Source organism: Telmatherina bonti (genome assembly GCF_933228915.1).
Source record: "Telmatherina bonti genome assembly, chromosome: 23".
In the NCBI taxonomy this organism is placed as follows: domain Eukaryota; kingdom Metazoa; phylum Chordata; class Actinopteri; order Atheriniformes; family Telmatherinidae; genus Telmatherina; species Telmatherina bonti.
In genome coordinates this window covers 10,945,001-11,017,089 of record NC_136632.1, presented here as the reverse complement: position 1 = coordinate 11,017,089, position 72,089 = coordinate 10,945,001, and the positions used below count along the sequence as shown (strand labels likewise).

The following is a 72,089-nucleotide window of genomic DNA, read 5'->3' as shown; positions in this document are numbered from 1 at the left end:
TGTCTAAAGTCAGTGCTCCTATCCTGCAGGTTTTTGATGTATCTCTGCTATTACACAGCTCACTCACATTAAAGCTTATGATGTTCTGCACAATAAATCTTTAATTAAAGTCAGGTGTGTTGGAGCTGGGATACCTGGAAAACCTGCAGGATTGTGGCCCTCCGAGGATTGGAGCTGGACACCCCTGCACTAAACCAATTCATGGGAAAAGGTGAGAGCAGGCTTGTTCAAGGAAAAAATCCATCCTGAATCCATCAGTGAACTTAATGCCTTAACAAAAACATAACTACCCTGAAAACTCACTGAAACATCTGTCTGTTTAGGACCTACATTCACAGTGAGGGGATCCAAAGCAATGCTCCCTCTGGGAAACACACATCACATGTTACAATGACAACAAGTTTTAAACATTTGACAGAACTTCTGTCTTTGTCAGGTCCCTCATGCTGTTGCAAAGCTTTCAGGCATGTATCTGACCTTCGATGCAGGCACAGAGAAGCGGGCCATTGCTCAATTGTTCAAGATTATGACTAATAAACTCGTCCTTCCTCTGGAACAGTTTTAACCCAAAGACAGACTGAGCTGTTACCCTTGAGCAGAGCGTGGACATTTAAAAATGCCAGTGTTTGCAATCAGTGGAAGGAAAAACCTCAGTACCCCTGACTAGATGCTCCCAGGGGAGGGGCGGTGCCATGAAATGTGGCTGTGGGCCGAATAAGTAGGAAATCACGGCTCCCACCTCAACCCAAAAGCCCTCAATCCTCCCCTACCTTCCTCTTCCCTCATCAACACAATCATATCAGATTTAGATTCTGCGCAAAGTAGTTTCAATCTTATCAACTGCTGGTTTTGAGTAGATTTGCGTGTAATCTGTCAGCTGACAAACTTGAGGGGGTCCCGTTGGAAACAGCATAAACACAAGACCCCATCCTCACATAGAAGAGGATAAAAACTCATATTATTAGAAGCTATTATGGGTATTTTTTAGGGATTAAATCCACCATGAAGTGGGGAAAAATATAACAGCTGTTGTCAAACAATATTGCAGGAATGTGACTGGAGTGTCAGCAGCCTCATCTGCAGATAATCGCATTTAGCGGTACAGAGACGAGACGCGGCGTTATTAGCCTGTTATTCCGGGGGAAAGCCTGTGGCTGTGCGGTTACGACTGATGCGTTTGCGCGAGCCGTCGCCGCATGAGCTCACCCTGTACTGTACGTCTCCACCTCACAGCTGACCTGAAACGGCTGCGCCTCAAAGCGGCCATCAAATTTTAATTATGTTGATGCCGACGTTCCTGTTATTTCCCCTCCAACGTGCCTGCGACGACTCGCACGAACCCGCCGCGTGAGGCTGGGCGAGAGAAGTGGGCAGCGTGACTACAACACACACACACACACACACACACACAGACACACACATGTTGGCTTGTGTTGACTGCCAAGCTAAGTTCCACAATACTCACTGCGGCTGTGTTGACCCTCGGCTGTGGAAGAAGCTCTGTGAAGAGAGGCCAGTCACATATTCTCTTTACTTATTCTGTATCTGCCACGGCTCAAAGTGACGCCACGCAGCGTAACAAGCAGTCAGCCGAGGACAAGTGCTGTCTTTCGGGCTGTCTCTGCGTCTCCAGCTCTGTCTCCTGGCTGTCTTTCCCCCTCTTTTCCCGTCTTCTCCGGCTCTTCCCACTAGTGGCTTCCCCGCTGCTCTGCTGCTCTGCTAGGGCGCTCCCGTGACGTCACCACGGAGGGGGAGCGCGACTCCGACACGTACATTCCCCCCCCCCCCCCCCCCCCCCCCCCCTCCTCTAACCCTCCGGTCTCTTCAACGGGGCGCGTGCACGCTAATCCGTCAGCTGTCATTAAACGGACTGACGTGAGAAAATGTTGTGCACGCTGGAAAATAAACAGCCAGATAGATTTATTATTAAGTCATGTTTGAGATTATTTACCATTTGCAGCGGTGAAAGATGCGTCCACTTCTCTGAAGTGAAAAACAACTCAAAATACTCTGTTTTCAGGCATGCAGCTTTCAAAGTTCATCTGGAACCTTGTCTTGGGAGACATGACGGCCTAGATGACCTGTAATTTTCTACTTTAGGTTTGACCAGGGTCATTGTTTTTAGCTCCGCAAACCTCACAGATTCAGTATCCTTGCTTATATAATTAGTCTGGATGGCATGACCCTGGTCTTAAGTGTTACTGCCCAGGGGCACCACCAGGTGTTTTGGACTCTATGAAAGACAATGGCATAGACCCCACCACTTGATTTCAAATTTTAGATTTTTATTTTTTCTTTAAGTTGATAACAAAAAAAAAACTTTTCATGGGAATTATAAAGATTTAGGGCTGTGTTTAACCCTTTATCGAGCAAGTGACTGTCTTTGATCACTTTGTTTTCTTTCATATTCAGCTTGAAAACAGAATGGAGGTCTTGGTTCATACCAGAAGGACAATTCTAGGTTAATATTTCTAAATTGAAGGTATTTGAAAACAGTATGTATTATTTTTAATGAAGGTTTAATGATTTTCTTATAGAGTTTGTACATCTTTTTGGGCCCCTATCAAGTCGTGGGGTCCTTAGAATCTTTCTAACGTCCCCCCCCCCCCCCATATGGCGCCTCTGTTACTGCCTGTGAGAAACCTTTATTCCTTTTCTCTCTTTTAACTAGGATTCGTCTATAATTCACATGTTTAACAGACCTTTAGTGACCTTTTTCTGTGTCATATTTTACCAAAATCAAGCCCACCCTGTCCTAAAGAACTGGCCCATGCTATCGTCACATCTAGGCGTGACTACCGTGTTGCCATTTTAGGAGGCTGTGCAGATAAATTTCCTGAAAATCTGTCAGCTGATCCACTAAAATGTGATATTTATATTGTTTTAGCTTGAGATGTCAATATCATCGGCATACCGATATCATCAGCCGATATCGACATTAAGATGCAATATCAGAAAATATAATTTAGTAATCTTTTAATTGGCATCATTTTTACACAACATGCATATAATATATATCAAACTTTTCTGATGTGTCTCCTCTAAATGAAAGTGACAAAATATGAGAGATGTCATGTATATTTCTATTGGTATTTTTTGTTTGTTTGGTGCAACTTGCTCCAAAAGTATCGATATTTCTTGATATCAGTATCGGAAATTAATAGTTGGAAAAAATCACTAAATCACATATTGGTTAAAAAGCCAATATCAACCATCAGAGGCCCCTCTGAACTAATTCCTCATAAAACCTATAGTACACTTTAAATAATTTAGCATACATAACCCTTGTTGGCCAGACTCAGCCCTGACTAATTTCACCGTTCTCTATCACCCCACCATAAATTACCAAAGATAGAAAGAAAAAGGTTGCATCAATAAAGGTAAGGTGATTTGAGCAAAAGAACTATAAACAAATATTACGAACCAAAATATTCCCAAAGAACCCAAAGAGAGTACAGGACGGCCCATTTCAGAATCTTAAAAACTATATTTTGACAAATTGCTTTTATGCTATAGAGTGCTTTCATCCATATAATTATGACATAGCTTCATAGTCACTGAAAAACTCCAGGATATTTTTTGTGTATTTATCTTGTAAACATTTCAATAAATGGCTATGATTACTACAAATAACCAAAAAGTATACATTATATGAACATGGAATTGCTTATATGAACTTTTCTTTTCTCTTTAGTTGTGCATTGTTGTAACTATTTTCCATTAATTGAAACTTTGTGAAATACTTGATGGACTGTGATGCACAAATTTGCACAAAAACAAAGACGATGCACCCAGTAAAATCTAATAATTTAAAATAAATTATTGCAAATATGTGGTAATATCAGAAAAACATTCCCCAACATTAAATTATGAAGACTTAAGCCAAATCCCATTTCTCATAGAGCTCACCAGTTCCAGTTAATAATATAAACATTTTGGGAGGAATCTCTGGGTTCACGGAACAGGGCTGAAAGTCAAAACTGGATGCAAATTATTTTGGGGCTCTACTACATTAAAATTCTTTAATGTTCTTTAATTCTTTCAGATTCTTTACTGGAAATCATTGCATGTGCTCATGAACACCTCCAGAAATCACTCCCTGTGAACACTGTCTTCAGTGCAATCCATAAATGTAGGTTAAAGCTCTATCATGTGAAAACAAAGAACACACATGTGATCACAGTCCTGAAATGCCGTCATCCATGTATAGGATTTGAAAATCATCACTCTCCATTTTTATTTCCAGACTTCTTTGGAACTGCGCTTGTGCACTGACATACAGTTCTTACATGTTAGAACGTCAATACAAAAATCATGGTTCGGATGGCGCGTCCAGGCCATGAACGTTTTGTCGCTTAACTGATTTTAATAAGAGAAGAATAAAAGCTCAGAGATCCCACAGTTTGCAGGAAATCTATTTGTTTCTCCTCTGCAAGGACCATGTGAGGTATATGGAACCATCTATTCAGCCAAGTTATGCTGATCAGCCACTGATTGTTTGCTTCAAAACTGTTCAATGACTGACGAGAAAAGTCCTCACACAGCAGACATTTGCTTTTCAAACCAAGCAACAACCTGTAGCAAATCTGTACCTTGCAAATAACAATCAAACAGTCATAAATAATGTTATTGGTCATTTCAGCATTAAATAAGGCAAGCATACAAAGTAAAACAACGTGCATCTGATCCCCACCACCAGAGCCCCTCCGTCCTCTCCAATCCCTCCCATCTGTGACAGTTATTGTTTGTGACATTATGCCCAGAATGAAGTGCAAACAGCACTAAATTTAACCTTCAGCCTCTGTTGAATTTATATTCTTTATCAGAGATTTAATTTTTTAGAGTTTCTGGTGAAAATGTAAAAGATTAACAAGCATTAGCTGTGTAATTTTGTTGATCCATAATATGGACTTTGATAGAATTCTTTAAAATCATATTGTTTTATTTTAACAGAGATGAAAAGTGGAATAACTGGAGGACTACTTGATGAATCAGATTATGTAAAAACAAAACACAAATTTAATTCCCCCGTTTTCTTATTATCTATATGAAGTTTTTAACCTGATGCTACCACGTTACCAGGCATCAGATCTGTTCTACATCCCAGCAGCAGGACGACGTGTCCAACACACAGTATCAAACTTCAGTGTTTGGCATATTTCATCTCAGTAAGTCCAGTGTCTGACATCTTTTTTAATGTCTGTCTAACTCTCATAAGAAATTTCACATCATCCTAAAGAAACATTTCCCACTAGACACTAACTGACCCACACAGACACACACACGCACAAAAGTACGCGTTTACAGTGTCCCAGTTCCCTGGGCGCCAGTCAGTCAGACAGCTGAGGTATAAATAGTCTGCTGGCTTAAGTTCCCCTTGAGAGAAACACATCAGTAGAGGTGGACCAGTGTGATCTTCTCAACTGTGCACTAACTAAACTGACAGCAAATATGTGTGTGTGTGTATTTTATTGTAATCATTTGTTAATTTAAAAAAACAATAATTATAATAACAACCACAATAGGCTCCTGCCATACTTTATAACGCTCGGACCCTAACTATGTTAACTTGACACTGATCTCTATGATGTATAAAATATCTTTTCAAAGCATTAAGATCATTAAATCCTAACAACCCATCTGCCCTTAAGCAAGTAAAATAATAAAAGCACCCTTTTAAAAAGAATAAGGACCACAGACATCTGAGATGATTGTTTTAAAGACATGCACTTTAATCATGCAGTTTAAAATTCATTGGTAGCAGAACTGATTACACAGCTGGATGTGAAGCTCTTTTACCAGATATAATTCAAGGGTTATGTTTATTAAAAATGGGAAATATGCATCCCAATGGTTTAGACATGAACTCTTCATAGTATGAAGCGATTTTGAGGTTCATAGAGTATCATAGAGTAATGCAATAATGCATGGATAAATGAAATGCTAAAGAAAAAAATCGGAAAAAGAAAGTAAAATGTAATGATAGGTTTTTTTCAGTTGCAAATCTAGTAATAAACAAACCTTTAAAATCATTTTTATAAAGTGGCAAATGCAGAGAAATATTTTTCCTCTTTTATTGCGATGACTTGACTTGGCCAAGAGGTGCATTAATTGAACAGTAGTGCCATCTCCTGGTCAGAGTAAAGTATTGCAGTACATTTAGTACATGGAGTACATGTCGTATATGTACATTTAGAAAATCAGAAAATATAAATAAGAGCATACTAGAAAACTTTAGAAGTCAGAAAGTATGATTTAGAAAATACAAACTTCGTACATTTCACAGATCAGATTAAGGATTACAGAAACTTGACTGGTTCATGAGTAAATTTGTAAAAAGTTGGACACATTTTACTTGAAAAAGCAGACTAATTTAATTGGTTTGTGTACTTGTTGTTACACTTGCTAAGTTGCAGAAATATGTTACAAAAGTTATGTCCCTCATCCTCCCTCCCTATATACCTGCAGTACCTTAAGATGCGCCACCTACGCTTGTGATTAAGAGCATGTCATCCGAATATTCTCTATACATTCCAAAAATTGGGTATAGCTTTGGTCTGCTGCTGCATGAAGCACCAGCCATGGTGTAAAGGAAAGCTTGCAGTCCTGTCGCAGTCTCAGTGAAGGTGCATCCGGTAAAGGAGTACATCAGAGTCCTGGCTTCCACGTCATAGAAGGAGATCTCACCCTTCTCATAATCAACAAACACGCCAACTGTCTGGAGTCTCTGTTTCAGGTATGGGAGAGCGTCAGTGTTCGGACAGTAAAATTCCTCGAACTGTTCACCAAATCCATAAAATACCCAAGCTCCATTCTTAGTCATGGGACAGAACAATGTCTCCATGTTAATAGACTCTTGACAACTCCTAAGAGCCACCTCTTGCATCCACTAACCTGAACTTCGTAGTAGAACCTGCCTGAGGAATAACCATCTTTAGCAAGTACGAGGGGACGACATTCAAATTTTCTGCCAAACAAGGTGGGTAAAAACAGCCTGCTTTTACGAAAGGTCAGCTGTTTCCCATCCTCGGACACCATGAGTTTGTTGTTAGCTGTATAGACATCCAGGGTCACATTCACGGCATCACACTGCTGGATCATCATCAACCTATCTTGAGGTGGACTCCACACTTCTTTCACCGGGCTTTCAGCTGCATCAGACAACCTGACCTCGTGAATAAGCATCTCCATGTCATTGCTAAGTGTCTTCTCAATCTGTTCTGCTGATTTCCTGACTACCTCTACGTAGACATGTGGGCTAACATCCTGAAAGTCGGAGTTAAACTGAGGGTTGGGTTGCAGATTGCAGAGGTACTGAGGGAGGTGAAGGGGTGGGCAGTTGCGCAGAAGGTGGAGTTGATCTCCTTTTTGTAAAATTTGTTCCATTGCAGATCTTCTCTGCCTCAGCTCAGCAGCTTCTCATTCCAGCTGTGCAACATAGTCTTCAGCAACCCTCTCTACTGCTGTCTGCTTCTGCTGGATCATGTCAGTAACCTCAGCCTGGCGCCTCTGCAGAGAGGACGCCAAAGCGTTAAAAATCTCATCAATCTCTGTTTTATGACTGTACCATGTTTCCTTGCTCTGCTGAAGTGAGCATTTAATTTCATCCACTCGTACTGATCTGGTGTTCTCCAATGCTTTCATGTTGGATATCATAAACCCAACCATGGTTTTCTGCTCTTGAAAGGCCTGCTCCAGAGGTACAGCCTCATGGCCCACATGGTCATCTTTCAAGCACATCAAGCAAACACCTTCCTGGTCTGCATAACAAAAAAGCTCCAACAACTTATCATGCGTCTTACACACCCTGTCCTCCAGGTTTGGCACAGGGTCAACCAGTTTGTGCTTCTTCAGACTCTGATGAGGCACCAGGTGAGGTTGGCAATATGAGGCCAAACACACCAGGCACGTCTTGAGGGCTTTGAGCTTTGGTTTGGTGCAGATGTCACACGATACCTCCCCTGGTTTGACAATGATCCCATCTTCACCATACACACTCAAGTGGTTAAAATGGTCCAGCATGTCTCTGAACTCTGTGTTGACACGAAGCCTCGTGGAGAAGCTCTCCTTGCAGAGGGGACACTGTGCCAACCCACTGCTATCCCAGTAGCCTGTGATACAAGTCTTGCAATAGTTGTGTCCACACGGAGTCGAGACAGGCTCATTGAACACACTCAGACAGATCGAACACCGGAACTGTTCCTCATATTGAAGGCTGCTTGCTGAGGCCATGTCTAGAAGAAAGAAAAGAAAAGGATGGGTATGGTTTTGGCTCTAAATTTAGCTGAAATGCCACGAGCAGACTCACATAAAGCAAAAAAATTACTTCTGAAACAAACATGAACCGCATAGTTTCACTTCCCAGTATGGGAATTATTATAAAAGACATATCTGCTTAGGTTTTTTTTTTCTTTCTTTTTTTTGTCTTGTCCAGCATTTAAGCAAGCAGAATGATGGTCTGGATGCTGTGTTCTGCTCAGCAAATTTACTTTGCCAAGGGGAGCGTTACTGGTATGATGATCCACTTGATTTTCTAGATTTTTATTTCATTTCTTTATTTATTCTGTGTACATTTTTGAGTTTCTACTGCTGGACCAGACCAGAGAAGGATAGGAGCAACAGAAAGATAAAGGGAAAGAGAAAGTAAACACCTCGTAGAGATAGAGAAAAAGAGAGAGATAGAAAGAGAAAGAAGGAAAAAACATACATTTGCATAAACGTACGCATATACACCCATACGCATTTGCCTATATAGACGCATGTACCTACATATTCACACACATAGACACAAACAGGCCAATTTTAGATTCCTATCCCCCCTGCAGAGGACTAGACTAGACTAGAAGTGTCAAGAGCACCATAAACTATCAGGTTAAATATTAATGGGAGACAAAGAAAACAAGCTGCTGTTAGTGAATAATCCTGCACACAACCCAGTGACTGTGCCACATGTAGAACATACCTGCTTAGGTTTTATCTGTTTGTTCAGATGTCCATAGAAGTACCCACTGTTCTCTGCACCATCTTATTTTTTAAAATATGCTACTCACAACATGCAACAGGCTACAAAAACCAAAAGGTACACGACTCCCACAAATGGAAACAAAGCCAAAAGAAGAGCATAAGAGGACTAAAGACCAAATTAAATCTGGCATGACTTAAACATTTTTATACAGGTCAAAAATCCTGCTCTCACAAGCTAACATCTGATTTTTTTCATTTACATGGAAAGTTTTTAGTTCAGTCTTTCATCAAATAAGTTTGCAGTAGGTATTCATTCTTCTTCGATCAGGATCAGTGGGAACACAACATTCTAGATGACATGCTATCTTTCAATGAGGAAAAGGTGCGCAGGCCTACCTTTTCTTTACAGACAGACTGACGTCAGCTACTCAAAGACAATAGATACCTGACTAATTTTACCTGTCTGCAAGAGAGCTGGTTGTTTATGCACAGTCCTGTTAGGTCAAAGATTTTTACCTCGTTATGTCTGAAGGTCATGTATGATCCAAAGTTGTAGTTCAACACAGCTTGAAGGAAACAGTGTAATTCCATCATTTGTACTGACAGACAAAGATGGACTCTTCGATGCAGTGATCTTGACTGGCTGCAACTCACTTTCAGTAAACATGTTTCCCTGTTGGAGCATTGAGGGGATACGTATTTGGCCAAGACAAAAGTAAAAGCAGACCAATCACTGCTTTTGTGGTGGAGTGAAGAGGGATGATTTCTGCTACTCTCTGCTTCTTTAAGTGTCTTGGCTACATACAGTAAAGTGTCCACCTGCACATGAATTGCAATGGACTGTGTATATAAGAGAGTTTGAGTCATCTGGTGTGAGCTGTAAAGTCTTTGATGATGCTGGTTAAGGTGCAATTGTCACAGATGGGTGGCAGGTTTTTACTCCAAAATATTCATGTTGCCAACAGGCTTCCTTAATTTCTGTCATAAAATACTACATCAATCATTTTGTTCCTCCTAGTCCTTCTGATAGTTGTTAGTAATTTCTATAGTAATGATACAATTATATGTAGATCCCAGACATAAAAAAAAGGCATATTTAGTTAAAGCAGAGTTGTCGCATAGCTCCTTAGGTGCATTCTCTGGCTCAAATGCTTTCACTTTGGTATTTTGTGTTTGTTTAAGCCAATACATAAATGTGATCTGTCTGCAAACTGCAGCAACAAAAAGAAAAAAAAAAGCTTTCACAAATAGCTCTTTAGTGCACAAAGTACCATTGACTTCTTTCATATCATCAGCATAAAGAGTATATTATGAGCCATATGTTTACATTGAAGGAGGTTGTCTTTTGTTTTGTCGTGACTGTTTTTCAACCACCAAGTTACTGGCATGAAACGGTGAACCATCATCAAAATATGCTGTTTACAAAGGAAGCTTTTGTAAAGACTATACTGTATAGACAGTATGTAGGGTCCAGCTATCGGACCCTATTGAGGTTGAAATGTTTATTATTCTCGTTCTTGTTTTCAGCACAACTCGCTCAAATTTGACTCCCTGAGCGTCCGTGAAAAGTTTTGAAACTTGGCACACACCTCAAGCTCGGCGAAAATTTCGATATTCTATGATCCACATACAGTTCAATGCAAAAATTACTCTACAGCGCCCCCTAGTTATTACTTTTGTTGTTTGATTTATATGGGGAAAAAAACCTCACCATAAACACTTCGGCAAAACAGCGTGTTTAACACTTATACAGTTATTATCCTTATATACATAAAGACAGTCTGCATAATTACTGATTAAAAATAATATGTCTTCGTAAAAGATAAGTGCATGTAAAGAAGAGCATCAATAAGAATACATTCTTCTTAAAACGAGAGGTCATTATTACCTACCGATGTCTGTGCTGAGAAATCCCTAAAAGTTCCTCAGTTTCATTTCACTGAAAGTGTAATAACATAATCGTCTCCACCTCTTCCTGGAAAATTACTGGGCTGACTTCTTCAGCTTTTGAACAATGCCAGACCATTTCTGTCTTTGTCAGCAGTAATACACAAAAACTGTAAGGCTGTGTTTCATGAAACCTGGTGGAGCATGGACAAAAATAAATTACGTTTTGTTTAACGTGGATCATGCATCGTAAAAAAGGGTTTTTAGGAAGTTTGTTTCACGGAGAAAAACAGTCACAGTGATTCGCAATATGTGTAAAGGGCAATTCCACTGAATTTTTCGGAACCAACACCACATTAGACCAGGTCCTGACACTAAACTACAACACTTACACTCTTCAAACCTGGGCTAAAATATTCCACATACTATGCATATTCAATAAAACATAGTGTCTGATTTGTGAAACCTTTATTCTATTTGTGAAAATGCAAATAAGGCTCATTTCATGACATTTTTGGCATCTGGACCACATTACACCAGGTCCTGACAAAAAACTACAACACTTACAATCTTCAAACCTGGGCTAAAATATTCTGAATAATATGCATATTCAATAAAACATAGTGTCTGATTTGTGAAACCTTTATTCTATTTGTGAAAATGCAAATAAGGCTCATTTCATGGCATTTTTGGCATCTGGACCACATTAGACCAGGTCCTGACAAAAACTACAACACTTGGACTGGATTATTCTAAATAATATGCAGATTCATCAAAACATAGTCTCTGATTTCTGAAACCTTTATTCTATTTGTGAAAATGCAAATAAGGCTCACCAACTGCAGCTCTAAAGATAAATAAAAGCGATGTTTTAATATGTTACGGTTCCAGATATACTGAGGCAAACAAGTAAGAATGACATTTGACTCATATAATTTTCTCATAACTTTAAAACACATTTAACTACAAGAAAGACTGGTGTCTTCAATGTACTGCAAGAGAGTGATTACATCAGTTGCCTCACACAGCTACTGTGTGTTACAAAGTGGAATTAAAAAGACTACTTATTGTATAAAAAATGACATGCTGGCTAATGGGGAAATATTACAAGCATGCTTCAAGATTCACATAATGCAAACATTTACATTTAATTTTGTTGTTTAAAAATGAGAAAGGAAAAGTATGACTTTGTCTTGTATTACAAAACTGTAATTGGATACAAGATGATAATCTGCAAAACAAAATATCAAATAGGTTAAAGTTTGTACAATATAAAAAAATTCCATAATTTCGCTTGTCACAAAATGAATCAAAAAAGAAATCTTTCACAAATCAGAAACTATGTCTTAATAAATCTGCATATGATTTAGAATATTCCAGTCCAGATTTGAAGAGTGTAAGTGTTGTAGTTTTTTGTCAGGACCTGGTGTAATGTGGTCCAGATGGCAAAAATGTCATGAAATGAGCCTTATTTGCATTTTCACAAATAGAATAAAGGTTTCACAAATCAGACACTATGTTTTATTGAATCTGCATAGTATGTGGAATATTTTAGCCCAGATTTGAAGAGTCTAAGTGTTGTAGTTTTTTTGTCAGGACCTGGTCTAATGTGGTGTTGTTTCCGAAAAATTCAGTGGAATTGCCCTTTACACATATTGCGAATCGGATGCTACGAATCGGAAGCTAACTTCAGCCTCGTCTGAAAAGCTACGTATACACCCTACTCCACAAGACAGGCAAAGTAGCCCTTTGCTATTAAAAAGTTTTAATTTTAAATTTAAATAAAGTGTAAGAGTTGTTTCCAAACTCCCCCTGATGCTTTCACACCCCGTCCATGAAACAAACAATTAAATAGCTACAACATTAATATATTTTAACCCCAAATCCAAAACATTCTGAAGATTATAAAATGAAACATATATAAATACAAAAAGGAGATGGCAGGTACGCTGCAGGTATCCATCAAACCACTGGTGCTCATGGAATGGATTGCTTAAGCATGAGGGGAGGACTCTAATTCAAGGAATGGGGGAAAAAAATCCAGGTCCAGGCACTCAAAGTGGTTTGAACTAAAAGGCCTTAATTAAAAATGGGCATGACTCATGATGATGATGATTCATGATGATAATGATTCTTGCCCATTTTTAATAAAGGCCTTTTAATTCTAACCACTTTGAGTGTCTGGACCTGGATTTTTTCCCCCCATTTCTTGGATAAGAGTCCTCCCCTCATGCATATATAAATACAGTTTGATAATCCACAAATAAACCTACATTTTATCCCCAACAGAATATCGACAACACACCAAAAGTTGATGTGAGAAAAAAAAAGTTCACTTTTAATCCAGTGGCAGCATGACATCTTTAAATTGCTGGAATTATGGGAATAAGAGGCTAAAAAATAACTGGCACATACAAACAAATAAAACAAATGGAGGAGGACCTGACAAGTAAATTTGACAGGTTAATTGGAAACATGTCAGTAACATGACTGGGTGTAAAAGGAGCATTTCGGAGAAGCAGATCATCTCAGGTGAAAAGATGGGGAGTGCCTCCCCATTCTGAGAGAAACTGTCGATGTATTGTTGAAAATTTTCCTCAATTTGCTCAGTGTAAATTTGTGAATACTTTTAATTTCCTACCATCTACACGATTAGATATCATTAAAAGATGCAGAGAACTGAGAGGAATCTCTGTGCGCATAGGACAAGGCTCAAAGAAAAAAACTAGATAGTCAAGATCTGTGGACCCTCAGGTTGCACTGCAAAAACAAAAAAACAAAACAAAAAAAAAAACTGTTTCTTAAAAACTAACAATTAGGAGTAAAATAGTTGAGAATGACTGTGTTACACGAGGGACAAATAAAGAGAAATAAACTCCTTGCTTTTGAGAAAAACGGATTTAGTCATTTTTGCAGAGAACATCATACATAGACCTGATGAAAATTAAAAAGGAATTTCAGCGTTTTGCAATATCCACAATAAGAGAACCTTATATGTATGTAGGAAAAGAGCAAGTGCAGAGCAGGAAAAATTGTTTGTTGACACAGCTTTTTTGTGCGTTTGTGACACAGAAACTTGGTCTGAACACATTTATTTCACTTTTAGAGAAATGTTTTTATTGTTTCAGAAAGCAAATACAGGATCTTTTGAAGACAACATTATTGGATAAACTAAGCAGATGTGTTATGATGTAGGTACAGAGGAAAGAGTTAAATTGTTTGTACTGTATGTTCAGTGTTATTAACCATTGTGAGTGTGTTTGTATCGTGATCTTGTGTTAGTTGTGTGAATCAGTGAATGCGCATCATAAGCCATGGGAAATATCCAGTCCGCTGCATGCCAAAAGTACTGATAAAGCAGTTGAGGACTGTAGTGATGAAGACGATGATGGTTGTTACATTGTTCAGGTAGTCCAGACGCTTTTGTAGAGTGGAGTTGTTCAGGTCCCGTCGGCCTGCATCACACACACACACACACAAACACACATGCACAGCAGAGAAAGGAAAGGTTCAGACTCCACCTGGAGACTTCAAGTTTGGCAGGAAGAACTTCATCTGTATTCTCTGGTGAGTAATCGATAAAAAAAACCAAAAAACTACTCATTTCTCCTTTATCGTCAACTCACATGGAAATTTGGATTTATTGATTTTACTTAGGCTGACCAATTTCAGTAAAAACTCAGTACAGCATGTACTTCTGTTAAACTACAACATTTATTCAGCTCATCTCTGGTATATCACTTTAAAAACACATTTGATGACAATTATATAAAGTACAAAAAAATGGAAATGTGTAAAACATGTATTACTCTGAAACAGACAAAGTGAAAAACATTTTGCAGGAGCACATTAGTGTAGCAAAAAAAGAAACAAAAAAAAACAGACGAATACTTTGCAGCTGGTTAAAAGAAAAGTATTTTTAGTTTGATTATAGTGTGAATCACCTTCTCATTCAAAGCCAAAATAGCAAAGAAAAAGTAATATTCTAGTTTACGTGAATTGTCTGTACTTTGTCAAAATGAACACTTTAAATTTTTTGATGAATGTGGCACTGAGAAGTTTGTGCAGATTAAATATTGGTACAAAGTTTGTGTCGGTCAGTGCATGTGTGTTGCAGTGTGTGCATGCGGGATTTGAGTGCATTTGAGGTCTTGTGTGTGTCAGAAGTGGAGTCGAGCCAGCAGCCAGCGAAAGAAGCCAGTCCTCTTGGATCCGAAGAAGCTAACGAAGAAGTTGATCACCGTGGTCGCAAAGATGACGCCTGTTGTGATGTTGTTCAGGTAGTCAAGTCGCTTCTGATTGGACACCACATTCAGGTCCCTGCGGGCTACAACATTCACACACACACACACACACACAGACAAACACATGTACAGACAGATGTACAAACACACAAATTCAAACATTTCCAACACATCCACACAGTTGTGTTACATGGAGTTGCACACAATTACCTCACACATGCACACATACAGTAGATGTAGGACCTTGCCACAAGCCCCTCCATCCTCTATAATTTGACACTTTAACTTGGGTTAGCTTCACTGTACAATGAAACATAATTATAATGGACAGAAAACGTATGTAAATAACAGAGAAAACTTATTTAAGGGTTCTTCCTCAGTTTGTTTTGTGAATATGTTTGAACTTCAGCAGCGTTTCTCTATTGCAGTCCTCAGGCCTCCCTGCCTTGCATGTTTCAGACATGTTCCTCATCCAAAGCACCCGAGTCATATTCTTGAACTTCCTTATCAAGTTCTTTGTAGCCTTTAAATGAGCACTTTATTTCATTCAGGTGTATTTAAGTCGGGTTGCCTATAAAACATGGAGGGCAGGGCGTCCTGAGGACGGGAATGGAGAAACACAGAACTAGAGGAAGATATTGTTGAAAATTTTCAGTCATTTAAACTAAAATTGAGCTAACATTTAGGGGCTAAAAGATGTGAAAGGTTTACAACTTTACTTATTTGCTTTGGCTTGTTAATGTTTCTACATTTCTCAAGCTCTTTGGATCTGCTTGCATCTCCTAATCTTGATGTCAACATGTGTTATCATTACCAATAATATCAATTCAATGTTTTACTATTTCTTTCCTGGGACTTTTGAAAGTAATAAATAAATAAATACATTTTCTCTATGCCTCAGTAAATATAAGAATACGCCAGTACAGCTGATTTGTATTTATGTTTGCTAATATATATACATATATATATATATATATATATATATATATATATATATATATATATATATATATATATATATATATATATATATATATATATATATATATGTGTATATGTGTAACTTTAGCAACAAATCCACTGAGTGTCACTGTATGAAGCATTTATGCTAAGCTAAGCTAATCAGTTAGATTAGACGTAGCTTATTAGCACTATCAATCTTAACAAAAAAGCTATATTATTAGCATTTTACTTTAAAATATTTAGTTTTGCATTGACATTCTTTATCAGTCTTTTCGGGTCATGTTACACTAATAGCATTTTGTAGAGATAAAGATGAAGCTAAGCTTGCCGGTGTGCTTTTGCTACCTTCAATACTCTGTATTGTATGATTAGGCTGACCTTAAGTTGTTTCCAAACAATGCAACATGTGCAGAAGCGGTGAAGGTGTTGTAAAGGGAGCATAGGGGTGTGACAAAGTGGCAGGGAAAGTAGAGTAATGTTTGGAGACATGTTTGCATGATCATTACTATGCTACGTGTTTCATATTTCTCATCCTTTCAGTCTCAACATGTTTGTCCTCATGCAAATACAAAAGTCCAACTTTATCTGAGATCTGATGTGTACCTTCTAGTTGAATTATGCAAGGACATGCAGGGTGTAGCCTATAGACAAGCTGATTGATCAAGCTGATTGCCTGATTAAAACCCAAACATTTAGTCTCTCCAACACAAACGCCATGTTACGTTTTAAACATATGTCTTTGGCTCCACCTTGTGGTGGATAAAAAAAACTACACCTTTAATTGGTGCTTTTTATTATTTCAAATCTGAAACAATGAGTAGGCTTTAATATTAACGAGTACAGATACATACGGTACGTTTTTAAAGTGCATCTCATAGTATGAAGCGCTGGAATAACCATCGCAGGAGGCAGCTGCGCTGTGTCCCAAAAGCAGCTTTAATTATGTTTACAAGAAGTGTGAGGAAGATGATGCCGGTGATCAGATTGTTCAGGAAGTTTAAACACCGACGACAAGAGGGGAGGAGGGTCAGCTCAAACCGACCTGTGCACAGACACACATTCACATGCATGCACATATGGACAAAGCACACATACACACAATCCACAACACAAACGTACAAATAAAAACATAGAGACACACACACACACACACACACACACACACACACACACACACACACACACACACACACATCTAGTTGGTCCTTTGGCCCAGTCCATTCACACTTGATTAAATAAAAATTAAACTTTCAGAAAATAGTTGCTGTGTAGTTTATTAGTCAGTAATTAGAGCAATGAGTTATACAGGTACAATCCATACATTAACCTTAGTCCCTACATAAGGAAGTCAGAAGTGCATCCTGGGAAAAAGGCCTGTGCGTTCCATCCCAAAGACAGAGATGAAGATGTTGGTGACAAAGATGAGGAAGATGATGATGGTTATGGTGTTGTTCAAGCTGTCCAGTCGCTTCTGGTTGGCCTCTTCGTTAATGTCTCTCCGGGCTGCAACACACATTTATAAACACGTTCCACAAATAACAGGAGAGCATACAGAGAAATATTCCACTGTATTTCTTTATTTTAATTTCAATCTTCTCTCTGTCGTTGCTTTTTCATTTTGGGCACAAAAGTGTGTTCGGCATCAAACTAATGACTGACAGCCGTTTGCTAAAAGTGTTTTTTCTTAAATAAACCAATATGTCAGTAAATTAGTGAGTTAATATGATTAGTTATAAACAGAAAATGCATTTTTTAAAAGTAATACTTTGTAATACTCACCAATAATGATGATCAGGACTCCAGCCACGATTTGAAGAGCCAGGGAGAAGGAGATGAGTGTCAGGACGGCAGCGTAGTACCTGATAATGAAGAGTTAAAAATTATTCCTACAGAAGTTTACACTTTGAATGTTTTTATTTGTTTATTTATTTGTAATGGGACAGAACATATTGATTAAAAAATTGATGTGAATATACTAGATATAGCTAAATAAAAATTTCTTCTGGAAGTCCCATGACTAACACACATGACATTGCCTATAATACAAGAAAATAATCACATATAACAGCAATAAAACAACAGTAAAATCAAAATAGGTTGTAGTATTAAGATTTCAAGTAAACTTAAATTCCAAAATAGGTAAATGTGTGTGCATTTGGAAACACATATGCAAATACACACATGCTTTATTTAATTCTTTCTGCTACCACTGTGTACCTGTATCCAGCTCCCTGCTCAATAACCGTCTTCATGTGTGTGATGTTCGCCAGGAACAGAGCAATGTCCAACATGCCTTCAGCTGCCGTCTTCTTTGTGGCGTACAGGTTCATGTTTAAGTTTGAGGTTGAACCTCCCTGAAAAGACAACCGGATTTCTCTCTGTGAACGCAGGATGCATCAGCCTGATTATATGAGTGTGTCCTTCTGTTTTTGTCACTATAGAACAAAGCATCTATGTCTCAAACTGCAACATGTTGAGGTTCTGTTTTTCACATGTCTATCTGCGGTTAATGCAGTGAAACATGCTCTTCTACATCTATAGCAAGCACCAGTTTACACATTACAGCAATTTAGCTGTAGTCAAAACACACATGAAACCAAACTTTTCAGCATCACAGGGTTTGACTCTTTTCCTCGAAGCAACTCTCTGCATGTGTCGGGTCTACCCTGAGATGATGACAAGTTAAGGTAATTGGCTTGTGATCTGCAACCGTACACAATCTTGTTTTCCGCTTTAACGGTCTTAAATGACAGTGTGAAGGACTTGCAAAACTGCAGATAATAACCCACTGAATATCCCTCAGGTCAACCATACCATTTAAAGCATGCAGGAGAAATTCCAGTGGCTGCTAAAAATGAAACTCTGAAAAGAAAAATGTGAAAGTCCCTCTCTTGAGCCAGCTGTCCATCAGGTCTTATTGTAGAAGCATGGTGGTTTAACATGGCGGGATTGGTGGGAAATGACCATGAAAGCAAATAGCGTCTCATTTCTGACAGCAGCTCAGCTTAGACTGAGCTAATTTAATCTTTGATATCACAATTTTTTATTTTCCCCATAACCCTGGCAAATATAGAAAATGTTTGTTTATTAATATATATTGTCTTATATTTTCTGGTTCAGTGTTTTTTAAATCATGAATTTTTTATTGTATTGTCATACTATTATTAGACTGATATGATGGATAAATATTTAGTGAAAAAAATAAAGAAAAACGTAGTTTATTGGATGGTAGGATCAAAGGAAAAGTAAAAAAAAAAAAACAACCCAAAACAAAACAAAAAACAATGAAGTGACATGAGGGAAAATAAGCATTTAAAAGAAAAACATCACCAGCAGAGAGCAGCAAAGACCAATGATTGCGTTATGTGAGCACTGTAAGTGATGAAGTTTTGTTGTATGGTTTTGATATCATATTTATCTACTTTTATAAAATACTTATAGAAAACTATGAGCTTCAAATGGGAGAAATCTATTATTTTCTGACTTTGCCATAGTTATAATTTAATACACTGTAAAATGAGTAAATCTATCTATCTATCTATCTATCTATCTATCTATCTATCTATCTATCTATCTATCTGTAGGTATATATATAAAAGAATAAATGCACGCCATCTACAGGCGAGATGCTGTTACTGCGCTTCTTGTAATTGGGTGGTTTTCACAGTGGTGCTTTTTTTTCTGGCACACCATCTCCCTTTTCCTTCACCAATTCCAGTCTTGCAGTTGTAGATGCAGTAGTAAAATTCCTAAAGAAACTACTCCAAAAGCCCAAATAGTGTATTTATAAGTGTATTTTTATTCAACATCAGTTCCAACATTATTTTTCTACATACTGATTTAAGAGGAGTTCTAAGCTGCAGAATGCCCTATAAAGCCATTACAGACAGTATGGGTATAATTTCCCCTAGATTCCTTTCAGAATTGGTAGAGTGGGTTATCCATTGGTCCGAAAGTCATCAGTTCGGATAACCCCCATGATACAGCCCCGAAGGGAGCAAAAACCAGGAAGGGCATTTGGAGTAAGACGTGCCAACAAAAACATGCAAATGTGTCTTCCCTACCAGATTGGTGGCTAGGAGCAGGTGGTGACCCCTTAAAAAGGAACAAAGCCGAAAGGCAAGAAGGAGGAGGATACTGTCAGATTCCTGAATAGTTCAAATTCATATATATGTTGAAGTGGATGGGGCTTGAACCCATGTTCTTTGGTTTACGAGACACAGTATGCCTTCTAAAGTGTGAGGAAGATTAAAAGAGTGTCATGGACTGAATGTGCAAAATGTTTTTAATCCTTCCAGAAAAGGACACATTGTGACACCATGCAGGATATAAACACAGCAACTTTCCACTTGCGATCATGTGCTTTGGTGTCTTCCTCTGACAATGTTTGTGCCAACCCTATGACTTCCTTCCATTTGCTAATGGCACACTTCCTTCTCCCTTTCACTTACTGCTCACTTCTCTATGTGTGGAGACGGCAATTTTCAAGGTGCACTGTTGTCAACAAACAGTTCATCTGAAATCTGTGGCTAATCAAAACTGTGCTGCAACTTCAGGAACAAGGTGTTTGATAGCCACAAACCAAAACTAACACAGGAGTACATCTTTCCAGATGTTAGCTAGTCACTGACAATGAATCTAAAATTTGACATACAACACCTGCCTGTGGTTGTCTGTGCTCGACAGTTTGCCTGTCCCAATTGTGAAATTCCTGTCAGCTTACTACTTTTGTGCTGGAAAACTTGATTTACACAAGTTACACACGCACACACACACGCACGCACACACACCCCACGCAGCCTGAGCTACAGAACAGTTTGAGCCAACCTGGGTAAATCTCCAAGAAACAGTACGTCTGATCCTAGAACTGAAACTGTCAAAACACTATGAACACATTTACTGCGGCCTTTAGTATGTTCTTTCGAAGGGAGACAGAAGTGAGCTAAAAAAAGAAAAAAAAAAGAAAAAGTAAAGAGTCTAAAAAAAGGGGAAAAGACAGAGAAGGCAGTGAGGAAGTGATAAAAAAAAAAACGTTAGAGAAAGATGGAGAAAAGGCATGTATGTATGCTGGCATGTATCCACTTTTTTCCTCCTTCGGGGACCCGTGGTCACACTTTATCAACATGAGCCTTGGGCATACTGCCAAAACACACACACACACACACACACACACACACACACACACACACACACACACACACACACACACACACACACACACACACACACACACACACACACAACCAAAACCAAAACATTGGAGTGGGCTTGCAGTTTTACAGGCCATGTGTACTCACTTAGCGTAATGCTTCTTAAAATGTACTGACTGTGCTTTTATCACGCTTAATCTGCACTTATCGTAATTTATTAAAATATGCTCATAAATTTGTACGATGACCTTTGTTTCTGTGGACAGGTAGGCAGGAGGTAGGTCTTTATTTACAGCTGATGGAGTCGATGAAGAAGGTCAGCAGTTTACCCTGAGACACATGAATAACAATCAGTTGTGTCTTATTCGTATAAATGGCCCAAGGTTGACAACTTGCCTCAGCAGCAACCTCCATTTCCTTTTGTAGGATGACAAGGTTTAGCATTTTCATACCTTGTCTTGGAAGAGAAAACAAGTAAGGTAAGGTGCTGTGATACAACGTGTGTTGGGTAAATGGCTGTTTAAGCAGAATTTCTTGCTTTACCAACAACACAATGTGGTCTAGCCATGGTAAGTGCCCGTTACTGTACACCCTACAGTGCTAGCTACAACTATAGAAGTAAATAAGCCTGTAAAGTAGACTACATGTGAATGTTTCGTCTATAATTTGACTTCCTGTTGTTGCATGCAATTGTCACGTGAACAGGCTTTTTGTTGTGCATGTAAAATGGGTTCGGTGATCGATCAGAATGGGTCAGTTGACGGTCTGATCAACACTAAACCCTTCTGTTGTATTATTAAGTTATTCTGGGAGCAGTTTTTGGCGTGCTTGATACAGTAGCAGGTGAGCTCAGCCTGCAAAGTGTTTTCAGAGAATATTAAGAGCCTTTTCATACATCAGTTGCACCGTATCGACATAAAAAGCAGGCAGACTTCCTGAAATCAGCACTGTTGAAGTCATGTTTTGTGATGCTGGCTCTTGCCTAATTATTTATTTACTTAATTTTTTAACCTTGCTGTCAGATCATCTTTAAATTCCCTATTTCCACTGCTGTACACTCACACACGACAGTGTTATGGAACAGAGACACATCATTCTGAGCTGTTTCACAATCTTCTGGAAAAGCTGCTCGTAACTGAGGCTGCGTTTGGCTCTTTGTTGTTTTCATCGACAAATCCTAAGGTGAACTCGGTGAATAGTTTCCTATAAAAATACTGTGAAGACATGGAGCAAAGTGACAGAAAGCTGAATGTAAACGGTGCTCCTTACACAGAAGTTCCCCCACTCAAATTGTGGTTTTTATGGAGGACTTTTTATAGTGAACTTTCTTTTTTTTTACCAAGAAATCCAAAGTCCTTGTAAAATTCCTGAAATGCATTCGTCCCTAACTGTTGGCAAAGGGCCAGATCACGTAATGTACACAAGCCAAACTCCAAACCTGACCCATGTGTGTACATACTGTAAGCTTGCGGCGTACCCGAATAAGGCACTTGCATAAAAAAAGAAAGAAAAAGCTTCTAACTGCAAATAAACATACACAAATAGTGATGTACACACAAAATGAGACCACATGGGAGGCCCCCCTTCTTGATTAGACAGGAAGTGCTCCTCCCCTGGAATCCAATTGGTGGCTGCAAAAGCCAATGGAAAAAGAAGCTTGACTAGGAGTGGAGCTCTGCTTTTCTTTTTCCGCTGCTTCTTATTTTCACTGTCAGTCTCGCTGCCTCACTGCAACTGTATTTGATTCTTTTTTTTTTTTTTTTTTTTTCCCCTGTGCATTTTCCAAGGCTCTCTCTGCCTAAGGGCATCATCTTTCTGTTTGGTTTTTATGTAACTGCCATTTAGGGTCATGGAGTAAGAGGAAAACAAAAGCAGATGGCAAGAAACAGACAGTGACACAAAGAGGAAGAGTCAGCATGAAAGGAGGCAGGGAGGCAGTCACTAAGGCTGGAGTTGTCTCCCAGGGCTTGACGAAAGCAGGACTGGGTCTCCTGTTACGAGTTACTGGAATTATTTTGGCCATGTGAATGTCTTTTTGTTATAAGTGGCATCAAGCAGAAGTAAAAACTCAATACTTGAAACTTCTTTCAGTCACAGCTTCTTTTCCAATGAAGTAGAAACAAGAAACAGGACAACATTCAGTGTTTGTATATCTCAGAGGTTTGCTACCACTTGTATAGTTTTCATTAGGTATTCTGATTAACTCTTTAAGACCCAACCCATGAAAAAATGGCAAGAATAGTCCAATTTTTTAAGTGTGAGGTAATTTATGAGTAACATTTTCAAGGAATATTTTCCTCTGATGTGATATGTCAAAATTATTACAGTGTAATATTTTGATTTCCGGTGTCGATTAAGGGGCAAAAGACAAGAATCAGTGTGTTCAACTGGATTTGAGTATAGTTTTAGCCATAAAGTAATGCCAAATGATCCTATGTATCACACGTGTCACGCTGGGCTCTTACTGGTTAAATTAAAACACCATTTAGACCTCCATGTTTTGTCATTTGTGATCTATTGTAGCGAGTTATTCATGGAAGAGATATAAGCTGTTGCAAAAAATGTAAACTGGATACTCATCTGCTGATGTCTTTCTGGTGGAATTTGCATACACACATGCCTGCGGCTCCCAATGACCTACATCATTTAATCACACCTGATGTAATGGGTGTAATCGATACAAACTGAGCTTAAAAACAGTCAGTGTGTTGATCTCCACTTGCTGGCATGTGGTGCAGTTTGTAAAGTGATGTGTGTTCTTGAAAAAAAACAAAACATTGTGAAGTGCTGTTTTTCTGTTTCAGGATGCTGCTGGGCAACAACATCACCAGGAATGTACATGATGAATGTAATTATGCCATCAAAACAAGTCGAAACACATTTTCAAGCTTAGAAAGTTGCAAAGTGCTACTTAAAGCCGCAATAATATGCATTAATCAGTCAGATAAACTAACATGATATGACATATGCTAATAACTAACCTTGTCCGGTATTTAGCTTTGGTTTTACAGCTCACTCTATGCACTTACTACTTATCTTTTCAGCCACAACAGTCTTTGGAAATGCTTTGATATAAACAAAGACTAAAAAGATTCACTGTGGAAGCCTTATGCACCGCTTCAACAATGCTTTAATTTTCATGGTCAGCACTGAAGTTATTGACAAAATGTCACACAGTGATGCATTTACTTTTCAATTCCAAACAAAAAAACAGCAAAAAAGGTAAAAGATAAAAGTCACAAAGAGAGCTACTGAAAGCGTTCTCACTACATCTCCCTTAAAGAACAGGATGCATATGTCAACAAAAGGTCTTTTCAGCTCTCTGATCTTCTGCAGCGATCAGTTTAAGAATAAAAAGTCAAATTTATATAAGTTATAATGTTATTGTACAGCCCAAAAACCAGGACCAGTTGACCTCAATAAACATGATGACTTTAGTAAAAGCAGCTTGTGAGTAAAATTATATGTTTTTTCTCATAAAAAAAGAAAGAATCCTGAATGATTCAGATGTGACAGCTAAGCCATAGTATTAAGCCATCTTTGTAATATAAACAAGCCATCTCCTTAAAGCCCTCATGCACGCCACCTGCCAAGTGACAAATAGCACAGTGCAGCAATTAGTAGCTGAACTGACAGATATGTGTGACAGGTGTTGGTTGAAAGCCTGCCTTCAGAAACTATTGCTGAGTCGTCACATATGTGTTTTATGTACAAATTACTAATAAATTCAACGAGAAACTTCATCCCTTTTAAAGCTGAAACATCGGAAATGGGGTCAGATAGCTGTAAACTTCCAGCAAAACGACACCTTTTGATACCTCCTAGGTTTTATTTTTGGCTTTGCATGTGAAGCGCTTCATCTCAAGATGTTTGTTTTGTCTGTGCATGTGTGTGGAGGCAAGATGTGGGTCTGTGGACCTATCACTGAACAGACTTGTTCTTAGATATAGACAGTGAATAAGGATCTCCAAAATGTACTTACAATCTGGTGAATGCACTGAGCATAACGAGGAAGCTGTTGGTTGTTCACACACACACACTACGGACTACTCAGATGTGGCGGGTTTCTAACTTAAGGCCCACTGACCCCTGCTCTTTGCCCCACGGCCACACATCGCCCTGCTGACTGGTCTGCAATGAGCAAAACTGACAATAATCTTAAAATGGTGCATGTGTGTGAACATGTGTGGGTTTGCTCCATTGAACGAAGGACCAATGAGTAAAAGAAGCTCCAAATAGTGATCTATCACAGTGATTTTTCCTAATGAGCTTGTCCCATGCTGTGTTGTTTATGGCTCAAGTCAACCCACATGTCACGTTAACACACCTTTTGATCCTTTTCTTTTTGTAGCTTTGCCTTCTTCCTCTCCTATTTACCATCACATACATCACCCCTTTTGTCTTGACTCTACTTCCTGCATTTTGCTTTAACGGCCTAACACAAAGAGGAAAAAACAGTAAAGTGCAATTTATGAGATGCTTCAATCAAGCCAGTGAGAAAAATGATGTTTTTAACAAGACACGTTTATGAAGTATTACTGTGACAGATTGTTGTTGCGACTCTGATCCCTCAGTGACGATCACTGTCAGGTTCGCTGTTGCACAACAGGATGGGTGCTTCTGTAATTGCTGGACAGGACATGAACAGAAATTCATAAGTGTGTGTTAACATGCTTTTAAAGTAAGTCTTAGGTTGTGTGAGAAGATTTTTGCTCCTTGCTTCTTCAAGGTTTGTTTAAAAGACTAGTGGGGGTAAGGGTCAGTTGGGGTCACAGCAGAATGACTGCTCTATGTCAGTAAAGGTCCCCATATATAGCAGCATAAAGATCCAGTTTGAGCGTGTTTGTGTGGGTATATGCAAGTTAGATTAGTCTCATGCTTTTCAGTGCTTTTGGTGTTTGTAACTGCTGGTTTCTATTGACAAATACACAACATATATTTTCTTAAGTATTGAACTCAAATATAGTTTTAGGGCCCATTATTGCAATATTTGCTTTAAGCCTCCAAGTTACTCACATAGAATCATGAGCTCTCTTTGGGGAACACGCTCACTACCACCTTATTAGTAATATTCATTCAATTACTTGTGAACACAAGTAGCTAATCAGTCAATCACATGGTTGATACTCAATGCATTTAGGCATGTAGGCAGGGTCTGATTGACTTGCTATTACTGAAAAGGGGATTCAGGTGGTACTTTGAATGTTGCATGGTTGTTGGTGCAACCAGAGCGTTTCAGAAACTGCTGACCTACTGGGATTTTCAAGCACAACCATCTCTTGGTTCACAGAACATGGTCTGAAAAAGAGAAAATATCCAGTGAGATCAGGGGAAAATGGACAGGCTGGTTAGAGATGAAAAATAAAAAGTCAAATAAGTACTGGTGACAACCAAGATATGCAGAATAGGATATCTGAACAGAGAACACGTCCAGCCTTGAAACAGATGGTCCACAGCAGCAGAAGACCACACCTGGTGCCAGTTCTGTCAACTAAGAACAGGAAACTGAGGCCACAATTCACGCCAAACACAATCGAATAGGTGTTTCGCCAAAACATGGCAAAATGTAGTTTAGTCTTCTGGTTAGGGACAGGACTATAGCGAACTGAAGGTGAGTTACTGTTAGGGTTTACTTTAATCTGTGCATACTGAACAGAAATAGCTGCAATGCACCCATACAGATAGCTTGTGTTTCTGAGAAGTTAAGGCAGCAGTTATATCAACCTGAAGGCCATCCATGAACCATGGGGTCCCACTTTCAGCACTGAGCCACACACCAGCACACTCACACACACAGACTGACCCACAATCCCATAGTAACAGTCACAAGGAGAGAAAACACATTTTTGGATTAAAAGTATTTAAATTCTGACACAGACCACCAGAGGACCACAATTTAACATTGACTCCTGAAGTTTGCACCTGTGCATCTGGGCCTCAATCTGCCAGTTGCCAGCAGGCAAGAAGGGGATCCAGTGATCTGATATCAGCTGATGGCATTCCGGACTTTCACCACATGATGTAACAGAGACTCCAGTATCGGTGCATCAGCCAGCTGGCTCCTCCTGCCCTCCAGGGTCTTCCTGGGGCACCCCTGTACAGAGGCTGAACCAGAAATTTTTCATAGGGTGGTCAGGCTGGTACCATCTCTGTTATTGAGGGGGCACAAAAATGATGTGTCTTTTATTTATTTATTTATTTAGTTATTTATTTAAATTAATGTAAGTTCAGAGTAAATAGTCTATAAAATTTTGAATAATTTTATTTAAATATGCAGACATGCTGAGCTCAGTTTTCTTTCTTTATTAGTCAATTAATCCATGAATTCACCCATATGGGTTAAATATGGGTCATGCCTTATAGAAAAAAAATTGCAGAAAATGTAATCTTTTTCTATAGGAATTTTTTTTTTTTTTTAAAATATCTGGCCTCCAGTGACTTCTGTGGTAGCATGTTGCTGGTTAACTTACAATACTCTTATCCACATAAACACTAGAAACCACATAAAATATCCACAAACAATCAAAGCTCAAACCAAACATCACCACAGTTACTACAAAATGAAATGGACAATTCAATGAGTCTTTGCAACCTTCAACTTGTAAATGTCCATAGTGCAGTGAGAAAGAGCCTTCAGCTATCAGGCTTCTCTCTTATGGAACCAACTCCCACTGTGGGTTCGGGAGGCAGACTCCCTCCACACCTTTAAGATTAAGCTGAAAACCTTTCTTTTTCATGATTCTTATAGTTGAGCATCTCCTATATGAGCATCTCCTGGAGTCTACATGTACGGGACCCAACTATCCAGGTTATGCTCATTGCTCTTATAGTTATGGGTAGTCTAGCCAACCATTATGTAACAATGGGGATGTCACCTGATGCACTGAGAAGTAGCTCGCTCTATTACTCTAATATATTAACGTATAAATATATGCCAATATTGTCGTCTCTAACTTATTTCTCCTTTTATCAGCAGGTGTTCCTGAATAAGTGCAGTTGTACATGTTGATCTGTCTTTCCTGTCGTCTCCACGTCTCCACAGTCTTGATTCGATGCAATCAGTTGGTTTCTATTATAGGCTATGTATGAATTGGCTTGAAAGGATATGTATGTAAAGTGTCCTGTGACATGATTGTTGTGAAGTGGCACTATACAAATAAAGCTGAATTGAATTGAATTGAATTGAATTGAATTGAATTGAATTGAATTGAACTGAATTGAATTGAATTGAATTGAATTGAATTGAAATGAATTGAATTGAAAGTATGCAAAATAAAAAAAAGAATTTAGAAAAAAGCTATTTTTGGAAACAAACAAACAAAAAATCCCTTTTTAAGACTTCTAAAATTATGCTATTTTCTCTGTGTGTGTTTGTTAGGAGGTTGGTTTTTGTTATTTTCACAATTAAAGCACTGACTATTTAATTAAAACACGTTTTTTTTTATTAAAAAAAAAAAAATAGTCAAGATAAAAAAAAACCCAAAAAACAATAAAATAATTGTTATGTCAATTAGGACAATTTGACCGTTGCTTCAGGTACAGGTATGGATGTGTGTGTGTGTGTGTGTGTGTACGTGTATGTGTGTGTGAAAAAGAGTCCATAAACACCTGGTTGTCCTCTGATGTCAGCCAATCTGGAGGACTCTGTTGCATAAGAGGTTGACGTATTTCGCATACTGTTATACGATCATAATATCTTTAAAAAAAAAAAAAAAAGAAGCATGCCAGATGTGTGTGTGCATTTGTGTGTGTACATGTGTATCTGTTTGTGTGGATCTGGAGCTGTATCATATGCCAGCAGAGTGTACACTTTCAGTGTTCTCATTCACACAACACGCTGTCATGGCAACATTGCAAACACACACACACAAACAGATGTGTTCTTTCTGTCTCCGAACTGCTTTTTTCTGAAACGGAGTTGAGTGTTGAAAAGTGGGAATGACAAGCATGAGGAATCCGACTTGTTATCTCACTGCTTCATGACATAGAGTTAACCTGCTGAATGTTCAGCTCTGTTGGACATGTGTCTGAGAGTGGGGTTGGGGGGGTGTGGGGTCCTGTGGGTCTAATTATATATAATGATAGACCTTTACCACAAATGGCTTCCCTTGATGACCTTGTTGTGCACATTACATATAACAAAGAGTTCTTGCCATAGCTGACAGGCAGGAAATGATTGACATTCCAAGAAAGGTAACATTTGGTCAACTCCAAAAACAGTCAAGTCTATGACATGAATGAGTACCTGTGTCTGTCATGCTTTTCATTTCTCAGATCGTTCACACCTGTGTTACCTATGGATGAACTTTCACGTTATGTATCTGTTACAAAGAAGTTCAGGACTGAGTAGGCAGATAAATCTCTGCATGTTAAAGCATACGGGGGTTTTAAATCTGACTCACAGTGATGAGTTTTACATTTGTAAGGGCTGAAATGGGAAGTAACCATAGCAGCAGACAAAACCAATATGGTCTGTTTGAGTGAATAAAAAGGAAGCTTTCAAGAGGACATTGTACGAAAAGAGACTGACATCAAGAACAGACTTAAGAATCGGTGTATTTTAACTTACCAATAAAAGTTCTGAACTTCTGGTTTAAATGTCATTGCTGGTTTTTTGGGACTTCAGGAAGCATGTCAAATTTTTGCAGCTTAATGATCATGAGAATCCCTGTTTTCCAACTTCATGATGTGCATCTGTGGCTATAGAACCATGCATTATTTACTTCAATCTACAAGTATGCCATTAGGAATAGCAAAGTTAGTGGTCAGGACTAAATGTAGCTGTAGATGCTGTAGCTCAAGTTCATAGCAGAATATGAACAATGAGCGAAGACAAAAGCTCAAAGCTTTTCTCTCTGGAAAATATGCTTTTATACTTCTCCCAGCTGGTAAGTTGAATTTGTATGCAATGGTTAATCCATGTGATTGATTTTAGTTGACCTGCTGAAGTCAATGATGAATGGATTGGTACATACAGCTGACTGCAAACTCTTTTTTTTTGGAGTGCATACCTTTTTGATGGTTCACTAACAAACAATGTGGCATGTCAGGTGAGGCTTAAGGCCTCAGATCAAACCCATCAGAGAGCTTTGTGTAATGGTAAAGTCAAGCTATTTTTCCTTTTAAGTTTAATTTGGAAAAAAAAAATCTCAGAGTAGTCAGATGATCATGATTTAATTTAGTAAGCATGCCTTAAAAATACTTTTAACACAAAAAACTTGAGAAAGGAAAACAAGAGGCACTTATGCTTATTCTCATGAACAGATGTACCATAGAAACAGTTTGAAACAAGTTATAGAGCTGACTTGAGAATAGAAAAAAACATATATTTCCTGGTTATGATGTATTTTAGCTGAAAAACAAAAACACTCGTTCTAAAATGCATTCTGGAAGTTTTTTTTCTTTACAAAAGGAAGTTATGTCTCCACAATGGGAGTTATAAATCTATAAACATGTGCAAAATCACAGGTCCTGCAATTACCAGAGATGTACCACAATGTACCTTACACAATAGGATGTAAAAAGTACCCCCTCCCTCATGATTTGTTGGACTGTAAAAATATTCTGCTCATTGTTGAATGTTATTGCAGGGAGGGCTTGTTTGAAAAGTACAGAGACAGACTCAAAGAGTCTTTGTGAGAACGAAGACAGCAGCAGTGGCTGAAATTCTTTGTACATTGCTGTAATGTCAAACCTGTCATAAAGGGTGCTCTGAAGTCTGTTTGGACTCTGTGAACCAGAGAATCACAAATGAAATACATATCATTTGCCACCATTTTTAAAAAGGTCATGCATCAGCAGTGAGGTGAAAAAGGATCCTTCAGGTGGAAGATAATTGCTCTGGGAGGTTTGAAACTTTTCATATGAAGGAAACATGTTGCCACCCGACTACTGCCCAACAGTGATTATGAAATGAGTCATGCAGTTTGGACTGTGAGAAAGCTAAACTTAAAATAAAGCTTTAACTGTAATCAATTATAGAAAAAGAAAATAAGCCATACATATAATAAATGGATAGTTTTATGAATTTGATACTCCAGCATTCACTCTCCAGCAATTCCCTCCATACTTTTTTGGACACTTGGTACAATCTTAATGGAAACGTCCTATATTTAACAATAGTTTTAGGGAGACCATCGTTCCTCAAGCCTGACATTATATCTGTTCAATAGATGGCCACAAGCTGCAAAACTCCAAGAATTCATAATTCTGAGAAAATAGACTAACACAACTTAACTACAGACACATTATAGGAGCCAACACTGAAGTGTCTTAACACTAGAAAGGGTAGGTTCAGGCTCCAAAACAATGTGTGGCTCCAGAAAAGCCTCATTTTTACACAAGTGAATTTAAAATTGAATTAAAATGAGTCCATAACATTAGGCTTGTTGAGGGTGAGGGGCTAGTAGGATCCAAAGAGCGGACACTTTGAGTACAGAGAGAGGTTTATTGATTTCCCACAGATTCCTGTGAATTCTTCCAGCGGAACTTTCAGAGACTGGCAGACTGGCGAGCATCAGGAGGCAGGCAGGCAGGGGAGCAAACGAACGAGCAGGCAGGCAGGCTTTCTCTGGCAGGGGGAAGACAGGACAGGTTACAAATCAGGGTCAAGCACAAGCAAGGTAAGCTGAGGCCGAGAGCTGATTTACCGCAGGGCAATCAACAATCTGGTGCTGGATAGCAGGCAGAGCTGGTCTTAAATAGGTGGTGCGTTGATTGCTGAAATGTGGATCAGCTGTGCCTCCAGTTCCCAGCTGACCACGCCCACCAGGGAACAGGAATCACCACAAAGCTTCAAACTGAGGTATTTTTTGGGTTTGGTTGACTTGAGTCACTTGCCTTGGAGTCTATGGGAGTAACCAACAAATCACCCTTTCATATGCAAGTTTCAGTTGCAGCACATTTTCTTTTCAACACAAGAAGTAAAAACTCACTTTGTCCTTTCAGTAACAGATTATTTTCCAGTTGATTTCCAATGTTAATATACATTATTAAGTGTTAACCTAAATGTACACAGCAAAATGCACTGGCTTGCAAGTCAAGCTACATGCTAATAGAAGTATTAGCAAGCATCAGTTAGCTGTTAGTGACAAGATTAATGATGTAGAAAAGCCCAAAAAAGCCTTTCAAATCCAAGTTTCAGTCATAAAAACAACATTTATTTTCTACAGCACTGCTATATTGTTGGTTTTTATTAGTGGAACTGACAATTTATTTTCAATAGACATTATTGCTGTTTACTAGCTCATCTTTTATTCACCATGTCCGGAACTTTAATTACTTTAGACTATTTAACCCTACAAAAAGTAAATACTAATTTTTTTTAATGGAATACTTTATTTTCCTATAGAGTTAACATTTTTAAGTGTTTATTAGAAAATACAAACCATGTTAGCTTGCAAACTAAGCTATCAGTGAGATGGTGGAAGCATTAGCATCAGCTTTATTGGTTAGCACTAAGTGACAAGACAACTGAAATATAATAGCCAAAAAAGTTTTTACACATAGGTTTCATTTGTGGAAACATAGTTTCTATCAGCACTGCTATATTGTTGTCTTTTATCAATGAAACAGTTTCTAAAGAAAGTTTTTGTGTGTGCTAGCGTCTCTGCAATTCACAATTCTTGAACTTTTACTATTTTTGACTTATAAAATCTAAATATTCAGTTTTTTCGTAAGTAACAATTTACTTTTCTACTGATTTACATTTTTATTAAACATTTTTATAAGTGAAGTTCTGCCTCAAGTGGAGGAGTTTAAATATCTCAGGGTCTTGTTCACGAGTGAGGGAATGATGAGCTGGAGTTGCTGTGTCTGCAGTAGACTCTGCGCTGGTCTGTCATGGTGAAGAAGGAGCTGAGCCAGAGGGCAAAGCTCTCAATTTACCAGTCGATGTATGTTCCTTCCCTCATCTATGTTCATGAGCTGTGGATCGTAACCGAAAGAACGAGATCTCGCATACAGGCGGTTGAAATGAGTTTCCTCCACAGGGTGGCCGGGCTCTCCTTTAAAGATAGGGTAAGGAGCTTGCTCATCTGGGAGGGGCTCAGAGTAGAGCCGCTGCTCCTCCGCATCGAGAGGAACCAGTTGAGGTGGCTCGGGCATCTGGTCAGGATGCCTCCTGGACGCCTGCCCGGTGAGGTGTTCTGGGCCCGTCCCTCCGGGTAGAGACCCCAGGGGGGACCCAGGATATGCTGGAGGGTGGCTGGAGAGAGGGAAGTCTGGGCTTCCCTGCTTAGGCTGCTGCCCCTGCAACCCGACCCCGGATAAGTAGTAGAAGATGAATTAATGGATTTTTGATAAGTAAAATGTACAAAATGCACCTCAGAATCTGATGTGATTTTCACATGTCTTTGAAGAGAGAAGGAAACTAATTAGCTTGTTAACCTACCTGGCAGCTATTCAAGGTTGTCCATATTTTGTTTTTACTTTTATCTCCCTGTCACAAACCAAAAGGCATATCAGGAAAAATATGAGATTTTCATACTTGAAAATGGACAGAGTGGAACAAACTGTTGACCTTCTGTTTAGAAGATTAACCAGCTAAGTCGCAACTACCTCCATCAGGGTAATCGCTTGTAGCTACTCTAAATGTCATGTGAATACAAAATCAGCTCTCTAGTTATTCTAAAAGTTTCTGTAAATAGACTTTACAGACAAAATCAAAAAGCAAAAAACATCCCATTGATTCAAAGGTCTGATAGTAAATAATGTTATCACTATATATAATAAGAGCTGCATTGATGTTTTTCTGTTTCATGATGTGTGTATGCAAATATGTATGTCATGATATGTATGATAAAAATGAAAAACATGTTTGACTGACTCGTTGGAGCCTGTATGAGTCCTGTTTGCACTGGGTTTGTTGTGATACAGCCTATAGAAAGAAATTAGGATGTAGAAAATTAAGGGGTTTGGATCCATCCCTAGGCTGTTTATCACATTTTTCAACGTGTTCCTGGATCTGTGCACTGCCATGCGGTTTAGGTACACATGAAAATAAATATCACAAAGAATAAAGGATTGAAGGTTTCGTAGCAGAATATTGCACTAAAAAAAATCAACATCATTTACTTCCAAGCTAACAATAGTTTGATTGAATGTGGACAGTTTTTTCAGGAGGCCTGTAACTCAACCAAACTATTGTTAGCACAACTGTAATTGCACAATAACTGAAACTGTGCCAATGCAGGGTCCATGAGAGACATCTAAAATGCACAGGCCCTGTTTCCTTCTGAAAATAAACAATACAGCCTTTGTTTTCAGGAACAAAGTAACCATGAAATCTGAATGTCCAAGATATCTAATCATGAATTTAAAAAACATTGTTTTATCCAGTAATGAATGCTTTCAATGTTTAAAATCACTCATGGATCAAATCAACAATACCATGCCTTATTTGATACGTACACTCTCTTTCTCTCTCTGTGTTGCATACTGTAGACATGAGTACCATCCATACAGTATTAAAAACAACAAACAGCTTGTTAAATATTTGTGAAATAGCACACCTGTGAGTCATCTGAGCCTTAGCGTAGAGTAGCAACATTGTGATGAGTCCAAACAGTACTTGTGGTTTTGCGTAAATTTAATTAATTGACCCAAAAAACCACATTTTGGTCCTGACTAACAGCCACCTCGAAGTACCTCTATCCAAAACAAACAAAAACGAGAGGAATATGGGATTAGCGTGCTAATGCAGGAAATGTGCACTTGTGTGTAAACACTGTATAGTAAAAGATAACCCCATTGCGGTGTACATCTGAATATGTTTTGGAGATATGCCCCAGGCTTAAACTGTTGTGTAAGCAGGGGTTGGAACGGTGATGCTTCAGAGTGTTTTCTTTTTGCGTATGATGTTTTCTGAGGAAGAGCGTTTTCGTACAGATGTTTGGAGTTAAACCTCTCTCAGGTCTGCTCGCTTTCGGGCTTCGGCCATGTGTGACATTGCGGGACATTCCTCCCAGCAACTTCCTGGCTTTTATAGCTGGACCTTCATCACCGTCCAGAACACACACTTCCTGCATGTGTGTGTGGATATGTATGTGGGCATTCTCACTTCCTGAGTTCCATGAATGCTGTTTTCTGCTAGGGTTGCATCCCAAAATATGTATTGGCACATTTACAGAAAAACTGGCTTCAAAGTGTTTCCCAAAAATTCACTGGTAAATCTCTGTTAACGGATTAAAGCCCAAGCTGTGCACAGTAAGAAAACTGTGCTTCTCTAAAGGCTTTTTACCAGTCACAAGGACACTTTGCCGTAAATGATAAGTGTTCAGAAAGGAAGTGTGTAGCTCAGTTGATTATGTACCCCTTGCAGCACAGACTGGCCTTCATTACCCACAGGTACGTTGGAAATTCAGTTGGCTTCCCTAAAAAGATTTTTATTCCACTTTCAATATGACAAGTGGAAAATAAAGGTTTACAGTTGTTACGTGCAAGTTCATGCCTGTTCAACCAGCCAGACATAAACAGTAGCACAGTTGAGATCTCTTTGTTCCCCGGCATTACACACACACATCTACCTGTCTGAGAGTGTATTTTACTTGCAAGTGTGTGTTTGAGATAAAAAACTGTTAAGTGTTATTAAAAAATGTTTTACCAGTCATACATGCATCACCTAGCTCATAAATGTCAGTAACAATAACTGATATATATTTACTTTGATTGTAGTTTTATTCAGAATGTGCCTTCATCACATTGCTAAAGCTAATAAATTAATTTCTGCAAATATCTGATGGTTTGAGAAACCATTTTGCAACAATTGAGTAATACTGCTCTGGGATATATAAGGATGTTTCTTTGCCTTAGTACAAATGTCATGATAATCTCTGTTATCAGCAACTACATATTTAGGTAATGTAGCTCCCTGTGTGGTATAAAAATTCATATAATTATAGTAAGGTAGAGAAGGTCAACAAAAATCTAGCTCACTGTAATTTCAAAGAAATCTAATGGCCATGATGTTTGTTTTGTTTCTTTTGAGACAAATCTCACAAAATTTATTTCCACATTTACCACATCCAAAAACATGCAAGGGTCCATGTCTTTAGCCACTATTTTAAAGCTTTGATTTATACTGCATGAAAGTAAAAACAACACACACAGTGCAGACTAGTACTTTTCTAATGTCGACTGTTTGTGTCAAACTTCAGCTGATACCCAGAAGTAAAAATTGCTCAAGATGATGATATTGTTAAAGGTTTTATTCAACCATTTTTTTATGAAGTAGAATAATTGAGAGTGGTTTCATTCTCAATTATATCAATAAATAAATACTGAAACCTTCCATGATATAATAAATATGGATATAAAATTAATATTACAAACTATATAAAATGGGAGAGGCTCGAAGGTGGCCTTTCTCAGTGGAGGTTGTATGTTCTCCCTGTTTATGCGTGGGTTCTCTCTGGGTACTCTGGCTTTCTCTCACCACCCAAAGACATGCATGTTATGTTAATTTGTTAATCTAAATTTCCCGTAGGTGTGAAAGTGACTGTAAGTGGTTGTGTGTCTCCTTGTGTTGGACTGGTGATCTGTCCAGGGTGTACCCCACCTCTCGCCCAAAGACTGCTGGGATAGGCTCCAGCTCCCCTGTGACCCTTAATCAGACTAAGCAGTTTGGATAATAAATGAATGAAAATCTATAAAATCTACATTTTTTTAATGGTTAATGTTTTTTCTTTATGTCACATTTATTTCATAATGGGATTTTAAAAAAATTATGCAAAACCTTTATTTTGTAGTATTAAAGGTACATTTTTAATAAAACCTTCATTTTGTGTTGTCACTTTAATTTTATGGCTTCATGGCTTATATCCAAATGAAAACTGATCTTATCTCACTCTGAGTCTGGCTCACCAAAAATAATTTATGAGTATTTGCCTAAGAGAAGGCAAGGATGTTTGTTTTTAGTGGAAGGGTCAAAGTTTCAGTCGCTGGTTTGGAAGGATATTCCTAGCCAGGCAACACTCACAGATACCCAGCTCCACACAGCACAATAAAGGTGTCTAAAGCCCAGTCTGAGCATTCATTCTGGTCCTCAGGCACTCATATATATGATGTATATATATATGCACAGAGCAGGGTTATGGGGACAGAACCCTGAGAGAAAATTCCTGTGAAACATTTCATGTTTGTAGTCATGGGAAACATCAAAACTCAGCATCTAAGGGGACAACTTGTTAATACAAGTACAGTTTCCAATTAATGTTATTTCCTCCCTATATGGCTTTATTGTTCCTCAGAATGACATAACTACTCATTACAGCCTATGCGGTTTCAGCACTTCATAGCCAATATTGTTTATTGCCATCCAGTCAGTAATCAACAAATTAAACTGCCATTTCCCCACCTTAAAACAATGTAACAAGGCACACTGGGGAAAAACAAACATGACAGTATAAAAGCACAGTTTCTGAAGTCGTGATAGAGCAGCAAAATGTTTTTGAAAAAGCGTAGGCTTGAGCTCTAATAAACGTAGAGTATGAGTCCCCTTTAGTCTTTTTCAATGCCATTATGGTTTCACACAAAGAACAATAAATAAGTATGCCTTTGTGTCACAGTTAGCATTATCTCATGGTGTTTGCATCAACAATAGCCCCATGAGTACCACAGACACAGAAGGGCTTCATTGAAAGATGCTGGATGAGGTAAGACTGAACTTCTGCCTTTTCTACGCTCTTTTCTCTCCCTTTACGCCTGCATTGCTTCCATTTTTGGCATTCATACAAACAAAATCTCACATTGCCTCATATAATTCTGATTGTGTAAATGTCACGGTTTCGTTTTTGTTTTTTATTTTGTAGTTTTCCTCCCCAGTGTGCTTTGTTTATCTTCTGTTTCCTGTTTATTAGTTCACCTGGTTTCTTTTAGTTCATGCAATCTACCTGTGTGTTGTTGTGTTTTGTCTGTGTGTGTATATATATATATATATATATATATATATATATATACCATTTGTCTTCTTATTTGTCTTTTTGGTCCACATCTCTGCTATTCTGTGACAGTAAACTGAAATAGTGTTTGTAAACTTAACTTGGTATTATGTTATGTTTCCTAAATGAACAGGAGTATTGCTGAATCTTAATATTTATTGCATCTGTTATAACTGGAATAGAAACATCAACACCAACATAATAGAAAGGTGAATAAAGGAAAAACGCACTGCTGTACAGTTTTGAAGTTTTGTGCATAGTTTTCCATTTCTTTAGATACACATTTTACAATCTAATATGAAATCATGTGGACTTATATTGGTAAAACATAACCCAAAGTTAAAAAACCAGAATTTCCATGATGAAAGCTTAGATTTAGTTTGTTTAGTTTAGTTTGAAGGATCGAAGTCAATAAGCTATACAGTGTGTGCAAACACGGTAAGCTAACATTACAAAACAATGTCTGCCTGCGAAGACTGTTATCCCAGTTCTAACCCCTGCTCACCCACACACATATATCTCTGTACATTCATGCTTGCACGCACTGGTAGCTATACAAACATACACGCTACTGACCAGAAAGATTTAGTTCTGAGTTCATTCCTGCACATACTTTGTCTTATCAGGTGACCTAAGAGTTAAACCAGAGGGCAGGGAAATACCAGTAGAAAGAGGTCTGTGTTTACTTTTACATCACCCCACCATTAATAAAACATACATGCTCAACACAGGTACGGCAGCATTCACTTAAAGCAGCACAAGGGAAATATTCTCTATGCATCTGTTTGCAAGGTATAATGCCTGTCATCACTCTTTATCCTATAAGACTGAATGGAAAAATGGGTAGGAATCTCAGTTCCAGTTCAGTATTGGTTTGAATCCTATTGGACAGACAAGTACAACTTTTAATCATTTGGTGACTATGGATTTACTCAAAGATGACATCCAGAGTTCACCAAGGCCCTATCTCTAGCCAACTGTTCACCATCTACATGCTACCACCAGCTTGGATCATGGAAACAAACACAACATCTCATCCTAATTATGCTGATGACACTCAGTTCTATAATACTACCTCATCAGGGGACTCTGGTTCTATACATTACTAACGTCTATTCAATCATTCATTATCTAAACCGCTTAATCCGATCAAGGGTCATGGGGGAGCTGGAGCCTATCCCAGTAACCTTCGGGCAAGAGGCTGGGTACACTTTGGATAGGTCGCCAGTCCATTGTAGGGCTACTTGAGTGCATGTATCAGTCAAATCAGTAATTGCATGTGTGAGAATTTTTAAGTTAAATAAATATAAGTCTGAAATTATCCATTTTTGGAAACAAAGATAAATGCAGAAAGATCAGAGCCCTGCTTGAAGCTCAGAAATGTTAAAAACAACAGATAAAGCCAAAATGTATCATGAACCACCTTAAGAATATACCTGGAATAGAGGGAGTGATGGCTCAAAGTGATTTAGTAAAACTTGTTTAGGTATTTGTTTTAAGTAGGTTTGAGTGCTGTAATGGAGTTTTTAGCGTTTTTATGAATAAAAACCACCAAAACCAGACTAAATAAAAATTTGAGTGATTAAAATCATAATATGTAAATAATAATATAATATATGTAAAGTTAGGAATATTGTAGCATTCTGAATGTTGACGCATAATCCAGTGTTGCTGACACAGCTAACACACACTGTCGGCCATCATACCAAAAGAAAGCGATTCCTCACAGCTGTAAGATCTTGTCCACGGCTCCCGCCATCATCCTTCCACTCACCGCACAAAAAAGAAAGCAAGATCAGAAGGGACCATTAACTTTCAGCCATTGATGAAGTTTACATAAGACATGTTGGAATCAACTTTGATTGACTTGTTTGGGATTTCTGACCTTCTGATGTGTTCAGTGTCACTCTGTAAAAGACAGAATGGTTTGAGTTCATTATGGTTGTAGTAAATTTGATTTATTTGATCTATTTATTTAATGTTTGGTTTCACTGTTGGTAACACCGACATTTGATGTTGCAAATTTTCAGCAAAACATCTTCTGGGCTTTTGTTTATTTACTTCTAGTCAGTCTTATTATGTATCTTTTCAAATTATGTATTTATTTATCTTTTATGTTAATGATTATTCATTTATTTAGTATTTAACAGCATTCTATTTTATTGCTGTCTTTCTTGTCTTATTTTTCCTGATTTTATTCCAGTATTTCTTTGGTTTTTGTATAATTGTTTAATATATATTGTTGTTAAGAGGTTAATCCTAAAGTAGCTCATTTTATAAAGTTATTACTTTTCTTATTTTACAGTGATTTGGTGAAACTATTGCTGAGGTGCTACTGATACTGGGCTTATTTGGAACTCTGCTTTGTGAACATACAGAAATACTCAATGTTTTGCATTATTATGGACATTTTTGCCATGTGGGTGATTTTTTTTGTTTCATTATTTTAGCTGTGCACATATGGCACAAAAAAGTCTCTTCATAATTCTTTTAAATTTGACTTTGTATTTGGTTAAATGCACAGGCATGGTGGGGACAATTTTAGTGGTTAACAGTAACAATCTTAACTTTTACAATCTTGAAAATGAAACCCAAACATCACAGAATGCATGATTACTTTTTGTATCAACAATTAAATTATGTAAAAAAGTTTGACTTAATCATAAATTAGGTCATATTAAGTTAATGGTAGCCAAATCGCTGGGAGCACTCGTTGTTATGGAGAAAAATATATATCGGATCTGCTGACACTTAATGAGCCTTCAAGACTTCTAAGATCATCTGGATCAAGTCCGCTTTCTATCCCAAAAGTTAAAACGAAAAAAGTTGGATTTGTAGCCTGATTTTTTTAATCTGGTCTTAGATTTCTCTATTTGTTATCACTGAATTAAGATATGGATTTTGTTTTTCCTCTTTGAATATAAGTACATAAATGATGATAATGTATTCATGTGGATCATGTCTAACAGTGTGCACCCCGTTTCTGTTTCTTTTGATCATGTCGAGCAGATTGTCTTTTTCTGTATTAAAAATGCTACATAAATAAATTTAGCTTGTCTTTTGCCTCTCCCAAAGCAAAAGGTCTGCATTTTGTGCAGGTATGTTTATTCCTGGGCGAAGAGGGTCTGTGAAAGTTTCCCCATTAACAACAGCTTGTTGTATGTTTACAACCCAAGAAAGTTGAGACCACTGCCATAAAATCTAGCTGGATTTTACGGTGTAGTTGATAAGTATCACACAATTGCCGGGAAATAAATAAAACCTGAGTGTTTCAAAAGAGAAACCTTAAACAGGAACATATTTTTATGAAACGGGTGAGTATGCGGGGCCACAAGGAATGCCTGTCAAAAGATTGAAATCTAGTGAAGCTGGATTTAAAAGCCTGCTGTGCATTTGTGATTTATGTGTGTGTGTGTGTGTGTGTGTGTGTGTGTGTGTGTGTGTGTGAGTGAGTGAGTTATTGCGTTGCAGAGCTCCGTTGAGGGAGTTTCTGTGCTAGAGAGGAGCTTCCTGTTGTTTCCAGCAAGTATGACAAGAACAAGTGAATGAGGAACTAAAGCGTGGCAAAACAGTCTGAGCATCAAATCCTCAACAAGTGATTCATTCCTATATTTCAAGAATGCTCTTAAGATAATCTGACAAGACTGTCATCGTAAACTATATCACGCAGAGAAGGGACATCACTAGTTGAGGACAGAGGGCAGGGGACTGAAGGCCATAAATCCCATACAAGTGAAAATAAAGGAGTGTCTGTGATGAGAAGAACACTGCCTTATATCTGCTCTTTTTCATTGTGACAATATAATTGTGAGTTAAAGAAAAAAGCAACAGGAGGAACTGAGACTGGACCATGTGTGTGTGGTTATTTAATTGTTTATATCTGAGAGTAACCAAGTTCCATCTGGTATCATTCATCCTGACGTCTCTTTTCTTTCTTTTTTTTTTTTTTTTTTTTTGGGTTATGAACACTGAAAACATGCTAGCACACACCCTCTCACAGACACACATTCATGCACACAAATAAATTCACAACTCCTTCAAAGCTGCTTTAGATTCAAACTGAGTAAGCTGTCATTTCCCCCCCAAAATGAAATGATAACATACAATCCCTCCTGGATAGAGAAGAAAAGAAGAAGAAGAAGAAGAAAGGGGAGGGGTGGGGGGAGATAAAGAAGGTGAGGGAGAAAGGGAGGTGTTGAACAAAGTCAAGAAAAGTTTGAAAGAATGAAGAAAGAAAAATATACAGAAGATTCAGCTTACTGTAAATATGACTAAACTTGACCAAACAAAAGGACATATTTACACGTTATGGAGATTTTTGACTGTCAGTTTGTCATAAACATGCTTGGAGTCAGGTGTTGACATTGACATCACATTTTGCTTCAGTGTCAAAAAACTGCAGGGGGTGAAAACCACAAACCAAAGCATGCAAGGAATAGGCCAAAAATTCAGATATGTCATTGGGTGTGCTGTTCATGGCTGTTTACCCACATTTCCTCCCAAATAATGTCAATGTTTTCACTTTTAGCACAGATTCGTCAAGCAAACAGAGGAAAAGTAAAAGAAATGTTCGACTTTTCCTATAAATTTAATGTTGAAGCCAGGGCCAGGGCAGATTTTCTGATAAATATTGTGCCATTTGTATTAAAACAGACAAAGTAATGGCCAGATATTAAGGGGAAAAAAAGAATAAATAATAAAAATAACCACAATGATCAGTGCTGGAATCAGGCTGGAATAGTTACGAGAGATGTCCAATATTATTGGCATATCAGTATTACTGGACAATACTGTCATTAAAGTGCAATTTTTAAAGTGATCAGTATTGGTTTTTACTTTTTTAATGGCGTGTTTAAACAACATGCACATATCAAGCTCTTCAGCTAAGTTGCCTTTAAGTCAAAATGACAAAATATCAGAGCTTTCTTGTATTGTTTTTCAGATATTTTTGTTTGCTTGGAACAACTTGCTCCAAAAATATCAGCATCAGTGGATACCAGTATCAGAAATTGAACAGACAAAATGAGTATATTGGAAATAGGTATAAAAAGGCCCATATTGAACATCACCAGTACTTACTGGTCGCTCGTTACTTCTGTAAATTGTAATGACATTAACAGTCACTGGATTTGAAAAGTAACTTCACTACTTATTACTTTCTAATTTCCTAATTTACCATGTGGGTACATAGACAAGCGTCATATCCGAATCATCACCTTGCTTGTCCAATGTTTGTTGTGTAGATGTATGACAATAACATAAGAAATGTGCATCTCTTAAAATCTACAAACAGGATTAAGGAAACTATGATGAAGTCATGTTGGGCTGACGAATGATGAGACACGTTTCTTGTTAACTTGAAACTCATTGAAGGACATCTGTCACCTGTGCATTGAACGCATATTTTTGTCCTTTCGAGCAACAAACTGGAAGTAATGAGAATATTGCCACTGGTCAACTCCTTTTTGAACAATCTTAAAAACTGAACTTTAAAATAACAACACTTCAGCTGTTAGCAGGTAGATATTGCATCAGTAGCATGCTTTTTCATTCTGCACATTTTAAAGTTGAAATAAACACATTTTTATTAGTTTTCCCACACATAATTATTTGTTTTGCTCAGAGCTAAAATGAGCCATCAGCAAGTAAAAACAGGTAATACATTTTTGTGTGTCATCTTAAATTTCTTTTATGCTGGACAAATTTTAATTGGTGTTCGGTTCTTTCAAATTTGTTGCATGTGATTTTAAGTTATTATAAACTGGGATTAAATCCATCAGAAATGCAACTTCGCTGACAAACTTTTTTGTTCCATGAAGTTGTTTGAAAAAGAAACCTGACAACATAAATTATACTGTAGCTTTTTTTAGTGCATTGCTTGCATAGTATAAGCATGACTAATAAATGCATGAGCATGTTTATGAACAGCGATTTTGGATTTATGGAATGAGATCTGCCGCTCAGTCATTATAATCACTGTTGGCAGATCAACTTTAAACCATAAAGATGTCGCAAAATTATTTAGTGATATAACCACTCTGTGTTTAAAGTCTCTGCAGAAATGTGATGAACATACACACCAAACACTTTCTGTGCTGAAACGGTACTGTGTGTACAAGACAACAAAGCAGGGGAAATGGTTATCGAAAAAGCAGCATCAGCATTGTTTTAGCTAAGCCTGCATTGCAAAGATGATGTGTAAAAGTTCTCCTGTCAACTACAGAAGAGTCATAAAATGTTTAGGACATAGCAAAGCGATGCTGTCATAAACGCAACTGAGTTCTATGTATAAAAAGAAAAATGGAGCCACGTTATACGTGGATTTCTGAAGAGCTGAACTGAAGCTAGTTGGGCAGTTCCCTCCGTCACCATTTTGGCAGTCCCATGTGCCCCGGAAAATCCATAAAGTAGCGACAAGGTGGAGCTGAGAGGGGGGCTGTGAGGGGTGGATGATTGACTGTTATCAAACTCTGAGCAGCCAGTAGCTAAGAGCTAACCGAGCTAACCTAGAACTAATGGGAGCTAACTGGCTAACTGAGGTAAGCAGGCTAAAGCTAAGCTGTGCTGTGCTAACATCTGCAGTTGAGCTACACTCTGCCTTCTAGCAGCAGGATATCAGACACCTGTTCATCAAAAGGACACACTCCTCATCCTGCAGAATTTTAAGATTAAATAACATCTAAAAAGATGAGTTGCCAAACAAAAAGTTGCCCAAAGAGGTCGGCTTTGGTCATCATTATGGATTCAGATAGAAAAAACATTGGGCTCATGCAGGACTTGGTCTTAGGGTTCCTAATTTTCCTGCCGTGTGCAAAACATGCATTTTCTGAACACATTTTGTGTTTTCCTCCAACTTAATTAACAATCTGCAACACTTCCTTCTTCCTGCGGTTTTATTGCAGTTGGCAGACGTCTGTTTGGTTGCTAAATAATCGTTTGCAAATGAACTGAGACCCTCAGCTTTCAAACCAAGCCAAGTCCCCTTCTTTGGTCTGCATCAGAGTGTGGTTGGTGTTCATACTAAGACAAATTAATCTTACCGTCTCTGAAAATGGACAACAGTCAGTTTAAAGTGGGCCAAACAGCAGCAGAGTGAACGTTCTTGATCACTGATTGCGCTTATTGAACTAATTTTACTGTAAAGAACATTGCTGTATTAATAATAAAGTTATACCTGCTCTTCTGGAAGTCTCTGAAAACCTTGAACCTAAAGAGGATAACAGTTTAGTAAATGTCTTTTTAAGAAATGTTGGTGCTAATAATAATGATGATGGATTACATTTATATTCTGATTTATTCCTAAGCGCTTTCATTAGATCAATTCTTGCTGTAATCTGCTCCTCATTCATACTTGCTGATGGAAAGCTACATTTAAAGCAACAGCTGCTCTGGGGCAGTCAGACCAAAATGTTGCACGCCAATGTGACCAATCTGGAAAATTTGCACAATGAACTGGTAATATCTAGCATGAGCGTCCATCTTCTTATTAGTCACCAAATGAACAATAGCAAAACGTGTAAAATGGATGAATTATGTAGGAACATTTATGGAGCAAGTGTTTTTAAAATCTTTTTTGTGAAACTGCAACATTTTGTGCTCTGGACCCACGTAGCTGCTATGGAAGAGATTCTGTGTAATGACACAACACAGGTACAATAGCAACTAGATGTGAGAAAGCAGTGCTCACCATGGCAGAGCAAAGCTCATAAGTAGCGATAACAAGGCAGTTAAGAGTACCAGCTGCCAAAAGAAGCCAATTGAAATTGTTTATATTTCCAGGGAATTATAGTCTTTTTGTCAAGAGCAGAAAAAGCGATCCAGAAAGTAAAAGAGCGGACTGATATCCTACTGGCCCTAAATGCAGCAAAGTGCCTGTGTCAACTTTGTATCACAATATTCAACACTTTGATTCTGTTGCACAAGACTCATACATTTTAAGTATATAAATACTGTGTTTGCATTACCTTACAATATTTTGCTTGTTATGAACGTTAGATAGAAATGTTCAACTTTTTATTGTGATGATGTAAACATCTGGTCATTTATCTGCATATTTTAAAGGGAATTACAAATTTAATAAGTGAAATCCACCATTGTGTAATCACTACCTGCTTGTATAACTACAGTAGATGTTATTTGTCAAATTTCATTAATTTTATAAGACTATTAATGATCATATTGGGAACATAATGTGCTACAATTTCCATATCCCAAGAAACATTTAGATTATACACCCATTGCACAACATCAGTCGTTACACAGCAAAGGTCATTTAAACATCCATGTTATTCCAAGTTGAGGTCATTTGGGTAGATGAAAGTTCCCAGAATCACACAGACAAACAAGTGTGCACACACTTTTTCGTACTTCACACCTACTCTCAGAGTGTGGCATTTGGCATCTAAGGGTCGTGGGACAAGAGGGGGGGGGGGGGGGGGGGGGGGTTACATGCGCATACACAAACACACAATGAGTGCTGCAGAGAATGTAGAAGAAGATGAGAAGAATATGTCAAATAAATTGATGCGCCATGTAACCACGTAACCCCTACCAACACTAAAGCTAATTTTGTCATTTTAGCCTATTAAAAAAATCTTGTTTTGAGCATTTTGTCACTCAGTTTGTTCTTACAGAAAATATTAGTGGCTGACACATTGTCAAGGGGCTTTTTGGGTCAATGCTTTTGCTTGACTTGAGTGTCAAGAATCAATGAAAGATATGAATGAGACTTCATGACGACAAAAGACACCTGCTGGATTTAGACAGTATCTGACAGTATCCTTTAGGGTAGAAGGCTACAAATGAAAACAAATCCCAAAGTTACTGTTCAGGCTGATGTGGATGTAGCCTGACTTCATATAAACGTTAATAGCTAAAAAATGTAATGTTGTTCCAATGAGAAAGATAGCTTACAGCTGCCCTCCTATGTAATCACTTTTTAATAGCAGATTGCCTCAGAAAATGATGGGATTGCATTAAATCTGAATCTCAAGTCCTTTCACAAATCATCTAGTGATCTATGCTCAAAGAAATTTAAAAGAAAATATCTTATCATTCAAAGAAATCAAACACAATTTTGCTGTGACTAGGTTATTTTTGAAGAAAAGCACTTTGCAATTATATTTATAATAACAACAGCAAAAAACACAGAACTATATTAGAAATCCATAAAAACCAATTCTCATGTCACATTTACAGCGACTCAGGATGCACTTCTTTACTTCAAGCAACATATCCCAAAATTTTAGCACCAATAGTGAAACTTTTTACTGTAAAATACAAGGCAGAAGAAAAATATCATAAAAAATGTATAATATGCTTGTGAATATTTCAATATTTTGACAGATGGATATGATATGGATCTGGAGATACATCCAAATTAAACTTACTTGGCTGCTCTAAACCCTCCTGCGACTACTTCAAGACCCAAAGCACTTTGTGGAGATACTTTCCACATAAGACTGAAGATACTACTGTAAACAAACTTGGAGGCTTAAAGCAAGTGTGCGAGGAAAAAACTGAATAGTTATTTAGTCATGATAACCAAATGAGGGTAGTATTAATGTAATCATGTCCTCTGAACCACTTTCATAACAATAGCACCATTTTAAATGTTTGAGACTGCAAACAAAGTACATTAAATGATGGCTACTTGAACCAGTTGCTTGTCTAGTATGTGTCCACAACAAATATTGAAGATAAAAGATGCTTTTATGGCGTAGAATACGGGTTAGCTACTAAACATGGCATCTGTTCTCCTCTGTGTGTTCTTGCTCTTTCTTTGAAACATGACGCTCATGCTTGGAGAGGCCGTGTGATTCCTACTAACTCCATATCAGCGTTCCACACCCCGTCGCTGTGCTCTATACATAGAGAGTGTCTTAGAGGTGCAAAGCCTTCACACCATAGAAATAGATTCATCATGATAGTTGCATTCGGACAACACTTGAAAACCTCATAAATCCAACTGGAGCAAATTACATGCGCACCTTGAAAGGAATGCATCATTCTCACTGTTATCACCAAGATAGATGGAAATAAAAAGATTTCAAACAGTATATAAAGTCCTGTGGGACTAGACACAAAGGTTTGTCTCACTGGTTTGTGTAAATCTAGTTTAAATCCAAATATTATCCTGATGGTTAAGTCCAGATTTTCCAAGATTTTAAAACGTTTGTTGTATGTTCCACTTACAAGCCTTTCCACATTGTCTATGCATTAGCAGCAACGCATTAACTGTAACATACCCTGTGCCACTACACCTGCTGCATGTTTAAATATAAGCACAGTAGCACCCATCTGGCTGTTAAAACAACACAGCAAAGACATATGAGACGCATAAAATATGTATAACCAAAAGTATGAGCTGGCATGACTAACAGGATGTATATTTTGCTAAACCACATGCACTTATTCCCACATGTGCACACACACACTTGCACTCATTTCCGCTTTGGTGGTGATCACTTATTCTCCTATTTACATCTGTCGACAAATAATAAAGCCTCTCTCCCGATATGTGGTCAGAACTTATCTTCTCTAAGAAAACATTTTCATACTCAGTCAAATGATGTGGTTATTGCAGCCATTGCTGGTAGCGGATTGTGGTCAAATGTTGCAATAAATTCTTCGCATATCTTCTTAGTTTTATTGCTATCAGTCGCAATGCATCATTAACAACTCATGTTGCTTCATTGCTATTAATCAAACCCACATTAAAGATACATTATACATGAGATCATATCACATATTTCACGGTCAAATTGACATTCAAGTGAGACTGATATAAATGTGTGTAGACTTGTTTTAAAGTAAAAAGTAATGTGTGGTCATTTCGCACCATGTATAACAAGTGGATCTGGCTTTAAACCATAATATGTATGCACATCTGTTGGGTCGAAGTACATATATGACAATGTAGCTCATCCTCAAATATTTCTTTGCTACTTTCATCAACTCTGCATTGGATAAAACAATCAATTACTCAACAGGCGGATGGCTCAACACAGACCTCATCAGCTCAGGAAGAGATCTTTTGCTGCAACTTAAAGAGCATATTGCAAGTTACAACCCCCCCTTAAATCAGTATGTATAACAATATTGTAGGAACCAATGTTGAATAAAAACACACTTATAAATACTGTCTTTGGAATTGTGGAGTAGTTTCTGGCAAAAATTTTACTACCGCATTTAAAATTGCAAGCCAGAAAGGGATGTAAAAAAAGCAACCCTGCCATTCAAAGCAGCCAAATGCAGTAACAGCATCTTACCTGTAGATGGCGTATATTTATTGTTACTATTAAAAAGAATAAATACTCGCAATCTACAGGTGCAACGTTTGCTTTATTTCATAAACCAGGAGGCTACTTACATCTCTAATAAAAGCTCTGTGGACATACCCTGTTTTTCTTTATTTGAACATATTAAATTACTTATTTTGGCAGATCTATATTACGTTTCTGTGAGTAACTTATTTTGAATAATCTAGTCAGTGTCTTTATTTCTTAACAATGCTATTAATTAAGTAGAGTGTACGAGAAGCAAAGAAGAAACCAAAACTTAAGCTAATGTGTGATTTACTAATTTAGTTTAGAATAACTCCAGAACTTAAAGCACAAAAGGAAATAATGATGATAATAATAATAATAATAATAATAACAATAATAATAATAATAATAATAATAATAATAATAATAATAATAATAATAATAATAATAATTGGCCTTTTTGGAATATGGCCTCAGTGCTAATAAACTCTCACCTACATCCACAGTTTCTGCTTTTTCCATTCATATTTTTGATTCAGCAAAAGACATAATGCGTGCACATTAACCACATTAATTAATAAAACAAAATGATTTTATCTAATCTTACAAGTATAATTACAAGGTCTCAAGTTTTTAATCCCATAACTTTTAAATAAAAACAATACAAAATACAAAAATAAGCTTCTTTGTTTATCCTTCCAAACTCTAAATGGACCATATGGGCCTGTTAAGACCAGATTTTACCTCCATGATGACTGAAGGTTTCAACATGGTGCTATTTTACAGCAAAGTGACCCAAGCAGGGTCACAATAAAAAAAAACATATGCACACAGTAACAGCCACATCTTGTTTGGAGTAATTGCACTTTGTTTAGTGGAGACTGTGCAGCTAAATATACCAGTAACTGATAGCTCTGCTGCTTAATCGGGAGGAATACTGTTGTCACTACCACTGATACAGAACATTAATAGTAACAGAGACCAGAGTGTGTGTTTTTACATAATAGCTGTTTTGTATGTACCCTGATGCACACTGTGAATGTAGGTTTTTAAAAAATATATCAAATAAATTAAAAAAGATTTTCCAATTGCTTATGAGGATAAAATCTGTATGTTTCACATCTAACATATGAGAGACCCAAAATGACCCCATTTCCTTGCTATCAGTGGGCGCGAGTTTCTATGACCCACAGCAACATTAGATGAACTTATTAGCCTTTGCACCAAGGTCCTAATTGATATTTGATGGATGCTGCAATGGCATCTTGGTCTTGGAATAGAGTACAGACACTCAACGGTACCCGCAGAGCCAAACAGCAGCCCTCTGAACCTCGGGTCTCACATAGGCAGGACATGTCACACTTCTGTGATAAAGCCAAGACCAGAGCAGTGATTCAGAGCAACAGATAAACCAAAAGGAACATGACACAGAGAGAAAGAAAAAGTAATGTAAACAGAAGGAACTGAGAGATGGGAGAGGCGACCATCTCACACTCTGGACAATGCTATAAATACTTCATTGTTTCTATGTATTTCCAACCTTATTCTACTTTTGCCCTCCTCTTTACATCTTATTGGATGCACTAACCTGGAGAGGGCCGCTGGCCGGCATGGTGGATCTCAGCGATGTCAGGTCGATGTCTCGGCCCTGCTCTCCTCTCTCTGTTTTCCCCAATCCCTGCATAATGAGGCCGAAGGCGAGCGATCAAGCAACACAGAACACACACTCGAATGTTGCCCTCAGAGCAGTAAAAATGCTAATACAAGGATGGCAGTGGCCCTTATGAAAAGAGGTTACCCTGGATGCCAGGCACCAAGCACAAGGCAAAGCCAGGGAGGACAACGGAGAGACAGACAAACAGTTTATTCACTTCATACTGGTCTCCTCCTCCTGACTCTCACTTTGCAGTATTTCAGTCTTTTTCTCTTTTTTTCTCTCGAAGCTAAATCTAAGTTGCAAGAATCCCAGAAATTCAAATAAATCATTTTATTATAAACGCTGCAAATATTGGCCAAATGCTCGGACATGCAATGATGTTCAGTTTGTTTTGTGACTCTATGGCTGTATTTCCATCACTGACCAATGCAAACCATAACCTCCCAAGGCACACCGGTTTCTGTCTATTTCTGCAATTTGGATCAACCAAAACATTTTACTGTATCTCCGTCAATTTAACTGAGGTCAGATGTTTACTCAGAAAACTGAGGCACCGTTGTTGCTTAGTTTGCATTACATTGAGCCAGGAGACTTTTAGCTCTGCAGCCCAGATCCAAAGACAACCTCTGTCCAAGAGAAGAGCCAAGTATGAAACACATGAAGTGATACTACTAAACCATTTTAATTCCTACAACATGTATCAGCAGGACTACATATAATGAAAAGCAAATTGATGCTTATAAAGACTGTGTCACTTCAGAATGTACAACTCTAGTTCAAATAAGGTTGGTGTGACAACAGAGCAGTTTTCCATTTGGGCAGAATTCACTTTAAATGTGAAGACAATGGAAATCAGATTTATATATGATATCTTCCTTCCATGATAAAGCCTGCATGTTAAATTGTGTTCATGGTTTTTGGAAGTGTCTCGGAGCCCATGCGATGATTCCCATGATAGACTCACGTCAGTCTTTACTGTCCCATTTAATACTAAAACTGATATTGAGACACATTCCCTGCACACAGGGATTTCTTCAGATTATATTAACCTTTTAATGGTATGTACTGTAGATCTTGGAATATTGTAAGTCAAACCCAGAAAGGCAAAGTATTGTGAAACTTTCAACATTTCATTTCTCATTTGTAAATAAAAGAGTTTATGAGATTTACAAATACATTATATCCTGCCATCATTTACATTTTAAACAAGATCCTGACTTTTTTGGTGCCTGGGTTGTACTTTTCCGGTTAACTATCATTTCAACTGCTTGCCCTCACTTTAATTTGCTGTTTCATAAACCACCTGTTGAATAGTAAAAACCAAATTATTAAGTTTAAACATTCAATACATGTTGGTTAGATGTGTTAAAAGACATTAGAGTCTGTCAGTGCAGAAATATCTTTTTTCTCTCCTACAGAGAGGAAAGTCCATCTTGAGCAAGCCATACAAATGTCAGTTGGGAATAAAAGATATCGCCCAGTGAAATATCACTAAAGTTCTGTATAGTTACATAAAAAATGCATCATTTACATTCACATCTGCAATATATTTGCAAACTCTTTGTAATATTTGTTGTTGTTTTCCTTTATACAGGTTATATGGAGGTAAAAGCTAAATCAGCGGTCTCCAACTCCGGTCCTCCAGAGCTACCATCACGCAGGTTTTAGTGTTTCCCTGGTACAACCCACCTGATCCAAATGAAAAGGGTTCTCCAACAACTTGTTGTCATCTTCTGCACCTGCCTGTTAATGAGCCATTGATTTGGGTCAGATGTGCTGCAGCGGGGAAACACTAAAACCTGCAGGATGGTAGCTCTCTAGAACCGGAGTTGGAGACACCCTGAGCTAAATGCATATTTGAAGAATTTATGAATAAGTCTTATTAGATTATTAAGTTAAACAACCAGCAAGACTGAGGGGAGACATGAGTGTGCTGTTTTGAGAGAAAGAGAAAGAAAAGGAAACAGAGTTGGAGACAGAGGAGAAGAGGCACGGATAGAGATTCCTTCAAACTAAAAAGTAAAAATCAAGAAGAAGCAAGAAAACAAAACAAAACAAAAAAAACAGGAACTGAAAAAGGTACTGAAAATAACACAAGACAAACAAATGAATGCACACAAAGGTCACAAATGTATGATGCCTCCATGTCTTTCCTCCAACATCTGATAAAAAGGCAAATGTAAGATAAAGAAAAACAAACTCTTGTTCTTTATTCTTTATGTTCCAACTTCATGTGCAAATCCTTGGAAAACTAATTTAAAAAATGCTGGTTTAAGTCAACACAGCATAATGCAGATGCCGAACAGAGCAAAGCTTTGTCCTGCTTTGTAAAGAACCCGTGAAAAAGGGCTGATCTCAGATTTGGACAGCAGCAGAGTGACGGTTTATATAAAATCAGTTTTATGGTCACATCTGTTATTAATGTAGCAACCAGGTCTGGTCTGCAATCACAAGCTGTTCACAAAATTGAAAATCCCTGTTATTAATTTCCAGGATATTCGTATTATATTGCTCAATGTCCATCATCCCTGCTGTCCTTCCCATCACAGCCCACATTTCTATGGTGCTAAATAGAAACACTGATAGACATTTTGACATAAACTGTTGACACATTTAAAACAATCTCATCTATTGCAAGTTGAAGCAGAAATCAGGAGCAAAAGCATGAAAAGTTTTTCTTAAAATTACTCAGTTTAAAATAAAAAGTATTCAATAACTGCTTTCTATTAACTAATGGTTAATACGTGCATGTGTGTTAAAGCAGAAACATCTGCTTCATGCCTCTTTTTAGTTCATGAAGTGTCAACAAACTTCCAGGAACTCTCCTAATCTCCGCTGACACTGTCCTGAAATTTTTTGTTCTTGTGGTTTTGCAGAGTTGCAGTCCTGCCGTCTTTCAGGGATTTAGGGTTTTCATGCTTATCAGTCATCAGCTCATAACAGACTGTTTGACTTATGTGCAGTTTATTGGACTCAATAGATTCCAAGTAAATCCCTTAATTAGAAGTTGAATCCAAACTACCCCGCCCACAGATATGTTTCCATTTTCTTCTTTTGTGAGATCGTTCCTAGAAACTAAACTTAAACCCTTCATGTAGTGATACTTTTTTTTTTTTTTGTCTTGTCCAGCATTTAAGCAAGCAGACTGATGTTCCGGATGCTGTGTTCTGCTGAGCAAATTTATTCTGCCAAGGGGAACTTTTATAGATGTAATGATCCCCTTGTATTTCTTGATTCTTATTTTATTTTTATTTTTGCTTTGGATAATAGTTTGTATTACAGAGTTTACCGGAAAGGACAGGGAAGGGGCAGAAAGAGAACAGAAAAGAGAACATAAAAAACAAAAAGCAGAACATTTAGAGTGGAACGTGTTCAGAGAAGAGTGATCATGCCAATGTGACCCCGCCCGCCTAGGGCTAGAGGCAGGCCAGGAGAACCCAGAGACCCGGGTAACCGACAGTCACCCCCAGGCACAGACCCCAACCACCCCACTCCGGAGCCAGCCATGCATCCGCCCAGGAGGTGGCAAAGGAGGTCCCCAACCAGAGTCCCCCGCAGTCAGGGGGAACAGGCCCCAGCAGGCCCAGGCTGGCAAGGGCCGATCCCGCCGGGCACCGGCCACCCAGGGCAGACAGAGCGCAGGCCCCTGGGCCCCAAGAGCCCGAGAGCAGCCCCCCGCCCCCGCAGGCAGAGGGCACAGCCCACACCGATGGAGGACCAGGATCCCCAGACCGCCACCTAGCGGCGGCAGCCAGGTCGCACCCCAGTGCGCCAGCTGCGCTCCCCGGGTACAGGACACCACCCCCCCACCACCAAACCACACACACATATACATGCATACCCTCCCTCCCCCAACACGCACTCCCCTCTCAGCCCCCATCCACACACCCCTCCGCAATCCACACACATCTCCCATCACATACACAACCCCACCCCACCTCTACTCACTCACCCATACCAAGTCACACAAACCCCAACCGACCCCGCCCCCATACACGCTCACACCCCGCCACCCCATCCCTCTACTTCTACCCAACCACACATGCCCCACCAAACACCCCTCCACCACCCACAGCCCCCCCACAGACACCCTCACTCCTCCAACACAGGCACACCCCATTACATACAACCCACCCACCAACATACCCCTCCACACACACACACATCTACTCATCCGCACACATCCCTATCCCCTCACCCCCCTACCCACCTATATCCCCAACCCTAATCCACCCCCAGCCACCGCACCATCCATCTGTAACCCCATACACCTACTCCCACACATCCTCACCTCACCCCTCCATCATGTCCCATGTGAGATGCCCCAGAGGGGGCAGAGGACAGGATGGTCCCGATCAGGGCCCCCATAATTACCGCCCACCACTCCCAGCGTCCCCCCCCCCCCCCCACCACTCCATAGATGCAGCTGACCCAGCACCCCCCCAGGGCCGGCGACAACCCTCCTACAGCCAGGCAAGCCCAGACTCAGGCCTAATGGATGGCACTCTTCCCCCACCCATACCCTCCCCCAGTAAAGCCCCGAGAATAGGGGCATGAAAGGACCCTATCGCTCCTGCCTCCCCCCCGCTTATGACTGATTGTGAAGTATGTATTAGTTGCAATTAAAATTGAGGGAAGTGCCACGCGGTGTTGGGAGAGGGACCACCTAAGCAGCCCCGCCCACCATACACCGCATGCCCTTCCCCCTAATCATGTGAGTTGTCAGTGTTTTGGTGTTTTGATGTCTAAGTGTAATTAAAACTGGGAGGTGAGCCGAGGCTGGGTGCAGCGATCAAGACCACCTTGATGGCCTTTCTCACCACCCAGCGCCACGTGCACACCTCCCAATACCCTGCCTGTGTGTGATGGGGTGCGGGGAGGAAGAGGGGTCGAGGGGTTTAAGTATGGAGGAAAGTGAGCTTTCCTCCAGAAGGTGAGCCGCCCGCGGTACTAGGCATGCACCCTACTCCCAGGGCCTCCCAAGGACCAGGACAAGCCAGGGACAGCCATCCCCGTAACCAGAGCCTTCGGCGACTAACCAGAGAGTCATCACCGACCCAAGAGGGGACCAACTCACCACATGCAGAAGGGGGGCATGAGGACAGAGAAGAGGAGGGGCAGCAGAAGGGGAATCCCAGACCGATTGTCCACCGCCCCCTCACTCACAGAGGACACCCCCACCTGGGGACATGAAGCCCCCCCTTGTCCACACATCGGCACTTTCACGCACATCCGCCACTGTCTCAGCACACACACCTACAGCCACACACACACACACACTTCCCAACACATACAGGTCCACCCAGCCACACATTCAGCCCACCCTCAAAACCATCCTCCTGACCCACACGTCACATCCAAATCTCCCCCACCCCCATCCATCACATATCCATCCATCACATCTACACTTATCCACCAACCCACCACACACATCCACCCACCCACTCCCCCATACATACACCCCTGCCCCATTGCCCCCCACACACACACACCCGTATACATGCACTACCGCCACTCCCCACATACACGCATCACCCCACTCCCCAACACACATAGAACTACCCCCCCCACAGACACCACAACACCCCCCCACACACACCCACACACACCCGTATACATGCACCACCGCCACTCCCCCCCACACACGCATCATCACACTTCCCTACCCACACACATTTACACACCTATGTACCGCCACCAGTCCTCAACACACACCACCTACACACACCCCTCCACACACACACACACACATCCCATCCACACTATCAAACACCCCCCACTCCCCAAGTCCCAGGGTCGCAACCAGGCACCAGAGCATGTACCTGCCCGCCGCCGCAGCGGCAGGTCCAGGTCAGCCCAGGTACCAATCTCCATGTGTTCCAACACATCTGACAAAAATTAATAAACAGGTTGACAAGTAGCTGATGGATCCTTTTGATTTTAATTAAGTGTGTTGGTAAAGGAAAACAACAAAAACCTGCTGGACACCGGCCCATGAGGACTGGAGTTTGACACCCCTGTTTTAAGTGATCTAAAGTATCGCGTGGTATGGAAGCTACCAAGCAGAATATTATTTTTAGAGGAAAAAAAAAATAGCAAAAACTCTTGTACATGTAGACACAGCTTAAGTTCTCCAGGTTGGTGCCGGTAACTTTCCACATAACGCACCTTGTTTTTTTAAAAAATGTCTCCAACTCTGTATCTGGAGGTATAATGATGTGGTGGTAGCAAATTCCAACTTTTGGGGAATTATTGTTATTATGGGACTTTTCTATGTGTTTTCTTTACCTTTTTAAAATTTAGTCACTAAAACCACTTGATAAGGTTTTGGAAAACCCTGTATACTGATTTAGATTAAAATAGATCCTTTCACAAAATCCTAACATGTAAGAACACGCATTTAAGATGTACTTTCTTGTTTTTTATCTTTTCCAGTTAAGGAGCTGTTTTAGTGGAGCATTTCTGAATCAAATCTGTGGTCTAACAGTTGTGGGTGTTGTATGTAGAAGCTGACAGCCTCGGGCGAATCTGTCATTTGTGCATGAATAAAACTGACTTGAATTGACTTGTGAAAAAGGAACAAAACCTGCTACGCCCTGAAAAGAAATACCTTTGTACTTGTGTATAAGTTATTTATAGCATATTATGTAAGCACGTTACAGTTGCAATTAGCCTACAGTTATTTGAATCAAATTTTAAAGTGGCTCATGCACTCGGAGAAGACAAATTTCCTTGCACACAAAGTTACTGTAAAAAAGATTAGCTCTCAGGTCAAATTGTGTTTCCTGCATTGTCATGTGCAGCGTTAATTTACTTAGCTACATCTGCACGCATGACACTAATAATGTGGAGTTACATTTTAAGAAGTCTTCATGTGACTTTTGCTGGAAAAACAAGTATTTCTGACCTGCTTTTTAAAGCTTTGTCTCTACAGTAAACAACCTTCAAGAATCAATGTGTGTTTTAACTGGTGCAGGTAAGTATTGATACGTTCTTGGTTAATCCAAAGCGGAGGGAGATTTGGAGAGCTGAAAGTTTAGTGGTGCTGTTATCTTAGAGCCTTTATAGCTTTGCAGACATGCAAACGAATGTGAAAGTCAGTTCTTGCTAGTTCCTGTATTTGAAAAACCCTGAATCTCTGTAATTCTGCAAAGTTACAAATATAATTTAATGTAATCTTTATACAAATTGTGTTCTAACACTAAACATGTTGTTTTATTTCCTTTTTTCTCCCTCTCTTTTTTTTTTTACCCTGTCCTGTCCAGCATTGTAGCATACAGAATGGCAGTCTGTGTGCCATATTTAGCCAGGCAGATTTTCTCTACCAAGGGAGACATGTCTTATATATGGCTACCTTTGATTATCTGAATCTTTTTTGTTATTTATATTTATTGTAATCATCAGTCCTGATTTGGCAATGCTGACCTGGCAGGGTAGGGGATGGGAGGAAGAGAGAAAAAAAGAAAGAAAAGAGAAGAGAGAAAGGTGCATAATTAATGTGTGAAGGAAAATTTCGTCTAAGCTTCCAAAATCACAGTATATACACATACATACACGCACACACACCGCTACAGTACTATAAAACTACAGGATACCTAATATAGAATAAAAATTATATGTGAGAACACACGTAAACATATCTGCAGGGAACGTGACAACATATAAATATCAGTAACATTCAGTAAAATGCAAATTAAAAGAGGCGCGCGTGTGATCATGCGGCAACTGTGAACCTTGTGTTTGTAAGGGGATAACAGCCAGGCCCCAAAGCGTCAGGGAGGAACGCAAGATTTCCAGGGCCCAGCAAGCCCATCAAGCACAGAGCCCAGGCCAGCCAAAGGAGAGAGAGCTGTCGCCCCACCAAGCCCAGAGCAGAGCAGGCCCCCGGACCGGAGCCCCAAGGCGCCACGAGGCAGGGGCACTGAGTAGTACAGGGCGATGGCGAGCAGGCCCGGCAGGCACCGGGCACTGAAGTGCATACCACATGGAGAACCACCACCCCATAGGCCCCAGGACCACTCCTTCCCTCCAGCAGAGCCCAAACCAGGACCGAGCCACCCCGACACCAGAGCTGGGCCCCCCAAAGACCAGATGCTGTCTGCAGCCCTTCCTCCCCTGACCAAAAATAGGTCCATGTTTTGGTTGGGTTTAGGCATTAAAAATATTGGGTTTTTAATGGTTTATGCATATTTTATGGATTTTTGTTTGTTTTGTTAATTGCCTTGTGACAACATTGTTGTGAAGTGGCGCTACACAAATAAAACTGAATTTAATTAAATTGAATTGAATTGAATTAAGCATTCATGTTGAATATTGTGTAATGGGACATAATTAATTCATGATCTGAACAAATTTCCATTACAATTTATCAGGTAATTTAACTGTTGTGGTGCTCTTGCTTGGTTTAATGACAATTTCATTTTTTTTCAGTGTTTCTCAAATTAAAACTAAGGAAGAGAGGCAGCACATACAAGATATATTGTGTTTTATGTTAAACAGTAACTGGGTTAGGAAAAAAGTGCTGCTGTCTAAGGAAACTCTTTGAGCTACGTGTTTAGGATTAGATTAATTGGCACCCTTGTCTCTGTAGACACCACCATCCATCTATTTTTTTTGTATTCACTTAGTCCAGTTCAGGGTTGCAGGGAGGCAAGAGCATGTCCCAGTTGCTAGGTGAGAGGCAGGGTAAATTCTGGTTGGGTTGTGACAGTCCACCATAAGGACAAATAACCACTTACACTAATGGTCAGTTCAGAATACCCAATTATCCCAAAATGCACGTTTTTCAACTGTGGGAAAAAGCTGGGATAGCCAGAGGGAAACTATGCAGGCAAAGGAGCTGGGTCTATTTCCATGCAGAAAGAGCCCATTATGACCACATTAGGATTACCTGCCTAACATTGCATCCCTTATGGGAACATAAAGGAATAGCTCTGCTCAACTCCTGTAGTGTATGTGCCTGAATGTGTCTATATGACCCCATTTTTACTCATTAACGTTCCAGTGATGCCCAGTTAAAGATTTTTGGGCATTATTGGCCATGAATTTGAAAATTTAGCAACTTGGTTTGGATACTCTTTTAGCCTCTATGACAGGTTTAGCAACAAATCAAGCAACTTTTTGAGCAAAGTTTTCTGCAGAGGCGTGTTAATGTCCAGTGAGATCTTTATTCTGTTTATTGACTGATAGAGAGAAGTATAGCAGATGGTGTATTACTTATGCATTTTCATTTGAGTAATCATTATGCAAATAAATATATTCTATATCAAAGCGCAGCCATTATTCGTGCTTGTCATTAATTTATATTTATGGACTTTGTCAGTCAATTTTGTGGTTTCAATGTCAGCTATGCAAAGTAAAAGCTTGGGAATTCCCTGAGGGAGATTTCTGGTTAACATACCGCATTAATGAACCAATGTTCCTATCACTATTTTATGTCCTTTTGCCTTGAGCTCTGTGTCTATATTTTGGACTCTGCCAAACAGTTGCATAATAAACGGTGTATGAAATGAGCTTACAACCATATGGCCTATTTGAATCCGTTTGATGATAAAAAGGGAAATTTGTTCAGATGTTTCAGTTATTCTTGTATAATGAAGATGGCACATAGCAAAAATGACAAAAGTTTCAAGCTTGCCTAAAAAAACCTTTCAGGATTAGTATAATATCCCATTGAAATGATGCGGCTCTGGTTACTTTATCAAATTATAAGACTGCTTGTCCTGAATATCTCCCAGTTGGGGGTTTCAGAAGGTTAACAGAAACAGAACAACATGGAAATAAGACAGATATTTTTCTTTCCTTTCTGTTACAGTATATGTCACTGCAGAGAGAAGTTCAGAAGCAAACAGATGTAGAGGGGAGGAAAATCTAAACATCAAGCTACTTTTCTGGCAGCCTTTAGTTGCTTCCTAAAAAAAAGAGAAAAAGACGATAGATACCTGAATCCTACACGTAATACAGTAGTCTTGGCTTATATGTTGTCTTTCTTCTCTCTTCTCCTTTTAGTGCTTTTCCATTACTTGGTAAATAGACTGTATTTGTATAGTGTTTTCTAGTCATATTTAACCACTTAAAGTGCTTTACATTACATGGTACATTCATACTTCATTCATGTATCTAAATCACATTTAAACACATCAGCAGTTTGGATGGGGTTCAGTGTTTTGTCCAATGATACTTGTGTAGAAAGAACCTTCAATTCATTATGACAGCTTTTCTTCCTGCCCAAGTACCATACTACAGTATACAGAAAGATTATGTAAATCAATATTGTCTTCCTGTAGGTGGGGTCAGCTTTTATTTTTTCAGCACAGTGTGGCAACATGGGGGAAATACACAACGTCACTGGATGTGAAGTGCCTGACATTGAGAAGAAGAGAGTGATTATTTGCACTGAATAAGTTTAGGCTTGAGTTTGCATTTAAATATCTGCTGCCAGCGATAATAAAAGCTGAGCACTGCTGGGCTCAGGCATCTCAGGACTTCTAACATCGTAGTCCAGCAGGTTTTCCCAGTATCCTGCTTCAACACAGTCGACTCAAATTATTGAGTCTTTGTGAAGAACTTGATGGGCTAATAGATCTATTTAATTTCATTCAGGTGTGTTAAAGCAGGAACACATGGAAAACCTGCTGGATTGCAGCCGTCGTAGGACCGAATTGAGAACCCTGTCACATGGTATGCCATCATGTAATGATAAAGCTATATTTGTTATGTAATCAAAGTACTTTGTTTAGGCTGGGCTTTCAGAGTGTATTCACACCTAATAGTCTGCTGGAGTTGGTATAGTACCAACTAGGGACTTGATTCAGTTGGGGGCTGTGACAATCTTCTGGTTCAAGATTGCTTTCACACTGCACTTTGTCAAGTGAACCAGACTTTAAAAAAAAAAAAAAATATTTCCATCCTCTCCTCTCTAGAGGCGGTGCTGCATGAACAATTACTGACAAAGAAGACCCAACAAACACTTAACAAGAAAACTTACTCATCTGTTGGTTACTAAGTGGTTAAAATTATGGAGCTGTATACCACTGACGCTGAGTTTTGAGAATGTGAAGTCGGAAAGAGCCTTGCGATGGACTGGCGAGCTGTCCAGGGTGTACCCTTCCTTTCGCCCATAGACTATTGGGATAGGTTCAAGCTTGTTGATTGGACTATTAGACTACCAAAATATCCAAACTCATTAATATGTAATGAATGAATAAATGAAGTGGGAAAGACATCTTGTTTTTTATTTACAGTAATAATTACAACTATGAAATTAGTAAATGCAATAATAAATATCTGTATAAGTTCTGCTTGAAGTGATATATGTTCCTGATCAGCTCATATCCATTCAACAGGTCTCAAATTGGTTGATGTTTGCGCAGACTGGTGCCATTAAATATTCAGTGAGACAGCCCATACTGGGGTTTTATAAATAAAGATATGGTTAATAAATAGGACAGATAGATAGGCCCTGGGATGGACTGGCGACCAGTTCAGGATGTACCTCGCCTCTCATCTGATGATTGTTGGGATAGACTCCAGCTTCCCTGCAGTCCTGAACTGTGCTGAGCGGTTTAGAAAATAACTGAATGAATGAATGAAGGATAGATAAATAATAACATAATCATTCACATTTTTTTTAGACTTATGGTAAACTGAATATTTGAATATGAAGGTGTTGACAAATGCAGTTATGATGGTATAAATATGTTTACAGAATAACTTTGTCAATATCAGTCTGAGTCACACAGTATTCTTTAAAAATGTATTATTTTTATTTCCCTTTAATATAGCGTGCTTTAAAGTGATCTTAAAAACACATTTTTTTCCTGAAAAGTATTGGTATTAGTATCAGTGTCAGTATCGATATCGATATCGATATCGATATCGATATTGGTATCGGTATCGTCGATACTGGCTTGACTTTTACTTGGTATCAGATTAGAAGAAAATGAGTGATATCTCACATCACTACTGACCCGTTGGAGATGAGACAGTTTCAGCAACAGCGAATAAAAGCATTTCTTGAGACTTGATTTGAAGCCTGCTTTGGGTATGACTTAACTGACTTGAGACTTGATTTAGACTCTAAAATTAGCTGCGGCGATGTGCCTGTTACACACTGCGTCTTTATCAGTCTGCCCCTGTTTTTGTGCTCATACTCTTTGTTTCATTTGTTCGTTCTCTCGTCTCTCTTTCCTGGACACAAAGACTGGGCTTCAGCAGCTGAAGTACCAGGCAGTGCTGACCTCTCACTTTCTGCCTCTATGTCATGCACACATGCACATGCAGACACACTCTAACCAGACAGTGCCAGTCTCTCATCCTATGATAAAAGGGCCTTTATGTTCCAAGAATTTTCATCATAGTGATAAAAACATACACACAGACAGACACAATGTTGTGTCGATCACTTCAGAGGACATCATATTGTATGGCTTTTAATTTAATCCCACCTCATCCTAATATTTAAGAACAAGTTTGTCCCTTGATTTAAGTATTTTGTTGGCAGGTTTTCATCACTTACACACACAAACACCCACACACACACACACACACACACATATACACTAAATCTGACTCTAGCAGGAAGCCACTTCAAAGTTAATGCATGAATTTGTACAAATACACTTCTGATCGTAGCTGATAACAGCGAATATCAGACCAAAACAACAAGCACAATCTTTCCCACATTCATGCAGAAACACACATGCTGCAGGGTACACTGTGATGAGGGCGTGACCGATCAAAGCAATAGTTTGTGTTACTGACAGATGAACAGGTGTGCATGTACTTTCATGTTCCACCTGCTCAGAATGAATGTACGTGTGTGTTCTTTTCCTTTAATCCTCCTCAAAGTCTCTCTGGGAACCAAACAGTAACTTATTGATAGGAAATTGCTTTTAATTTGACTTCAAGGTTCTTATATGTCACACACGTTCACACAGATCTGTTTTGTATCAAATTTGTGGGTTTAGCCATAAAAGGAGTTATGTCATGTTGCATAATTACCTCCACCAAGGACGTTATGGTTTTGTTTACCAGCCTTTATATGTTTGTTAGAGTTCAACATAACTCAAAAAGTTGTGGATTGATTTTCATGAAATTTTCAGGACTTGTTGGAAATGTGAAAAGGAAGAACTGATTAAGCATTGTTGGTGAGCCGGATCATCAGTTGGAAAAGCTCTCAGAGTGCTTTTCTGGATTGAATATGAAATAGGTGAAAACTTCTTGATTTTATTTCGCAGTATGACATAAGAGCTCATTTTGACCCAATAATTAATTAGAGCTTAAGTTTGCATAAAACACAAGTTATTCTTGAAGAAAGGACCAACCAACATCTCAGAAAACAAGGTGATTTCCCAAAATTGCAGAATCACACAATTTTACATCCCCATAGAGAAAGAACTGATTTTGTTTGCGAAAAAGGTTTACCAGGTAAAGCTGTGTTGCTCAACGGGTTGAATGACAGCTCCACGTACAGAAGCTACAGCTAATCAGTGCAACTTCCCAGGTTCAAGTCCTGATCTGAGGCTTTTGGCTTCATGTCATTCCCATAATATTACACCCTTGAATTTTAAGTAGCCTGTTATCAGTTTAATTGACTTAACTATGCTTTTGTTCTTTTGGTGATTGGACTATTAGACTACCAAAATATCGAGACATATAAATATGTAATTTTGTTTATAGTTTTGAATTTAAATGCACTTCATAGATAATTTAAGTATTAAAGAGACTGTTTTAATGGCATGGGGAAAGAGATAAAAACCTAGTTGTTTTCCAAACAATTATGGAATTTATATTGTATTATATGTTATTCTATTCTATTCTATTCTATTCTATTCTATTCTATTCTATTCTATTCTATTCTATTATACATGTGTCATATTATATTGTTGTTTCCATGAGAGCAAATATTTTGTTAAGTGGATATAAGAGCATTGTGTCCTGCGATGGAGTGGTGACCTGTCCAGGGTGTACCCCGACTGCTGGGATAGGCTCCAGCTTTCCCGCGACCCTTAAACGAACTAAGCTGTTTGGATATTAAATGAATGAATATGAGAGCACTGTACTTCATGACATTAGGCATCTTGTAAACCAGACTTTAAGAAGTGAAAGTAAGATTGTTTCTTAGATGTTGCCATACATTGGAAGTAAAGAAGTACAAATACTTCTTTATTTACTTTTTTACAAATAGATGGCACTTCAGTAAATTTGACAAGATTTCAAGTTTGCTTGAACATTTGTTTTTCTTTGTTACTTTTTCCTGATAAAAATCTGTTCTTACTGACTTTTTTTTGCAACAAGCTCAGTGCTTCAGTTTAAATATGTTTAGGCCTAAATTTTTGCTGTATAATTGAACAAGAATTAAATAAATAAAATCATAATAAATAGGGTGATGAGAGGGCATGTAATATGCATTTTATTTTATATATGGTGTGAATTTACTGCATTGCATTTCTATCTAAACATAAAACAGTCCCCATTAACTCACTTGTGCACATCCTATTTAAAGTCCACATGTTTGCAATATAGTTTGGATAGATTACGTTTCCAAACTTTTGCCTTTTATTATTCTCCTTTTATCCAAATGTTTTGTATTTTCTTGTCATTCAGGTTAAGACCGTGTTTGTATCTTTTTAATGTTGCTTTCCTTTCTCCAACTTCCTTTCATACAAATCGAAAACATTTCTTCAATGGTTTAAGACCTTAGAAGAAGCACAAATTTTTTCTTCATGTTGATTCTGTAGCTGTGAGCACAAGCTAATGAAAAGATGTGGTATACTTGACACAACTATGAGGGCTGCTGTGCTGATGTCAAGTTGCTTCTGAGAGCCCAACAGAGAAAAGTGCATTGTGTGAAAGGGGCTATATATCTTTTTGACAATTTTATCACCCTCTTCTTTTTAACCAATTTAGCAATGGCACCAATTTAAGGTTCATTTATCATCTTCATTATTTTTGAGGGCAAAAATAATGAAGCCTTTGTGTTTTTTAAAGGAAAATGTTAAAAGCACTATACACCTCGACAAGCCTAGACTATAACGTTTCAAAGTGGATCAGTACAGTATTGTAAGTTTCTCTGTCCTAAATTCTGACTGGATCCATTGTATTATTTAGGTGAAGACTGCAGCTGCTCTACTTTATGGAAACTGTCCATTTCCAAAGGTGTTCTGAATAAAATCTGGATGATTCACTCGCAACAGGGGGGGGGTTGATAGACCAGGCTAACAAAAGACCCAGTGTGTGAGATTGTATGAATCACACATGTATGCACAATGCTGGACAAAAGCTTTGATTTTCCAATTGTACATGTGATGAAATGATCTTTCTTGTAATCAGAATTTCTTCTCTTCCAACATCAAATAAAAGCTGACCTATTTTTACAAACGCTAAAGTGAAGCTATGATTCTCTCAGCACTGCTTAATTTCTTCTTTTTTTTACCCCTTTCAACAGGAAAAACTATTATAAAAGAGAACTTCGGGACTCTGTTACAGCAAGCCACTTTTTGTATTACATTTTACAGTTTCTGTGCTTGTTTTTGACCCTAACACTACTTCATCTTTCCTTATACACAGAAGTGTACCCAGGAGGGTTTTCTAGTAGGTAAAAGGCAAACTTGAGAATTATAATTAATTAACTTTGGTCCCTCAAGCAAGCAATTATTTTAAAATGCTTTAAAAACTATTTAGAAATGTGGCTTCACAAAATAATTTCTAAATACACTAGATCAAAGCAGGTTTTTCTGTTATGGTTTTTCCATATGTGCAATCATGCTCCATTTCCAATCATCTCTTTTCTCCCCACCCCAGCAAGGCATGCTTTTGCTTTCATACAGTTACAGTTCAGGAGCAAGCTACCGTGTCATATTTAATCTAGTCCCCTGCCTGCAGGGAGAAAGATCTCGTTCACGTTAATTGGCTCTAATTCGACCTTTTAAAACGTCAAATAGGAACATGGAGATGATGTTTGTACGGTTAAAGCAGAATAGTGGGTTTCTAGCAGGTCTGTGGGGAGACTCAAATGAAGAACCACAATGACGAGGGGAAATTTGGAGAATTTATACTAAAATCAGCTTAAAACTGAGCCTAAATGAAGAGTGACAGACTGGGCTCTTTAGTGTCACTGTCTGGTAGGATATTGAACTGCACAATGACTTCATGCTGATTTCTATGTGACTGCAGAGCATGCCACTAAATGTGTTAATTACTCCAAACGCCAAAGAAATTCCACAAAGACCCATTACCCTGCAATACACAGTAGAGCCAACATGGAGGCCATGATCTGAACTGGATGTTTTCCCCTGAAGGCCTTCAGTCATGCTGCATACACAAAAAGCACAGAAAGAATGTGTGTTTTAAAGAGGCACTGAGTCAGTTGCAGTATCACTGTGAAGGGAAGTGACAGGTTCACTGTTGCAATGGGAGATCTATGAACAGAAGCACTAAAACCTACGGACACACTCCATTATCATAATTCAAGGGTTCATGCTTTGGTGCCGCTGTAAAAAGGAGAAACTACCGTAAAAGAAAAGCATTCACCGCACTGTTTGCTTCCTTTATACATTGTACACGAGTGTTCTCTGGAAGTGCATTTGAGCTGCAGTCAGTGGCAGCATGAGGAAGCTACATGCTGTGTGTACAAAGCTGATTATGTTAGGTTGCGAATAGGAACATGTATGTGTGAGAAGAAAGGGTTTCATTTTCAAGAACATTGCAGCAGTAGCGGCTCAAACATGGCAGATAAGACCTCAGACTGTGTCAGATGGGGTCTGAAACTGCTGCAAATCAGAAAGTAAAAGTGAAAAAGAAGCCTGGAGAGAAAGAGATGACACTGCAACACACACAGAGAAGTGCTTCTGTATTTAAGGAAAAGACACACACACACACACACAGGCTAACTTTGAAGATCACAGCTTTGTTTTTTACTCTAACCTGCTCTAAGGTTATTTTTTTAACTGAAATTTGCAAGTGAGGTCACACAAATATATGACAGTTCACCTGCAAAAATGAAGGGGCCTGATAAGAACATGTGACATGCACTGACAGATTTTTGCAGGCATACAGAGGTGAAGGATCACGACCTTTAGTGTAAATCAGTCACGTTAAAAAGAGACTTACAAAAAAAGTTTAATTTGACATGTAAATTCACGAATTTGTAACTGATTGACAGCAGCAGAAGGGCAGAAGAAGAATTTGCATGCTTCTTTGCTTGATTTTCGATGCAGAATAACACTCACAAATTGTATGCAGTCATGCATACAAACAAGCACATACATGTACTGCCATGTCAGCAGCCTCCCTTTGCATATTTCCCCTTGATATGTTCTTTGTTTGGCTTCATGCTTATGCTTCCTCTTTCACTTGCTTGTGTGTTGTTTTTAAGTTGGCTTGCAGGACCAGGGTAAGCCGTATAGGTGCATTTCCTCAACTTGCAGTTATCCATTTCAACACTTAGAAACCACCGCTAATCTCATGGGGAGATCTGATGAAAGCTACAAACAAGAAGTTGTGAATCACTCAGCTGAAGCATGCTGCACACCGCTCTCAGAAATGCAAATGAGTAAAATGTAAGCATTACTGCTTAAGTTTGGCAAGGGTAGTTTTGGAGTAACTTCCCAAAAACTCGCAGTCTGCGTGAGCAGTGTGTTCTGCAAATACAGGCCATCCACTTTCTTAAAGATAGTCTGTACCCCGTCCCAAGTCATTGGAATGGCAAAACCGAATAAAACAAGAAGGCAAGCTTGTTTATTGCAGAGTTGTCTTCCAACTCAGTGATTACGAGTTTATCTAAACTCTTATGAACACCAGCATGACTGCTGTCAGTCAAGTGAAGACAACCTGCTTAAACACATGTATCTCATGACTGCATGCACAGTGAAGCACATTGTTGTACACATTTGGGTTTCAAAAGTGTTACTTTACTCTGCCAACCTTACTGCGCAGAGCTTGGATGAGTTTCCAGGTTGTGCAAAAGTAACATGAGCTACTGACAGCACCTCACCCAGTCAGCCAAAGCCTTTTTTTTTTTTTTTTTTTTTTTACAAGCGCTATCTGATTCATTCTGTTCATCAGAAGGGAGTTTTCATATTTCAGAACTGTTGATATACAGATCAGTTATTGCTTTTCTGGGAAAAAAAACCCGGGTAAGATGTGGTTAAAAGGAATCAGTTACAATGCTGCTTGTACAAATTCATGCAGAGATTAAAATCTTTCTTAAGAACCTGAAAATAAAGAAACAGGGATCAAACCAGTGACTGCTAGTTGTGGTTCAATGTTCTGCTGGGAAACTGCATCTGTCTTTCATTTTAATGTCACTTTGACTGATACTTTCCAAATTAAATCAAAATCTAAATTTATTTATGAAGCACTTTTCATGCATAGATATCGCAAAGTGCTTTACATGATAAAAACTCATTTTGAATATATATAAAACCTTCACACACTCAAGTATAAACATCAAAGTTCAGTAACACATACATCATCATATTCGCTTTCTCACCAACACATCATCACAGTTAAACCCCATAGTGCACATGTGCAACCCCCACCCATTTTTTGCACAAACATGCTCTGACTTTTAGTATCTGTATCTTTAAATGACACATCGGCTTGAAACTGAGGTGAGGAAACAATATGTTGGGGATCTTGTCTATCATGGATCACAGAGGGTGTAACAACAGGAACCACTCGGATCAGGGCAGGACAGACTAGTTAGTTGGGTCAGTGCTGGACCACACCAAACAGCCCAACCAGGATGACCTCCACAGCAACAACCTGTAGTCTGGGACTACATTACCCCACGATGAGGAGGATCTCCATGAGTAAAACACTGGAGTTACACTGAAATATTACCTGTTTTCACACATGCACTTCATGTTAGAATACTAATGTCCATATTGTTCCTCTTCCTGGGGATTATCCAGCCAGATAATCAGGATTAATAACTGAAACTAAAGTTTCCATGCAGCATGTATGGTGGATCTCTCGCTCGATGTGGATAGATTAATATAGGTAGAGTATGGGGGGGATGGACATAATGGTTTGCACATTCTCCAGCAGCTGCACTTACCAGGATGCATGGACTTGTAAATTTGTCCAAAAACACAAGAGTCTCACATGCATGGTTTTCAGTTGTAAAGATTTAATGCATTGCTGACCTGTTTTTTTATTTCTTTCTGCAAATTTGTTGTAGCATGGTGGTTATGACAATGTATGAATATCAAAACATGTAAGCAGCAGCCTTGCAGAAAGGTTCCAACTTGAACCTTGTACGTTTTGTACATTTCAGTGGCAAGTGAGAGTTCAGAAGAAATGCTTGCTGTGTGACTCATGTGGATGTAACATGTTAACGCTCAGTGATGAGTACGCTTTATGCTTGGAAATGTACCAACGGTCTGTCACAAGATCAGAACACAGATTATTTGACTGACACTTCTAGCACCACTTGGAAAAAATAGCAGTATTCTTTACTCTCTGCTGGAGGGTATGAAGTGACGGATCCAGAAGTCTGTTCAACATTGTGAGCTGTTTCTCTGTTTTAAGCTGAACCTTTGATGCTTCAAACATCAACCTGTGAATCCAGACAGAGAAAGGAGGGAAGCAGGGAAGGAATTTGAAAAGTGCAATAACCGTAAAAAATATTGTGAAAGATGAGTATTAACAGAATGGGTTCTCGCACAAAGAATGTCACAAAAGCATATTGTTTATAAAAGAAAGCATCCACATTCATCCATATTTATATTTTAAAGATTGAAGTTTGATAGAGAATCCACTCATGTACTTTTCAAGCCACAATATCTGAAGGATTTGGGTACTCTCAAAGAGCTGCTGTGGTCCAACCTAAAAAGTTTTCAATTATTAAAAAAAAAAAAAAAAAAAAAAAAGAATATTTAAATCTTTAAATGTTGTGATTTTAACATAGTGGGAGTGCCAGTTTGAAGGTGTGTGTTAGAAAAAGTCTCCAGTTATTAGATGATCTAATGGCAGAAGGTTGGAAAAGACTTTTAGGGCATAATACTGTTAGAAAATTTCATTTGAATGAAGCAAATTCTGTCTTTTCTCAATATTTGGTTTGAAGCTGTCACTGATACATCCATGTTAATTTCTTTAATCATTTCATATTTATACAGTAATTTACATTTAAATGTGTCAAAAAAAAAAAGAAAAGTTTGGTTTCCTTGATGATGGTTGTATCTGACACCTTCCATTAGATTTTTAATCCTGCTAAAACTGTTAAACACTCGTGTCACCAGTAACTCATGTTTTAAAACAGCCTGTATTGATCAGCATTTCTTTGGTCCTATTTGACTCCTGGGTTAACAATAGTCTCGACACAGATTTGAGTTCAATATAAAATGTCATGAATATAGAACTGTTGTAAGAAGTATGCTGTTAACAAAAAGGCTAAAGGAGACATTTTTCAAAGTTGTTGGATGTATAAATATAAACTGATTTTGTACATGCAGCTGTAGACCGTAGCAGTGCAGCGTTACGACGTTCAACACTGTGAAGGTACAATGTGCCTTCTGGCATTCCAGTATTAGCTATACTAAATACTAAATATACTAAATCAGCAAAAACATCAAGTTATTTTGTGATTTAGCTTTATTGGTAAATGCAGTGGCTGCAGCTAACATGATTTTAGACACAGTTGCCACCTGGAACAGCGCTTTTCCAACAACATTTTTCAGCGATCCGTGGTCTAAATCTCTCTGCTCAACGACAGTGTTTTAGAAAAATAGAAAAATAATCTGTAATCAGTACCATCTGAATTTTTATGTGTCCCAACTTTAGTTTATTTATTTATAAATTGTTTTAAATTTATTGAATTTAAATTTATTTATTTATGTATTTTAAATTTATTCAATTTATTTTTCATTTATTGTTTTAAATATATTTGACTGCAAAAGACTAGTTTACCTTCTCATAAAAACAGTTAAGCTAAGCTAGCTGTATCCAGAGGTACATGTAAATTTGACTATTTTTGTCAACCTTTAGAAGTGCCAAAAAGCCAAATTGTGTCTTTC

At 38.6% G+C, this 72,089-nt stretch overlaps 2 protein-coding genes and 1 pseudogene across 4 annotated transcripts in view; all 3 read right to left on the bottom strand.

The window, feature by feature from the left end:
- LOC306773437 (ELKS/Rab6-interacting/CAST family member 1-like) overlaps positions 1-1,690 on the bottom strand; it is a 164,278-nt gene extending 162,588 nt beyond the window's left edge. For both annotated transcript variants that reach the window (XM_079263249.1, XM_079263250.1), the window contains exon 1: positions 1,466-1,690. The gene's annotated coding sequence lies outside the window, so the exon portion shown is untranslated. The remainder of the gene's footprint in view (positions 1-1,465) is intronic.
- LOC306773335 (E3 ubiquitin-protein ligase TRIM21-like) lies at positions 1,556-8,232 on the bottom strand (annotated as a pseudogene). The gene is made up of 4 exons: positions 7,618-8,232; positions 7,453-7,509; positions 6,577-7,314; positions 1,556-1,716 (listed from the first exon to the last, which is right to left on the bottom strand). The product of its transcript is annotated as an E3 ubiquitin-protein ligase TRIM21-like (transcript).
- An 8,698-nt stretch (positions 8,233-16,930) lies between these two features.
- LOC306773193 (ninjurin-2-like) lies at positions 16,931-51,096 on the bottom strand (the record flags this gene model as incomplete). Its single annotated transcript, XM_079262938.1, has 4 exons — positions 16,931-17,100; positions 17,838-17,917; positions 18,276-18,412; positions 51,001-51,096. The coding sequence occupies 4 exons, from the start codon at positions 51,094-51,096 to the stop codon at positions 16,931-16,933; spliced, it is 483 nt and encodes a 160-aa protein (XP_079119064.1).
- Positions 51,097-72,089: the final 20,993 nt, after the last annotated feature.